Source organism: Lissotriton vulgaris, chromosome 1_1, assembly GCF_964263255.1.
Source record: "Lissotriton vulgaris chromosome 1_1, aLisVul1.2, whole genome shotgun sequence".
NCBI classification, from domain to species: domain Eukaryota; kingdom Metazoa; phylum Chordata; class Amphibia; order Caudata; family Salamandridae; genus Lissotriton; species Lissotriton vulgaris.
The window spans coordinates 1,539,126,227-1,539,198,315 of record NC_141685.1 but is presented as its reverse complement, the minus strand read 5'-3'; positions in this window follow the sequence as shown (position 1 = coordinate 1,539,198,315).

Here is a 72,089-nt window from a genome sequence, read left to right as displayed (position 1 = left end):
TATTATGTAATTTGCTTGATGAGTCTAACCTCTCTAAATCAACCCTTGGCTACCAACAACGAATATCCATGTAACTGAACTTCTTACAATCTTATTTTATTGGGGCTCCAAAATCCTGTAATTGAACTTCTTTTATTCTTTTGAAATTTTATTGTAAATAACCCTTGTGACATATGTGTTTACTACGCTAGATGTCATGGTTCGGGTATTTATACCGACATTTAAAAACTTGTGACATATGTGGTTATCACACAAAAATTTTATGGCTCGGGTATTTATACCGACATGTGTGACTTTATTTGCGCATCAGATGCAACCAATTTTGGGCTCAAAATTGTTAAAACTCTTGTGAATTTCAGTGCGCACCTACTAATTCTATCCTGTCTTTTGCACTTGCACGAGCACTTTTTCAAATAAGGTCAATCAAGTCTTTCAACCTTGTTTATATACATTATTGCACTTTATCCCGCTTTTTTAAAACCAGGGTTTTATGTACCGTTTTTAAAATGACATATTGGATCAAACAATGATATGAATTGTGGTTCTGTTCCATTGGAACTCTTTTATGTCTATGGTACTGTGTTGATGTCATCATCGCCAACAGAGCACTTAAACCCATGTGATCTATTACACTGTGTCATGTGATCAAGGTCCAAGGTGGGACCGAAACGCGTCGTGACGCTTGAGCACCGAAAATAAAATTCAAGCACTTAACTGAGGACCGTGTCCTTATCTTCTTTACCACTGGGATTGTGGTTTTGTGTCTTTTGATACGGAAACTGCGCAATATATATATATATATATATATATATATATATATATATATATATATATTACCTACTGGCGATAGCCAGTAGGTATATATAGTTAGGATTATTTCTCTATGGAACTTTTGAAAATTCTATGTCTAATAACTTTGGCGTTTGTGGACGGAATCGGCTGAAATTTTCTGGAAAATGGCACATTTTGTTTCTGAGCAGCCCTTGAAAATTTGGGGGGGTTTCTTCAAGGGGGGGCTGAGAAAAAAGGGGGGGCTCAAAACGCGTTTTTCCCATGTTAATTTCCATAGGGCGTTTGGCCTCACTTTTAGCTCGAACGGCTGAATGGATTTGCACGAAACTTGGCAAAATTGTAGGGACTGTTTGCCCGATGTGCCTTTGCTGGGTCTCAATATATGTGCTCCAGTGGATTTTGAGATATTAACGTTTTAAAAAATGTATATATCTGTGACAGCGTCCCAGATAGCGCTCCAGATCGCGTACTTTTCGCGTCACGGAGCTTTGCGAAGCAATGCTGATTGGCTCTCCGGTGTCTGTCAACATTCTAAACAGTCCGGTGCGGCCGCCATCTTGTCTCTCGGTAGGATCGAGAGACAAGAAGAGGTAAAAAACGAAGGGGGAAATTAAAGGGTCTCGTGGGGAAAATAAAAAAAATTTGATTTTTCACCGTAGAAGCGCTTCTCGGTTCGCGAACCGGGTCGCAAACTAACGGCTGAATGGATTTGCACAAAACTTGGCAAAATTATAGGGACTGTTAGCCCAATGTGCCTTTGCTGGGTCTCAATATTTTGAGAAATTAACGTTTAAAAAACAGATATATCTGTGACAGCGTCCCAGATAGCGCTCCAGATCGCGTACTTTTCGCATAACGGAGCTTTGCGTAGCGAAGCTGATTGACTCTTCGGTGTCTGTCAACATTCTAAACAGTCCGGTGCGGCCGCCATCTTGTCTGTCGGTAGGATCGAGAGACAAGAGGAGGAGAAAAACGAAGGGGGAATTTAATGAAAGGGGGCTAGGTAGACCCCTCTTGACCCCCTAGGAATGATGTTGTGGTTATTAAAGGGTCCCGTGGGGCAAATAATAAAAATTTGATTTTTCGCGGTAGAAGTGCTTCTCGGTTCGCGAACCGGGTCGCAAACTGGTAGCGAAACGTGAATTCGCCATTTTGTGTTTCAATTTAATTAAATTACTAGGTATAAGGGGGTACGGGAGACGTATCCTGACCCCTTTTGTTTTCTGAGGGTGGCTGAGGAGGCTCATATATGTTGATACATGTCTTCCAGCGGCTGTGCGTGAGCGTTTTTTTTTTTTGCTGCGTGACGTCTGTTAACGTTCGATTCGATGGAAATCAGGAACTGTTGACCGCCATTTTGTCACTGCGAGTAAATATTTTGTTAAAAATAATTGTTATAAATTAATCCTTATTGATAAACATTGTCTGCGCCATCTTGTCTTTTTTGCAATGCCACACTTTTGTTGAGCACGGCAGCCATTTTAGATGCCTTGACCAGACCCACTCTCTGCACGCCGCCGATCCTCAGCATGGCTCTCCACCCTCGCAAGCATCTCCCCCACGCACTGGTCACCCCCGCTCTCTCTCTCATGCATGGGCCAGAAACCTCCTCCCATGTGCGCTGCTCTTCCCTGAGAATCTCACCCTGTGCCCGCCCGACACCACCCTTTCACCCTATTCACTACCGCACCCTCTGACACTCCTCTTCCTCTGTGTCCGATTGTCCAGGCCGGTCCCAGGCTATCACCTAGCCCTGCAGATGTAGTTTATGGCCCCAGCTGTAGAGAATCACCCCTCTTCAAAGGAGTTACAGTAGATCAAGGCCCCCACCCGATGAGATCCGTCACACCACACGCGTTCCTACTATCTGATAACCATCCTGTATTGGGCTTGGGGAGGGGATTCTCACTGTGAGGGTGTGTGGGACCGAGCCTGAAGCGGAAGATTCCAGGGATGCCTCTTTGTACATCAAACTTTTTACAATTATGTGTCACATTAAAAAAAAATAGCACTCCAACAAAGTAGTAGGATTTTAACACTTTAATAACTTATAAATATATAGAACGCAACAAAAACAGTAAATACATTTAAACATTTTTTTGAAAAAAGAAGCAACAATGGTCAGTAGCTGTGTTTTGTGCTGACTTCTGGACGGCACCCAGGTGATGTTACCTGGGTGCCGCGTGGGGCGTCCCGGAGGGTGCGCGGGGAGGCCTCGTCAGTAGCGGTCTGTTGTGCGAATATTCCCAAGGCAGCAGAACGCGCTGAGATGTGGATGGCACCCAGGTGATGTCCAGTAAGTTGTCGCACTGCTTTTGGCATCCTACAATGCTGCTCCGAAAAACGGCGTGGGGCGCCCCGGGGGGGGGGGGGAGTCGGCGTGAACGGGCCTCGCCAGGTGGAGGCTCGTCTGCTGTACTGGGGCGCCCCTTTACCATTTCAGTTGCCATTCCGCCCGCTTTTGCTACACTGTGCCTCATCCTCCTTTCAGCTGTTTATCGCCCGCTCTTGCGGCTACAGCGTCTCGCTCACCATGTAGTTGAGTTGCGCCCACTCTTGCAGTGCAGCGATAGGCGGCTGCCACAGGACTCTTAAAATGGCGGACGGCTCTTTGGATTTGGGCCTGGTCCACTAAAATGGCCCTGGGACACCTTGGAACTCGGACGTCCCCTGAGCCTTGAAGATTTTACAAAAGTCTTGGGGGCTCCCGACTCCTGCAGGCTTCCGGTGGGGAGCGGCTGCCATGATTGCTCGCGGAATGACCACGACGGAGCCACGAGATGGTGGTGCTCTCAGGCTGACGCCAGCTTCAGTCTGAAACATCTAGAAACAAGGTGGGGCTTTCATCGTTTGGAAAAAAAAAATGTTTTAATCCAATGAAAAGTGTTATTTTTAGGTCATATGATCAAGCCTTCCATCATAGCAAACCAAAAGTAAAATGAACCAATGAAAAGTTTTATAAAGAAGTCACATGACCTGTTATGCTTACGTTACTCGCTGCTATAAAAAGCGTTGAAAATCCGTTGGCACGTGAGGCGGCGTCAGTAGCGGACCGATGTGCGAATAGGCCGAAGGCAGCACAACGCTGCGTCGCCCCCAAGATGGAGGCTCCTCGGCTGCAGTGGGGCGCCCCTTGGTGTTTCACTCGCTATCCAGCTGAGTTCCGTCCGCACTTGCGGCTACAGTAGGCCGAAGGAAGCACAACGCGCCGAGATCTGGATGGCACCGAGGTGGTGTCTAGCAAGTTGCCGCACTGGTGTGGCCATCCTACAATGCTGCGCCGAAAGTCGGCGTGGGGCGCCCCGTTGGCCTGTGAGGTCGCGTCAGTCGGTGGGGGCTGTTTGAGAAAGCAATGTGATGCTGTGCGTCGCCCCCAAGATGGAGGCTCCTCGGCTGCAGTGGGGCGCCCCTTGGTGTTTCACTCGCTATCCAGCTGAGTTGCGTCCGCACTTGCGGCTACAGTAGGCCGAAGGAAGCACAACGCGCCGAGATCTGGATGGCACCGAGGTGGTGTCTAGCAAGTTGCCGCACTGGTGTGGCCATCCTACTATGCTGCGCCGAAAGTCGGCGTGGGGTGTCCCGTTGGCCTATGAGGTGGTGTCAGTAGCGGACCGATGTGTGAATAGGTCGGAACCAGCACAAGGCGCCAAGATCCGGATGGCACGGAGGTGGTGTCATAGTTGAGAGTTCTGAGCAGTGCTTGTAACACTGTCTGAAGCTTATTTGCACCTGCTGCAGCTTCACTATTGCCCTGGTGTGGCCAAAGATCGCCCATGACATAGGCGGCCGGCTCCCATGGTCCGGCAGAACTTTTTTCCTTTTCGTTTCTGCATCTTGTCCCACAATCCGTTTGACCTTTAGACACGACCAGGTCCCTGAATGTGTGCAGGGGGACGCTATTGATTGAATCAAAATGGCGGCTTCACACAAAGCTGACTCAAGCGTTGCTGGTGATGCTATACAGACAAAAAATGGTTTTCAGTTTGTACATTCTTCAGGATTTTTCCATCCAAGTCTGCTTGAGAGTTTGTAGAACAATGGCTTTAGATCTTGCCCTCCCCTCTTTTGACTGTTGGTTCTTGTTGCCTATCTCTTCTGTTGTCATTTAACTGAACCTTTTTTGACTGCCGAAAGGGGTTCTGGTCCGACCGCTGGTTGGTGGAGACATTTTGACTATATCCTGGACCTGCCCGGCCTCGCCCAAAATGGCGCCGGTATAAATGGGACTCGTAACTCCTTGTTGTGTACTGGTTGCACAACCTTGATATCACGAGATACGTATGCAGTTTTGAAGCACATGGCGGGCGGGAACGAGAATTGATTGAATATTTCGACATCCCTATTGATATTAAGTTCTGATGTGTTATTGATTACTGTACTATTGAAAGTTCGAATTAACGTCACCCATGGTACTTGCCCGCAAATGTATATCTAGATAATTTTATTGTAAGTGGCCCTGTCATATTTTAATTACAAAATGTACGTCCACCGATTCCGCAACTGTTAGACACCTTAGTTCTTGCAACCTAATGGCCCGCTCGTTGCGTTCCTCTACAGTGTAAATGTCTCCTCATCATATACGATTCCAGTTTGCTCCGTGGCCGGCCCACGTGGTTATAGGCCCGTATTTGTATACTGACATTTTCACAATAAAGGTTTTTAAAACAAAACATGGTAGTAGTATTTACATTGGTAAAGTTTTTAATTTTAGTCACTGTTTTCGAATCAGTAAAAGGCAAGTGAAATAAAGCAGTCCAATTACATGACGGATAAAAGGTATAATACGCAGGAACGCAGTAAAGATAAATCGTCAAGGGCTGTTGTGTTTTTTACTCCTGCAACATAAAGTGATCGATAAGAATCTGATATTCAGGCGTATCGGCGACTAAGACAGCAGGCCGAGCATCTTTTGCTCAACGGCTCCGTCATGGGACGAAGAAACGCCCTTTTTCTAGAAAAAGGAATATATTTTACTTGTAGGATTTCCGGTAAAATACATTAGCCTGGAACATTATAACATATATGTTTAAGAAAAAATAATGTTCGAAAGCAATAAAAAGCGTAATTTTTAGGTCATATGACCAAGCCTTTCATCATTAGAATAACAAAAGTAAAATGAACCAATGAAAAGTTTTATTAACAAGTCACATGACCTTTTATGCTTACGTTACGCGCTGCGCGCCGCGCCCCGGATCCCTTCCGGGAAGCTGCGCTTCGCACAATGGAGTACTTCCGGGTGCGCTAACGCAGAGTGTCATATAACGCATTACGCGACAACATAGGTCCAGAATATAGTCAAAATGTCTCCACCAACCAGCGGTCGGAACACAACCCCTTTCAGCAGTCTAAAAAGTTCTGTTAAATGACAACAGAAGGGACAGGCAACAAGAACCATCAGTCAAAGAGGGGAGGGCAAGTTCTTCCCTACCGGGTCACGTTGGGGCGCTACCGGAACTGATCGAATTGGTAGTCTACAGTGTTTCTGGATGTTTCAGACTGAAGCTGGCGTTAGCATGAGAGCACCACCATCTCGTATCTCAGTCGTGGCCATTCCACGAGCAATCATGGCAGCCGCTCCCCACCAGAAGCCTGCGGGAGTCGGGGGCCCCCAAGACTTTTGTAGAATCTTCAAGGCTCAGTGGACGCTTTCGAGAATGGGGCCCAAGCCCTAGCAGACATGCGTCCGAGTTCCAAGGTGTCCCATGGCCATTTTAGTGGACCCCGCCCAAATCTGAAGAGGCGGCCGCCATTTTGAGAGTCCTGTGGCAGCCGCCTATAGCTGCATCGCAAGAGCGGGAGCAACTCAACTACATGGTGAGCGAGACGCTGTAGTCACAAGAGTGGGCGGTAAACAGCTGAATGGCGGAAGAGGCACAGTGTAGCAAAAGCGGGCGGAATGGCAACTGAAACGGTAAAGGGGCGCCCCACTACAGCGTGTCTTCAGGTCAAACGGATTGTGGGATAAGGTCCAGAATGGAAGAGTCATCAAAAGGCAAAAAGTTCCGCCGGACCCAGGGAGCCGGCCGCCTATGTCGGGGGCGATCTTAGGCCTCGCCAGGGCAACACGATTTGGGGAGGGGGCAGAAGTCAAGCGCACCGTCCCAGTCCGCGCCACCACACTGTATGTTGAAAATCTGAAGCCATCGTTCTACAAACTCTCAACCAGCCTTGGATGAAAAATCTTGAAGAATGTACAAACTGAAAACCAGTTTTTGTTTGCATAGCATCAGCAGCAACGCTTGCTACCAGAGTGCATGAGTTTCATGCTCGATCGATTGAGCTAGCCGGATCAGGCAACAAAAAGTATAAAATAGTTATGTAAATAGTTATTTAATAAAATGTTTTACCCTGTTACTTTGCTGGTGTGTTGTATATATTTATAATATTTGCATAGAGTTTATCGTTATTTTGGGTGGGGTGGGTGGCGGAGCCAAGCTGTCTTGCAGCCATCATGGTGTGGAGCTCAGTTCATCTCACTAGTTTCGTATTTCTCATGAAGGGTTGTTCCTAATGTTTCTATTTTAGCGAGGTCAAAAAGAGATCCCATTAGTGGCCTACTGATTTTGCTCGATTGTTTATTTTTTTTTTACACGATTTTTCACTATCTGCAAAGACTAAACAGAGTATTGCGGCTTTGTGCTTGTTAGTAAATAGAGAATGAACCAAAGAGAATAAATTCTAAAATAGTAAATGCTTGGATAACAATCAATCAAATGGAGAGACAAGCAGGCATGACGGATTACAACGGGGGCAAAGGCCTGCGTTAACTACCCTTCACTATCTGCATAGAGAGAGTACTTCTAAGAGAAAAGAGGGGGGGGCAGAGTTCAAAGCACATCAGCGTGCATAAACACGAAAATGTTTTTACCTATCACGTACTTGACATTTGACAGCTTTTGATATTTGCTATTAAAATACCATTGAAATTCACTGAAAAAACCATAGGTTTTAGCCCATATATAGTTAGGGATTAGCATTTACAAAACCTTGAAAATTCACTGAAAAAACCATAGGTTATAGACCATATATAGTTAGGGATTAGCATTTACAAAACCTTATTTTACTCGCATAAAACCATTGAAATTCGCATATATAGTTAGTTGCGCTAACTATATATCTCGCACCCGCAATCCACTGCTGATGATGTCACATATTACATCATTCATGACATGGTCAGTGACATCACTGATGACATCACTGATGACATCTCAAATGACATCACTGATGACATCACTGATGACATCTCAAATGACATAACTGATGACATCACTGATGACATCTCATTTGACATTACTGATCACATCACTGATGACATCATTCATGTGATTATACGATGAACCTCTTCAGACTCTGATATAACCTTAGATACACTCAGTGTAAACAGACACTCACAGACTGTCACTCATCCATGGAGATACTCACACACCTAGTCAGTCATGCAAAGAATCAATCACACCTCCATTTCCTCAACTATACAGTTATACACACCTTACTTATTCGAACATATACTAACACATATTTACTCTTTTATACAATCCCTGATACAAGTTCACAATGATCCATACAGCCACTCACACATTCACTGGCTCTTATGCACAGTAATTTATATATGTAAACTCTCACATGTACTGTGTTTTACATATGTACTTACTTTGACATGTAGCACTGAGATATCCATTCACTCACCAATACACTCGTACACAGTCAACCACCCATACAGCTGTTTCCACATGCAGTTTTGAACCCATAGATCTAGTGAATCAAAAAATGTTCGCACATGTATACACAGAGTCACACACCTCCCAGCCACCCCCACACACACACTCACTCTCCCATACAAATACTTGGACAACCAATCAATAACCCATACAGTTACTCATATAGCTACTGATCAACACATGCAGCAGTTCATAGAACAACAGATATAATGATGCACAAATTAAGATAGTTTAGTCACTAACCCATGCACTCAGTGAGACACATTTAATCACTCTCTCATACAGTCAGTCATGCACCTACTAAATCCTTCATCCAGACACTTATACATCCACTCATTCTTCAATATGTAAGACATATTTTAACTTTACAGAAACAGACAGCCACTGGATGATGTCATCAGTGATGTCACTGACCATGTCATGAATGATGTAATATGTGACATCATCAGCAGTGGATTGCGGGTGCGCAATATATAGTTAGCGCAACTAACTATATATGCGAATTTCAATGGTTTTATGCGAGTAAAATAAGGTTTTGTAAATGCTAATCCCTAACTATATATGGTCTATAACCTATGGTTTTTTCAGTGAATATATATATATATGTGTGTATGTGTGTGTGTGTATATTTATATATATCTTGTCATGTGATCAAGCTTGCGTGAGGCAAGAAAAATGCGTCATGGCAGGCACTATGCCTGTTTAATCTGTGGCTATTATGGAACAATACATTTGTCACTGCATTCCCACAATATCGTAGTTGTTTGAAGCTTTTTTTGGAGCGTGCTGAGGTCCGTGCCTGGTTGTCCTGCTAAGGAACGGCAGGTCAGGAGTTGGAGTTCGGAAATATAAATATATGTGATCAAGCTCCCTAGAGGAGTGAAACGTGTCATGGATGCACACCGGTCCTATGATTTTGATTCAATAAAATATTGAACTCTGCTATCCATTTGAGGATTTGTATTTCCTTTCTGAACCACTACGAGCTACAGAAACGGAGTTGGCTTGGAGGTCTGCACCTGGTTTTGTTTCCGCCGAGCAGTGGCGGAACAGGAACATTGCTTTCAAATATATATCTATATATATTACCTACTGGCGGTCGCCAGTAGGTAGTTATAGTTAGGATTTTTTTTCAATGTTAAATCTCAAAATTCTATTTGGAATAACTTTGGCGCCGGTTGACGTATCTGCCTGAAAATTTCCTCAAAATGGCGTCGTGGCGCCCTGGTCCTTCCCTGAAAGTTTGGGGAGATTTGTCAAGCGGGGGCCGAGATAAAAGGGGGGTCCCAAAACGCGGTTTCCCTATGTTAATTTCCATAGGGCGGTCGACCTCACTTTTAGCCCGAACGGCTGAATGGATTTCCATCAAACTTGGCAAAATTGTAGGGACTGGTAGCCCGATGTGCCTTTGCTATGTCTCAAGATATGTTCTCCAGTGGATTTCGAGTAATTTAGGTTAAAAAAAAATAAATATCTATAGGCGCGCCCCGGTACGCGCACCGGGGAGCGCACCGGGCGCGCCACGCGACTTGCGCACAGAAAGCTGATTGGCTCTCGGGTGTCTGTAAACATTCGAAACAGTCTGTGGCGGCCACCATCTTGTGTCTCGGTAGGATCGAGACACAAGAGGTGGCATAAAAAAAGGGGGAAATGACTATAGGGGGCAGAGTAGACCCTCCCTGACCCCCTAGGTTTGATGTGGGGGCTTTAAAAGGGCCCCACAGGGCAAAAAAACAGGGGGGGGTTTCCATTTTTGCGGGGGAAGCGCCCGGTAAGCGCACCAGGGAGCGGACCGGGAAGCGTACTATGGGGAAAAAAGAATGACAGACTTTTAAAAATTGTAGGTTTATTAATTGTTCTTTTTGTTGTTTTTTTTTTGTTTTTTTTATTTAAGTACCAACATGTAGGTATCAATGTAGAGTCTAAAATGTAATATACACCGTCTCCTTTGTAGATATCTTGCATGTTGTTACAGAAGTTATTGTGGTATATGGAATTCATACCATAGTCTGTCAGGAAAGCAGAAACAACATGGAGGCAGGAGATGATAAAGAGATGTTAAATACACATTGGAGATAATATAGTGGGAGAAAGGAATTAACTATGAGCAAACTTACTTTGTAACACAAAAAAGTTGTATAGTATATTTTAAGTCTCACTTTATATTATATCTATTTTGGTACTATTTCATAATTTACTTATAAAAAATATTTTAAATAAAAATGTATTGTTGTGATTTTTCAAAATCTAAAAGAATTTGCAACATTAATTCATCAGGTATGTCCTCCTTTTCATTCCATGATTCAATTTCTTCTACACAATTAATTAAGTCTTGGTCCAGAGAGTTATCCATAAAGTCTATTTCATCTTTGTCTTCCTTAGGATTGTTTTCCATATTAATTTCAAATGAAATATTCTAATAATAATAATAATAATAATATTCTATTATTCGTGGGCTGGTGGGAGAAGCAGGTGGCCTGGGCAGATGACAAAACCAAGTGGGTCGACAGGGTGATATGCTGGAGAAGGTATATCGACGACCTCTTCCTTATTTGGAGAGGGTCGGAATCCTCAGCAAAGGAATACATAAGGGTTCTTAATCAAAATGATCTTAACCTACAATTTACCTACAATATGAGCAAGAAATAGGTTAGCTTTCTAGACTTAAGGGTTTTCGTTGATTCAGGCACTATCCAGACCGCTCTTTTTAGAAAGGAGACGGCCGGGAATTCTGTCCTACACGGACATAGCAGCCATCCGACCTCCCTTGAGAAAGATTTCACAGAGGCCGCACAAAGAAGCGTGAAACGCTTCAAATCTCGCGGCTATTCTAGAACTGTCCTCCAACAAGCTGAAGAAAAGGCAAAAACTGTTGATAGGCAAACCCTACTGTTGGATAAAAGGATTGGAACAAACAAAGGTGGAAGTGGCATCATTAGACTCATAACAAATTATTCGGTGGCAGCGAATAAAGTCAGAGCCATTATGTCCAAAAATTGGGGGATTCTCAAATCGGATGCCATAATTGGCAAGGATTTGCAAAAACACCCAATGATAACATTCAGGAGAATAAGATCATTAAAGGACAGGCTAGTCACAAGCCATCTACCTAAGGAGAAGTCCAAAGGAGATCTGCACGCCATGCATGGGTCATACCCATGTGGGAAATGCAAGGCCTGCAGTAACAGCCAGAGGGTACTTACCTATCAGGAGCCACATAAGGATTCCAAGATTAGGATTAGCAAGTTTATTACTTGCTCAACCACATTTGTGGTGTACTGTCTGAAGTGCCCCTGCGGACTCATGTACGTGGGGAGTACCTCTAAGGCAGTTAAGTTGAGAATCCTGGAACATCAACAGGCCATCGCAAATAAGGTTGATAACTACCCGATGGCCCGACATTTCGCTAGTCACCACAACAGCGATAGAACTCTGCTTAGCTTCTTTAGTTTGACTGTGTCCCTCAAGACATAAGGGGTGGGGACCTGAAACGGAGACTTAGGCGTTTGGAGTCAAGATATATTATCGATCTCCAAACAAAGTTACCGGGAGGACTCAACGCAGGGGAAGAATTACTATCATACCTATAGTAACAGTAATTGAGCATTTATGAATTCTCACCCTCCTTTGCTAATATTTATATGGGATTCTTTGAAGAATTCCATATTTGGAAACATGGTCCCCCTGAACTGTCTAACCACATCATTTTTTGGTGTTGGTTTATAGACGACATCTTTTTAATATGGGGAGGCAATGAAACTTCTCTCAACCAGTTTGTTACATACATTAACAATAATACATATAACTTAAGTTTCACGTCACACCACAGCAAAAAGAGTGTAGACTTTCTGGACACCACTTTATTTGTGGACCATGACAAATTGGAGAGCAAACTGTTCCGAAAAAGTACCGCATGTAATTCGGTTCTGCATGCAAGCAGTGCCCACCCCTCATCCCAGATTACTGCTATCCCTTTTGGTGAAATGACCAGACTGCGCCGCAACTGCAGCTCTGAAATTGATTTTCAAAATGAGATCAATAATTTAAAAGAACGTTTTGTAGTGAGAGGTTATGATAAGGCTATACTAGACAAAGCGCATGACAGCATTAATAAAGTAACTAGAACAGAGACCCTGAAACGGAAACCTAAGAAAAAGAAGAATAAAACAGCATCAGAGAAAATAGCTTTCATTACTCAGTTTAACTCTCACAGTAATCAGGTGTATAAAACAATAAATAAACATTGGAGTATCCTTAGAATGGATCCTGATTTAGAATCCTGTCTAACTAGCAAACCCAGAATTGTATATAGACGAGGACAAACCCTTAGGAACCACATAAGTCCCTCTATAATTAGGGAGCCTGCACCAACAGATAATACAAACATATGGTTTTTTAATAAACCAAAAGGTTTCTTTAAATGCACCCAATGTTGTGTCTGTCAATTTGCTGATGACAAAAAGAAAAGCTTCAAGTACAATTCTCAACAAACACATCACATTGATCAATTCATAAATTGCAATACAAAATTTACTGTGTACTGTATAGTGTGTCAATGTGGCCTAATCTATATTGGGAGCTCTACTAGACCTCTTAAAGAAAGAATTCAGGAACATATACGAGATATTCGTAACTTCAACAGAAGTTATCCTTTGGCAGTTCATTATAATACAGTCCATGCCGGTTCTGAAATAATTGCGATCAAATTTCATGGCATTACTGAAGTAAAAGCCAATCCAAGAGGAGGTGACAGAACCAGTGCACTTAGAAAGTGTGAATCTCAATGGTTAATTAAATTAAGGGCGGTAGACAGGGGACTTAACATTGACCGTGAGCTTCATGTCTTTCTAAAAGATTGAATTATTATAATCTTCCTGACTACTGTTCACCATCTTTTCTTGTACTTTCTGTCAATGCTTCTTGTACATGTACGGGTTTTCGTGTATAAACATCGTTGTTTCTGAATCATTAATTATGTGTACAAACCATGTATCGGAATAACTGTAATATGTTGAGGCACTTTATAATTTTATCAAATCTTGCCGTTATTGTTTAAAATATTATTCTCCTTCTTCTTTGGTGTAGCAGGGTTCAACTAGAACCTATTATGTTCACAATAAGCCTTATCATGTTCGAAGTTTATTCTCAACCCATTCCAACATGTCTGCCATGGGTTTACCATAGTCGGAAGCCCTTAACATCAATACATTATAAGACTTTATTATAATACAATCACTTTGATACTCGTGTCTAATAAAAAATACAACGCGAACTTAATATTCTGATGCTATGATAGTCCATGTAACTCTATGAATATATCTCATGATCGATATGCGTGCATACATTTCGATACTCCAATATGGATGCTACCCGCAAAGAGGAAGCGTGTTGATCCACGAGCTAGTCCCTCTTTGACTTCTATGCCCAGTGGCCCATGTGCCTGGCGGCGAGTTCAATTTAGCGGCCAGTGTATATAATGACGTCCACCCATACACAGGGTTTCGCAATACAGGGACTGCTTGCGTGAGGAAATGCGGTAATCTTAACCTTCGGTAAGCGCCAATTAAAAATTAAGATGAGTGGGTACCGGGTTGGCGAATAATTATAGCTTTGTTACTTACTTTACACTTTGGACTTATATCGTTTCAGCTTAACAACTTATCATGGTTGCAAGCTTACTGTTTGAATATACACTGTCCTACCATTCAGTGTTCGTCCAGATGAATATCATACAAACAGACATATATCTGCTTACCGACCAATATTAGCTAGGTGAGTTCAGTCTTAACATTATTAGCATTGATGTTTTCAACTTAACTTAGGTTGACTTGTTCGTGTAATATCTGAGACAGTCTAGTCTATTGACTGTAATACCTGTGTTCGTACGGAGCAGGTTGGATATGTTGTTACTTGTGTATATAAAACATGGGACATTATGTGACTCCTGCCACCTCTTTGCGTATACTATATTGGTAACGGATGGCTAATTGCTGTCTCGACGTTTCAGAGAGGGATGTACGAATTTGTCTCAGCAATATTTCATGTCATCATACTAAGTATGACTTTTTAATTGATCTGGTTTACTTTACTCACATGGCGCATCATTTAATATGAGTCCTCACGGATCGGTTAATATTTAACATACAGCTTTTCCTTTCTTGTATTCACATTATTCCGAATAGCAGACTAGCTGTTCCGCATTTGACTATCGTGACTGTTCTACAGACCTGAAGGCATTCCTCATACCCTATCGTGATTAACAACTTTGCCATCAATATTATGGGTGAGTTTATTAGGATCTTGGTTACTTGAGGCATGTGTTTCTCATATGCACACCTATGGCATTGCCTTTAAGCACTGTAAATATATTTGAGTACATGGGTACTACTTAAATATCAATGTTCGCTACTCACATTTCCTCTGGTATTACAACTTGGTTGCATGATGATGTTTTCTACCACTTTAACATTGACTCGTGATGTATGCACTATCCTAGGGCAAAAATGAGAGTAAATAATAAATAAAAAAATGAGATGTGATCTTTTCCTTTATGGTTACATGCCAAGTATAGTTAGTGAATTTAGGCGCATTTATCAGTGATTAATTATTTAAAATGGATTCCTTGTGTTCTATCTCCTCAGATACTGTGCTTCAATGCCAAACTACGGTTTATCTCGTTCACTTTGATGTTCAATATATGCTTCACGCCACCGTGTTCATGGTGGGTGTATATTTGTATATATTTTTTAAATGTATATAGGGACAATGTGTGTCAAAAACAATGTTTTGTATATATTGAGACCTATCCCTACCAGAGAGATATCCCTTTGGATCCTGGGATATCTCTGTTCTATGTTGTAAATAGTTTATACTGTACCATATACTACAATGTGGATAAGCTTATCACACGATGTATAAATATAACTTCATGTGTGGTATTATGCCGCACAGGCTTTAGGTAATGCTAACTTCTTAAAAATGCATTTTATGTATATATTTTAAACCTGTGATCTCATTGCACATTGTTTGAATTTTTCCAGCCTTGAAAAAGTCCTTGTGTAGGACGAAACACGTGTTGGTGACCTTTTTTGCTGGGAATATCTGTTTTACGAAATTGAAAATAAAGAAAAGACTGAAGAAAATAAACCAATTGGACTATATTTTGAATTTTCTCTGGAAATCCTTGTCTAACCTAACCTTGCTATCTGTTTTCGTCGGAAATACTCTACAATAAGTAGAATGTGTTATACTGAGGGTCTCTAACCTTTTGCCCGGATTACTAGAATTACGAACTCAGGAGTGCTGTAAATAGATTCTCAAAATTTGTTCAAATGAATTGCGCTGTGTCAATGTCTGAGAATTCACTCATCTATATAAATGCTTTAAGAAATTGAGTTGGTAGCAGGTTTTGACCCTTTATGATGAATTTAATGTTAGTATTTAATTTAATAGTGTGGTGTAGGGGTATTGTTAATCATGATTTACAGTTTCACTAATAGGCCATCCAGGCCTCAATCATCAATCCATTCATCAGGGGTCTTATTAGTTAGAGCCTTTTTTTAAACCTCTTACCAATGAAATATATTGATTAATTGTGCAATGTGAATTATGTTGATTTAAAGATATCTGGTTTTTAACTTAAGAACCTTTATGAATTAGCCCATTCAGGGCAAAATGTCAACACTAGATAATTTAGTTAAATGTTAATCGAATAGACATGCATGATCTATTCAGCATTACGAGCATTGCACCTATTTTGGTCTTTTTTCGATATTTGCGTTATTTCACCATTCAAAGATGGCGCTTAAGAATTGTAACAATTATCCGTTTTCACTTTCAATCACTATGCCTTATTTTAACTTCCACCTTTCCATCTCCAGCTGACACTGACGAAGGCAAGTGCTGAAACGCGTCTGTTTATCTAATTTGTGCGCAATAAACCGCATCTGGTTTGAACTACTGCGAGTGCTTCTTTTGTTGGTTTCTGAAACCTGCGGAGCTTGGATATATATATATATATATATATATATATATATATATATATATATATATATATATATATATATATATATATATATATATATATATATATATATATATATGTATGTATATATATATATATATATATGTATGTATATATATATATATATATATATATATATATATATATGTATGTATATATATATATATATATATATATATATATATATATATATATATATTCACTGATAAAACCATGGGTTATAGACCATATATAGTTAGGAATTTGCATTTACAAAACCTTATTTTACTCACACAAAACTATTGAAATTCCATATATAGTTAGTTGCACTAACTATATATCGCGCACCCGCAATCCACTGCTGATGATGTCACATATTACATCATTCATGACATTGTCAGTGACATCACTGATGACATCACTGATGACATCTCAAATGACATCACTGATGACATCACTGATGACATCATCCAGTGACTGTGTGTTTCTGTAAAGTTTAAATATGTTTTACATATTCAAGAATGAGTCGATGTAGAAGTGTCTGGATGATGGATTTAGTAGGTGCGTGACTGACTGTATGAGTGAGTGAGTGTTTAAATGTGTCTCACTGAGTGCATGGGCTAGTGACTAAACTGTCTTAATTTGTGCATCATTATGTCTGTTGTTCTGTAAACTGCTGCATGTGTTGATCAGTAGCTATATGAGTAACTATATGGGTTATTGATTGATTGTCGAAGTATTTGTATGGGAGAGTGAGTGTGTGTGTGGGGGTGGCTGGGAGGTGTGTGACTCTGTGCATACATGTGCGAACAGTTGATTCACTAGATCTATGGGTTCAAAACTGCATGTGGAAACAGCTGTATGGGTGGTTGACTGTGTACGAGTGTATTGGTGAGTGAATGGATATCTCAGTGCTACATGTCAAAGTAAGTACATATGTAAAACACAGTACATGTGAGAGTTCACATATATAAATTACTGTGCATAAGAGCCAGTGAATGTGTGAGTGGCTGTATGGATCATTGTGAACTTGTATCAGGGATTGTATGGGAGACTGAGTGTGTGTGTGGCTGGCTGGGAGATGTGTGACTCTGTGCAGATCAATGTGTTCTTGTATCAATGATTGTATAAGAGAGTAAGTATGTGTTAGTATATGTTTGAAAATATAAGGTACTCTATGTTTAACTGTATTGATTAGAAAATGGAAGTGTGAGTGATTCTTTACAGGACTGACTAGGTGTGTGAGTAACTCCATGGATGAGTGGCAGAGTGTGAGTGTCTGTATAGGTGTATGAGTGCATATGATAGTGTTGTAAAGATGAGTGATTGTATGTATGAATGATTGTATGGGTGAATGAGTGAATCTGTGTGTAGACATAGGAATCAGTGAGTGCGTATGTAGTAACTAGTATTGGTGTGTCAATGGTTTAAACAATTATATTCTGTATTTTACACTGGATGTAACAGAGGTTATATTAAAGTGTGAGGAGATGCATTGTATTGTCACATGAATGATATCATCAGTGATGTCATCAGTGATGTCATTTGAGATGTCATCAGTGATTTCATTTGAGATGTCATCAGTGATGTCATTTGAGATGTTATCAGTGATGTCATTTGAGATGTCATCAGTGATGTCATCAGTGATGTCATCAGTGATGTCATTTGAGATGTCATCAGTGATGTCATCAGTGATGTCATTTGAGATGTCATCAGTGATGTCATCAGTGATGTCACAGACCATGTCATGAATGATGTAATATGTGACATCATCAGCAGTGGATTGCGGGTGCGCGATATATAGTTAGTGCAACTAACAATATATGGAATTTCAATGGTTTTGTGTGAGTAAAATAAGGTTTTGTAAATGCTAATTCCTAACTATATATGGTCTATAACCTATGTTTTTTTCAGTGAATTTCAATGTTTTTTTAATAGCAAATATCAAAAGCTTTAAAATGTCAAGTACGTGGTAGGTAAAAACAATTTCGTGTTTATGCACGCTGATGTGCTTTGAACGCTGCCCCCCCACCTCTTTTCTTTTAGGAGTATTGCAGATAGTGAAGGGTAGGTAACGCAGGCCTTTGCCCCCATTGTAATCCGTCGTGCCTGCTTCCCTCTCCATTTGATTGATTGTTATCCAAGCATTTACTGTTTTGGAATTGGTTCTCTTTGGTTCATTCTCTATTTACAAACAAGCACAGAGTCGCAATACTCTGTTTAGTCTTTGCAGATAGTGAAAAATCGTTAGAAAAAACAAAAGGAATCAAGCAAAATCAGTAGGCCACTAATGGGATCTCTTTTTAACCTCGCTAAAATAGAAACATTAGGAACAACCCCTCATGAGAAATATGAAACTAGTGAGAGGAACTGAGCTTGACGCCATGATGGCTGCAAGACAGCTCGGCTCCGCCGCCCACCCCGCCCAAAATAACGACAAACCCTATGCAAATATTATAAATATATACAACACACCAGCAAAGTAACAGGGTAAAATGTTTTATTAAATAACTATTTACATGGCAGCCTGCTGCAACATCGATCCAAATGCATGCCGCCGTTCCCAGGATTTCTCCCCGACTACTCTGCGGCCTATGAGATGGAGAGGCCGGGGCGTTGACTAGGCGGGGCCTTCGGCTGCAACCACAGCGCCAACGATCGCTGCTGACGGAGGGGAGCTTTGCCGGTGAGAGCCACTGATCTGAAGAACAGCTGCCTGCGGTGCCTCCCTGAGCCGCTTGACGGAGGCCCCCGAGGGACGGTGTGGTGGCGCGGACTCGGAGGGGGCGCTTGGCTCCTGCCCCCTACCCAAGTCTTGTTGCCCTGGTATGGCCTGAGATCGCCCCCGACATAGGCGGCCGGCTCCCGGGGTCAGGCAGAACTTGTTGCCTTTTGATGCCTCTTTCATTCTGGACCTTGTCCCACAATCCGTTTGACCTGAAGACACGTCCTGCGGTGTCCTGGTCCAACCATCACATATACCTGCGCCAGGAGATGGCGTGGGGTGCACTGGAAGGGAGAGGCGGCACAAACGAGCCTCCCTCACCTCCCCAGGTGGAGGTTTCTCAGCTACACCCCAGTGCTTCACTCGGCCAGCTGAGTAGCGCCCGCTCCTGCGGCACAGTGCCTTGCTCGGCCAGCTGAATTGCGCCTGCTCTTGCTATACAGCGTCTCACCCGCCATCCGGCTGAATTGCACCCACTCTTGCGGTACAGCGACAGGCGGCTGCCACGGAGCTCAGGAAATGGCGGTTGGCTCCACAGACTTGGGCCTGGCCTGCAAGGATGGCTCTGGGCAACCCTGGAACTCGGACGCTTGACTGCTAGGGCATGGGCCCCATTCCCAAAAGCGTCCCCTCAGCCTTGAAGATTCTACAGGAGTCACCGGGGCCCCCGACTCCCGCAGACTTCCGGTGGGGAGCGACTGCCATGATTGCTCGCGGAATGGCCACGACGTAGCCACGGGGTGCTCTCATGCTGACGCCAGCTGCAGTCTGAAACATCCAGAAACCCTGTAGACTACCAATTCGATCAGTTCCGGTGGAGCCCCAACGTGACCCGGTAGAGAAGAACTTGCCCTCCCCTCTTTGACTGATGGTTCTTGTTGCCTGTCCCTTCTGTTGTCATTTAACAGAACTTTTTGGACTGCTGCAAGGGGTTCTGTTCCGACCGCTGGTTGGTGGAGACATTTTGACTATATTCTGAACCTGCCCGGCCTCGCCCAAAATGGCGTCGGTATAAATGAGACTCGCAACTCCTTGATGTGTACTGGTTGCTCAGACTTGATATCACGAGATATGTATGCAGTTTTGGAGCACATGGCGGGCGGGGACGGGTACTGATTGAACATTTGGACATTCCTATTGATATTAAGTTCTGATGTATTATTCATTACTGTACTATTGAAAGTTCGAATTAACGTTACTCATGGTACTTGCCCGCAAATGTATATCTAGATAATTTCATTGTAACTGTTAGACACCTTAATTCCTGCAACCTAATGGCCCGCCCGTTACGTTTTTCTACAGTGTAAATGTCCCCTCATCATATACGATTCCAGTTTGCTCCGTGGCCGGCCGATGTGGTTGTAGGCCCGTATTTGTATACTGACATTTTTGCAAAAAAGAGTTTTCGAAGGAAGTATGGAATCAGCGTCATAACAATCGTCTAGGTTGGTAAGGTTTTACAATAATGGCTGTTATTCCCAAACAATAGAAGACAGATAAGGCAGACCCTTTGCCTGAATTTAGGATTGATTGAAATTTGTATCCGTCACACCTGCCCTTTTTCCAGAATTGTTAGAAAAGGGTCGACCGTAGCTTAAGGTATCTGCCGAATGTAAGGTGTGGTATTTTGTCCCATAAAATAAGACTAATTGAGAAACAAATACACAAAGAGGGAACTCGAATTTAAAGACAAACAAAATGAAAAATTTTTTGGCATCATAAGAAGGGGAGGATATGTTACACAGAAAAATAATGCGAAAGGGATAGCCAAGATCTGTTGTATCACGCGTTCCTGCAGCTAGTCTGATACATGGTAAGTAGAAGCTTTTTCGTGTTTGCGCGTGCTGACATCCTCTGAATGCTGTATCCCCCCCTTTCTTTTCTCCTCTGTAGGTTACAACGGAGTTCCGACTGAAGAATGGAGTGGACATGGACCGCACTGTGCTCCATGTAAGGAAAGACATAGACAAGCGCTGTGAGATATTGCATGGAGTGCAGACCATCACTGGGAACGTGAAAAATTGTATGGTGTGACTGTGCGTACATGCCCTGATTGTATGGTATGAATGTGTATGTATTCCATATGTCCGGCCAATAAACGTTCTGTTTACGCAACTGCCGCGTTAGAAAACAACATCGTGACACGTCGCGTAACCGCGACGTATCGCGTTGTCGCGTAATGCGTCATATGACGCGCCGCGTTAGCGCACCCGGAAGTGCTCCGGTGCGCGAGGCGCGAAGCGCAGCTTCCCGGAAGCGATCCGGGGCGCGGCGCGGAGCGCGTAACGTAAGCATAACAGGTCATGTGACTTGTTAATAAAACTTTTCATTGGTTCATTTCACTTTTGGGTTCCTAATGATGTAAGGCTAGGTCATGTGACCTAAAAATAACACTTTTCATTGGTTTAGAACTATTTTTGTTCCAAATGATGAAAACCCCTCCTTGTTTCCTCACTCTGACTTTCATCTTTGTGAGAGAAAGACCTTTTTTCATCACTCAGCAATAGCAAGTGTTGTAGCTTCAGCTGGTGCATCCCCACCACCACCACCACCTCCTAGGATGAGAGTACCACCTCCTCAGGTGGTGGTTGAGCAAGAGGTGCCTCCCCCACAACTTCTTGTTGCCTGATTCGGCCAGCTCAATCGATCGAGCATGAGACTCTGTTGTGATCTGAAGAACCGCTGCCTGCGGTGCCTCCCTGAGCCGCTTAACGGCGGCCCACGAGGGGCAGTGTGGTGGCACGGACTGGGAAGGGGCGCTTGGCTCCTGCCCCCTCCCCAAGTCTCGCTCAGCCAGCTGAGTTGCGCCCACTCTTGCGGCCTACGACATGGAGAGGCCGGGGCGTTGACTAGGCGGGGCCTCCGGCCGCAACGACAGCGCCAACGATTGCTGCTGACGGAGGGGAGCCTTGCTGGTGGGAGCCACTGATCTGAAGAATGGCTGCCTGCGGTGCCTCCCTGAACCGCTTGACAGAGGCCCCCGAGGGGCGGTGTGGTGGCGCGGACTGGGAGGGGGCGCTTAGCTCCTGCCCCCTCCCCAAGTCTCGCTCGGCCAGCTGAATTGCGCCCACTCTTGCGGCCTACGACATGGAGAGGCCGGGGCGTTGACTAGGCGGGGCATCCGGCCGCAACCACAGCGCCAACGATCGCTGCTGACTGAGGGGAGCCTTGCCGGTGAGAGCCACTGATCTGAAGAACCGCTGCCTGCGGTGCCTCCCTGAACCGCTTGACGGAGGCCCCTGTGGGGCGGTGTGGTGGCGCGGACTGGGAGGGGGCGCTTGGCTCCTGCCCCCTTCCCAAGTCTTGTTGCCCTGGTGTGGCCTAAGATCGCCCCCCACATAGGCGGCCGTCTCCCGGGGTCCGGCGGAACTTTTTGCCTTTTGGTGACTCTTCCATTCTGCACCTTGTCCCACAATCCGTTTGACCTAAAGACACGTCCTGCGGTGCCCTCGCAATGCGGCCTGGTCCCTGAATGTGTGCAGGGGGACGGTATTCCTCGCTCGGCCAGCTGAGTTGCGCCCACTCTTGCGGCCTACGACATGGAGAGGCCGGGGCGTTGACTAGGCGGGGCCTCCGGCCGCAACCACAGCGCCAACGATCGCTGCTAACGGAAGGGAGCCTTGCCGGTGAGAGCCACTGATCTGAAGAACCGCTGCCTGCGGTGCCTCCCTGAACCGCTTGACGGAGGCCCCCGAGGGGCGGTGTGGTAGCGCAGACTGGGAGGGGGCGCTTGGCTCCTGCCCCCTCCCAAAGTCTTGTTGCCCTGGTGTGGCCTGAGATCGCCCCCGACATAGGCGGCTGGGCTCCCGGGGTCTGGCGGAACTTTTTGCCTTTTGGTGACTCTTCCATTCTGGACCTTGTCCCACAATCCGTTTGACCTGAAGACACGTCCTGCGGCCTGGTCCCTGAATATGTGCTAGGGGACGGTATTGATTGGATCAAGATGAGGGCTTCACACAAAGCTGACTCAATTGTTGCTGCTGATGCTATGCAGACAAAAACTGGTTTTCAGTTTGTACATTCTTCAGGATTTTTCCATCCAAGGCTGGTTGAGAGTTTGTAGAACTATGGCTTCAGATTTTCAACATACTACTCTTCAACATTCTTCATAAATGTAACAATGTGAGACTCACTAGGAGAACGGCCGTTTATCTTTCCTTTCAAAATGCTGCCAACAATATTTTCTGAATGGAAGACACCATCTTGTAGCATAAAGGGCTGCGTCAAGGGTGGTATTGCCCAGAATGTCTTGTTTTCTAGTGCTCGTAATGACGAAGCCAGAACTGCCGAAAGGGATTCTGGTCCTGCCGCTACTTATTAGAGACATTAAACTATACTCTGGACCTGCCTGGCCTCGACCAAAATGGCGCCAGTATGGGAGCGACTTGCAACTCCTTATGACGTTCTAGTTACTTAGCCTTGACGTTATGGGGGATGTATGCGGTCTTTATGCACATGGCGGGCGGGGAAGGGTACTGACTGGGAATACGGACAACCCTATTGATGTCGATTTTTCATTATTGATTATTGTATTAATAAAGCTTCGAAGTAATGTTACCCATGATACTCGCCCATGGTGTGCGTATGGACGATTTTATTGTAACTGATCCTGTTATACTTTCAATTAAAAAATCAACCTTCACTGATCCTGCAACCGTTTGTCACGTTTAGTTTTTTCAATTAAATGGCTCACTTGTTACATACTCCTATACCCCTGGCTTTTGAAAGACACCATCTTGTAGAATAAAGGGCTGCGTCAAGTGTGGTATTGCCCAGAATGTCTTGTTTTCTAGTGCTCGTAATGACGAAGCCAGAACTACCGAAAGGGATTCTGGTCCTGCCGCTACTTATTGGAGACATTGAACTATACTCTGGACCTGCCTGGCCTCGACCAAAATGGCGCCAGTATGGGAGCGACTTGCAACTCCTTATGACGTTCTAGTTACTTAGTCTTGACGTTATGGGGGATGTATGCGGTCTTTGTGCACATGGCGGGCGGGGAAGGGTACTGACTGGGAATACGGACAACTCTATTGATGTCGATTTTTCATTATTGATTATTGTATTAATAAAGCTTCGAAGTAATGTTACCCATGATACTCGCCCATGGTGTGCGTATGGACGATTTTATTGTAACTGATCCTGTTATACTTTCAATTATAAAATCAACCTTCACTGATCCTGCAACCGTTTGTCACGTTTAGTTTTTTCAATTAAATGGCGCGCTTGTTACATACTCCTATACCCCTGGCTTTTGACCCTTTCCTACGCGCGGTCTGTACTACCGCCCTTGGGCGATCTATGCAGGGGCCGAGATAAAAGGGGGGTCCCAAAATGTGTTATCCCCATGTTTTAAATTCCCTAGCGCGGTTGGACTCACTTTTAGCCCGAACGGCTGAATGGATTTCCACAAAACGTGGCAAAATTGTAGGGACTGGTAGCCCGATGTGCCTTTGCTATGTCTCAAGATATGTGCTCCAGTGGATTTTGAGTAATTTAAGTTCGAAAAAATATATATATCTGGGCAGAGCCTAACCACACATCTGATCTGATTGGCTGTCAGCACTTCATCCAAGAAGTGTTGGCAGCCATCTTGGGACCAATATACATGATAGCACCTCATTAAAAAGCATTGTAGTTAATAGAGGGTTTTAACCCCTTCCACGCTGATGACGAGCTGGGCTCGTCATGGCGTAGCCTCCTCTCACGCTGATGACGAGCCCAGCTCGTCACGTAAAGTGCGGGTTTAAAAAACTCAGCACAGGTGCGGAATTGTGCTAGCGCGCAAGCGGTTAAGACTTTAGTTACATTATAAATCATTTGTTGATGGTACCATACTCATTTTAGGAATTGTGGTGTGTTCTAAGGTGATTTTACCATGTGAAAAAGCCTTCTGCTGTGATATCATGATTTTACCACAGTGGTTTGGAAGGGGATCTATAAGCTAAACTGAAAGCATATTTTCTGTAAATTCACATTATCTTTCTCAGTCTTGTGAGAATGAAGTCTGACATTCTCAGTAAAACATGTACATCCAACAAGGACAGACTGTCAGTTGATTCCTTTGTGTTCTACTGCAGCCTCCTAGAGTGTTCTAAAGAACAACTAGAGCGCTAACAGTCCTACTTATTACAAAGGTATAGCACACCTGAAGCCATCGTGATGGGAATAAAGTGGTAACTCTTAAAACATTTCGTTTGAAAAGGAACAAAATGAAGGGGTATATTATGCCATAGAAAGTATTATTAGTGCTGCAGAAAGAAAAATTAGGGCACATTTTGAGTGACCTCTCAAATCCTCTTCTATTTCATTAAATAATTCTGACATGCAGTCTCCCAAGATGGCCACCAGAGACAAAAGAGCCAAAATGTAGCCCAAATATCACCCAGATGTAGCCCAAGTATAGCCCAATGACAGAATGTCCCAGAGTGTTCTAAAGAACAACTAGAGCGCTAACAGTCCTACTTATTACAAAGGTATGGCACACCTGAAGCCATCTTGATTGGAATAAAGTGGTAACTCTTAAAACATTTAATTTAAAAAGGAACCAAATGTGGGGTATATTTTGCCATAGAAAGTATGATTAGTGCTTCAGAAAAGAAAAAATAGGGATCATTTTGAGTGACTTCTCAAATCCTCTTCTATTTCGTAAAACAAATTCTGACATGCAAACTGAAACATGCACTTTGAATACCAGCAGCAGACTTCCCTGGTGAGCAGTAGCTTTACTACAGTGATCTAATGAGCAACTAGAGTGCTAACATTCAGAATTTATGGCAAATGTGTGACACATCTGAATGCCTTCTCGATGGAACCAAAGTAAACAATCATTGAAAATGCAATAGATGTCGCCCTTGTTTAAGTTAAAGCCATTCTGTTTGTAATGAGGTGGCTTTTTAGCTTTGCTTTTATTAGTGTTTTTTAAACTTTCATGTAAATAACATGCATCTGTATGCATATATGTATATGTATGCATGCATTTATATTTGTATTTATATAGATATACAGATTATATATGTTTATATATGTATGTATATATATATATAAATATATTCACTGAAAAAACCATAGGTTTCATACCAGTTATAGTTAGGAATTAGCATTTAAAAAAACCTATTAAATTCACTGAAAAAACCATAGGTTTCACACCAGTTATAGTTAGCTGGAAATTTTACTGACATAAAACCAATGAAATTCCCCTGTTATAGTTAGTTGGACATCACTGATGACACCATCCTTGTGACAGAGTGACTGACCTCCTTTCACTGTAAAGTAACCCTTGAAACACATATTCAAAAATAGAAACTAACATTTACAAAAAAGTGGAGATACCTATACCAGTTACAACAACAAATTCAGTAATTCCACCATTTATATACACATCCACTCATTCACCAACAGTTCTATATAGTCATTCATACATATACTCACTTATCATATGTAATGAGACACCTTTACATCCGTTAACACACCGACAGTCTTCCAAAAGTTGCTCACACACATACTCACACATGCAAATAAACTATTGAATATCCATTTATTTGCATATACAGCTATACACACACTACCACCTTACTTCTAAGGAAACTTACACATACTTACTCTCTTAAACAATCAGTTATAGAAACACATACTTATTCAAACAAGAACTCTTTCAATCTCTCACTCTCACATATACTCACTTATATACATCAATACTCACATATACTAGATTAAAATATATGTAGTTACTGATAAAGACACTAGTGAGACAGTCATTCACTTACTAACACATACATATACACACTCATTCATCCATACAGTCTGGCACATATGCTGTCTTCAAAACACATACAAACAGTGAGTCAGTCATTGATGCATCTATGTGCTAAGTAACACCCCCACCAAATCAAACAGACAATTATAAATACACTAAAAAAAACATCTAATAACCCATATACACACACATGTAGCTACTCACTAACCCATGCAGCCACTTATACACAAAGTGAAACACTGATACAAACATTTAAATATTTAAACAATACTCGCTAATATATGTATTCACTAAGATACACTTAATAAGCCAGTTAACCAATCAATATTTTTTTTTTAAAACATCCATTAAGACACTTATTTAAACATGTATTTTTCCATCGACCTTTACATATACATATATAAAACATATTTATTTTTCAGAAAGACACACATTCACTGGATGGTGTCATCAGTGATGTCATGAGTGATGTCACTGACCATGTCATGAGTGATGTAATATGTGATGTCATCAGCAGTGCATTACACGCGCAAGTTATAGTGAGTCCAACTAACTATAACGTGGGAAGTTCATTGGTTTTATGTCAGTAAAATTTCCAGCTAACTATAACTGGTGTGAAACCTATGGTTTTTTTCAGTGAATTTAATAGGTTTTTTAAATGCTAATTCCTAACTATACCTGGTGTGAAACCTATGGTATACGTACGTTGTTACAATTCAATCTTTGCCATTTGAATGTGCAAAACCAGCAATAAATATCTAATAGGTTAATATCAGAAACTTGAAATGCAAAACGGAGTTGGGTGCATTACATAGTATTTTTTCTATGTCTATTAATGAGTATGCACAGGTGATTTGAGTTGACCACTTGCTTTCACTTTAAAAGGTTTACCTTGCACAGAAAACGCTGTCATGTGATCAAGGCTCCGTTGAGCCGAAACGTCGGTGACTCTTTCTGCTCAATAAAGAACTTTATGCACCTCGAGGTCCGTGTCCGGAGTCTGCTTGCTGGCGTTGCGAGCGCGCGAGCTAGGAGACAAACGGAGTACAGGAGATATAGCCAGTGGGATTCGTCCTGGCTTCACACGGGACCCTCCTTGAAAATTGGTCGACGCTTCGAAATCGGATTCTTTCTCTGAACGGCGTTCAGGGAATTCACAGGCCCCGGAAGGAGCACGGCGTCTGACCCCCGGCTTCCGGTAATTGACCGGAAAATAGAGCGAAGGATTTTGAGCGCCCTGAGCTGTACGTGACTCGGGCTCGAGTCCAAAGGAGAAATACAGCTGGAGAAGAAAGGACGCCAAATCAAGTAAGCTCACCAGTAATTGCTATAGCTGGGGAAGGAGAGAGGACAAGTCTGGGAACCTGCTGAGCCTGCCGGCAATTCTGAAACGGCCGGCTAGAAGGCACCAGCGCAACATTTTGAAACATTGCAGAAAGATGTCAGGTGACAGCGTAAGGGAACGGGAAACGTTAGCTGCAACAATGTTTTCCGATGACACCCCTATCCCAGACAACATACAAGGGAAAAAGAACACAGAAGCTAGTGGCAGCAGCAATACAACTAAAATTAAAGAATTATTCAAACTATTGGAAAAAAAGTCATTCCAGGAGCAAGCTAAGTGGTGGGAGTCGAAGTCACTACAGCGTTACATTGAGGTGAACCGCATCCCACGGGGGTTAAGAATATTAACAGCCCCCACTTATGAAAATCCAAACGCCGACTTGATGAAGGAGTGGGCAGAAATTAATTTAGAGGCATCGCGACGCCAGGTGCAGGTGCTCATCAAATATGCAGATATTGATAGAGCTAAACTTCTCACAGAGATAGCGGACTTACAAGAAGAAATTGATGGCCTGGGGGAAGAGGAAGAAAAGAATAGACTTTCAAAAATTATGCAAGAACGTCTAAAGAAAGAGGAAGCGAAAATCGTGGCAAGAAAATCGTATAAGTTCCAAAGGGATAGGAATGATTACGAACTGGGCCAGATTTTTACTTTTGCGCGAAAATTTGACACTCTACGCAGGGGCGGTGCCAAACAACTACCTAATAGAAAGAACCCCCCGAGCCATCTTAACCCCGCAATGAAGGAAACAAGTGGAGCAAGCGGTTCCTCCGATGCCACAATTAGTTCGGATCCGGACTCAGATTTGGAAGCAGATCGCTGCAGACAGGCGGAAGCGGCGAAACTACCAAAACTCACGCCAGGCCAGGAGATTGTTTTTTTAGGCCAGGACAGGCGGAACACCCTGAGATCCTACACGAAAGGCAGTCAAGAAAACACAGGGCAAACTACAGGCGCCGCCAGAGGTCGCGGATGGCAAAAAAGAGGAACTTTAAAGAAGAGAGGAGGGGGAACCGGGCGGACCAATACTCCGCAACAAGAATAAAACCAATCTCCAAACGCACCATTGTCAACCTTACAGAACTGACACTTACAGAAAATGAGGAGGATATACTTAAACTTGGCCTATCCTATGAACCCCCTTGCGACTTTGATTATGCCAGTACCAGATGTAATGTTTATAAGGCAGTTAGAAAACTGAAATTACGCAAATTTTATGCCTTAAAAAACAAAGATGGAACAATATCAGACACGGAATCAGTGATGGAAATCCAGCAACCTGAGGCTTCACAAGGGACACGCATCATAAGTGAGCTTTGGGAAACAGAAGGAGTAGGATATGATGCAACCCACAATACCAATGGAACCAATAAAGGGGTCGATTAGAGTGGGAATAGAACAACCACAACCACAGATTTCAGAGCACCATCTACCTTCTATCCCATCCTACTGCGAGACAATATAGATATTTTCCAAGAAAATGTGGTAACGGACCTGAAAAAGTTGCAAATACAAATTGGGGGTACAAAACGCAGATACACAGCCCAGCAACAGCAATATAAGGCATTGACTGAGAAACTCAATAAGGAAAAAAATGTGATAATCAGAAGCAGTGACAAAGGGGGAAATGTGGTCCTCATGACCAAAACAAATTATGATAAAGAGGCCTATAGTCAACTTAATGAAAAAATCAACAACCGAGAACTCTTGACCATCAAAGAAGAATATCATCGAAAACTATGTAAGTGGCGGTCAGCCAAACTCATTACTGACACTGAATTTGATTATCTGAAGGTTGAACACCCTGTAACACCGATTTTGTATTTCATACCTAAAATACATAAAGACCCCATCCACCCACCTGGAAGGCCGATAATATCAGCAAGGGGGAGCCTTCTTGAGCATACCTCAATCTATATAGATCATTTCATACAAGGTTATGTTCAGCAGTTGGGGTCGTATATTCGTGACACAGGGGACTTCCTAGTAAAAATCAAGGATGTACAGATTCAGGAGGGGGATTGGCTGATAGCCCTGGATGTAACAGCTTTATATACCAGTATATCTCATAGTGATGGTCTAGATGCAATTCGGTATTATTTATCAAGAAGAGAACCCGGCAATGAAAAGCACACTAAAATGTTGTTGGACATGTTGAATTTTTGTCTTACAAACAATGTGTTTTTGTTTAATCAACAGTTGTACCGCCAAAAACAGGGGGTAGCAATGGGGGCCAGTTTCTCTCCAAGCTACGCATGTTTGCACATGGGAGCTTGGGAGGAACTGGTCCTGGGGCTTGGTTTTCAGCACATCATTAAAAACAATCTGGTGGCATGGTTCCGCTTCATTGACGACCTGTTCGTCATATGGAGAGGAAGTCAGGAACAGGCCCTTAAATGTATTGAGGACATTAACGATAACCCCCTAAACCTTAGATTTACTGCGACACTCAGTCAGGAAACAGTTACCTTCCTAGATGCTGAACTCTACACCAGGGAGTGTCGTTTGGAATCTAGGGTTTACAGAAAAAAGACAGCAGGCAACAGCATTTTACATGCTGCTAGCGCTCACCCGGTCCATCTCATTTCCAGCATCCCGTATGGGGAAATGCTGCGTTTAAGACGCATATGCAGCAACCCCGTGGAACTGGAACAGGCACAAAAGGAGAGCAGGGAGAGATTCCTTGAAAGAGGATACTCCGACAAAGTGATTGACAAAGCTGTGCAAAAATCCATGTTAATGAGTAGAGAGGAGCTTCTAATCAGGAAAGCGGACAGGGAACCGCCCAGACAAGATACATCTAAACCAGATAAAGTTGAACCTGATTGTTTCAGATTAATAACAGGATTCACTAGACAACACCATCAAATAAGAAAAATAGTGAATAAACATTGGCCCATTGTGCTGAGGGACAATATAATAGGCAAAAGTTTACCAAAGTCTATTTCTTTAACCTACAGCAAAGCCCCCTCCTTAAGGGACCATATAGTCAAAACCAATCCGGATCCCTTTGTAAGATCAGAGTGGTGGCAAAGAAATAAAGGGTTCTATAACTGCAAAACCTGTAAAGCGTGTACTCACGGTGAAAACACCAGAACATACAGGGATGGATTCACAGGAAAGGAACATCAAATAACCCAAGTACTTACATGCAAGACAGAATACGCTATATATGTTTTGCGTTGTCCTTGCGGCTTGCAGTATGTGGGCAGCACCAGAAATGCTGTCCATAAACGCATTTTGCAACATCTGCGAGCAATAACTAATATGGACAGCACATATCCTGTTGCGCGCCATTTCAAGGACCATCACCAAAGCAACAACAGTGGTCTTAGATACTGGGTTATTGATTCTGTCATTAACACTAAGAGAGGCGGGGACAGGGAAACCAGACTCAGAAAGCTGGAAACAAAATACATCCTCCTGCTCAATACTAAGGTGCCTCATGGGTTGAATGTGACTGAAGATCTCCAAACTTGCTTACTCTAGATGACTTAATATATCAGTAGTGTATGTTCTCCCCCACGTGGATAATGTCCACGGCACTCACCCGGCTGGGAGATGACTGGGACAGATCCCGAGGGGGCTGCGAGCTGATAGCCCTGGATGTAACAGCTTTATATACCAGTATATCTCATAGTGATGGTCTAGATGCAATACGGTATTATTTATCAAGAAGAGAACCCGGCAATGAAAAGCACACTAAAATGTTGTTGGACATGTTGAATTTTTGTCTTACAAACAATGTGTTTTTGTTTAATCAACAGTTGTACCGCCAAAAACAGGGGGTAGCAATGGGGGCCAGTTTCTCTCCAAGCTACGCATGTTTGCACATGGGAGCTTGGGAGGAACTGGTCCTGGGGCTTGGTTTTCAGCACATCATTAAAAACAATCTGGTGGCATGGTTCCGCTTCATTGACGACCTGTTCGTCATATGGAGAGGAAGTCAGGAACAGGCCCTTAAATTTATTGAGGACATTAACGATAACCCCCTAAACCTTAGATTTACTGCGACACTCAGTCAGGAAACAGTTACCTTCCTAGATGCTGAACTCTACACCAGGGAGTGTCGTTTGGAATCTAGGGTTTACAGAAAAAAGACAGCAGGCAACAGCATTTTACATGCTGCTAGCGCTCACCCGGTCCATCTCATTTCCAGCATCCCGTATGGGGAAATGCTGCGTTTAAGACGCATATGCAGCAACCCCGTGGAACTGGAACAGGCACAAAAGGAGAGCAGGGAGAGATTCCTTGAAAGAGGATACTCCGACAAAGTGATTGACAAAGCTGTGCAAAAATCCATGTTAATGAGTAGAGAGGAGCTTCTAATCAGGAAAGCGGACAGGGAACCGCCCAGACAAGATACATCTAAACCAGATAAAGTTGAACCTGATTGTTTCAGATTAATAACAGGATTCACTAGACAACACCATCAAATAAGAAAAATAGTGAATAAACATTGGCCCATTGTGCTGAGGGACAATATAATAGGCAAAAGTTTACCAAAGTCTATTTCTTTAACCTACAGCAAAGCCCCCTCCTTAAGGGACCATATAGTCAAAACCAATCCGGATCCCTTTGTAAGATCAGAGTGGTGGCAAAGAAATAAAGGGTTCTATAACTGCAAAACCTGTAAAGCGTGTACTCACGGTGAAAACACCAGAACATACAGGGATGGATTCACAGGAAAGGAACATCAAATAACCCAAGTACTTACATGCAAGACAGAATACGCTATATATGTTTTGCGTTGTCCTTGCGGCTTGCAGTATGTGGGCAGCACCAGAAATGCTGTCCATAAACGCATTTTGCAACATCTGCGAGCAATAACTAATATGGACAGCACATATCCTGTTGCGCGCCATTTCAAGGACCATCACCAAAGCAACAACAGTGGTCTTAGATACTGGGTTATTGATTCTGTCATTAACACTAAGAGAGGCGGGGACAGGGAAACCAGACTCAGAAAGCTGGAAACAAAATACATCCTCCTGCTCAATACTAAGGTGCCTCATGGGTTGAATGTGACTGAAGATCTCCACACTTGCTTACTCTAGATGACTTAATATATCAGTAGTGTATGTTCTCCCCCACGTGGATAATGTCCACGGCACTCACCCGGCTGGGAGATGGCTGGGACAGATCCCGAGGGGGCTGCGAGCATCCACAAATTACAACAACCGATTCTGAAAGAAATTATGCTGCTATAAGAACAGGCAATGTTTGTTTTATTATTGTTTTTCACTGTGCACTGTTTTTAACAACCAGGTTAATAACCAACAAAATGAAATGAACTGAAATGGTTTTTTAACATAAGGTTGTTTTTTTATTATCATTTTGGACAATTTGGTTTTGGGTTTCAGGCCCCGTGTGGACCTGACTTATTATTTTTCACTCGTTCCATCACAAGGACTTTTTCAGAGACATAGGAACTATGGCACCCACACAGCAAGTTTGAATACAAAGTTGTGTGACTCTTGATAATGATGATATATCCGTCCAGGGTTAAAAGTCTAAATACAACATTGAGGAAGGACAATAGAAAAAGACAAAGTAACTCCCCTCCATAATAGAAACTGATATATTTGTAAATATATACTGTTTACGAGAGAAACAGATAGGGACCGAGATACATTGTAATATGCGTATTTGCACAAAGTTTGCCAAGTTTTGCACATTTTGATGCACTTTAAGCACAGTTTGCACTTTAAAAAGGTAGCACTTAGCACTTTAAATAGATCTAGCCATCATACCGAGGTTCCAAAATGGAGAAGAAAAATCTCCAATTATGTTTACAAGTATTGAAAGACAATGAGTAGGGGTTGTATATATTTGTAAATAAGGCTTTTAAACAGACGGATATGTATAATAGATTTGTGTATTTTACCATGATATTCTTTTACAAGGAATTAGACTTTTAATTGGAGTCACACCTGATATTGAATCTGCATGAACTGTTGTTGAGTTGGGTGCATTACATAGTATTTTTTCTATGTCTATTAATGAGTATGCACAGGTGATTTGAGTTGACCACTTGCTTTCACTTTAAAAGGTGTACCTTGCACAGAAAACGCTGTCATGTGATCAAGGCTCCGGTGAGCAGAAACGTTGGTGACTCTTTCTGCTCAATAAAGAACTTTAGGCACCTCGAGGTCCGTGTCCGGAGTCTGCTTGCTGGCGGTGCGAGCGCGCGAGCTAGGAGACAAACGGAGTACAGATATATATATATATATATATATATATATATATATATAAATATATATATATATATATATATATATATATATATATATATATATATATATATATATATATATATATATATATATATATATATATATATATATATATATATATATATATATATATATATATATATATATATTGATCTTGACCGTTCTTTGCAGCTTCCCTTCTCCCGGGAAAGGACGGAAACAAATCCTATTTGTGTGCTTTCAATTATTTATTGCTCTATCACCATAATCGCTCTGACTCGTTTTACCCTGACATGGCCTATGGCTCTTAGAGCCCAGGTACTAACTTTAAAGTGCAAGGTGCTGTACACATGGTAAACAATATAAAGACATAGAAGAAATACGTACGTTGTTACAATTCAATCTTTGCCATTTGAATGTGCAAAACCAGCAATAAATATCTAATAGGTTAATATCTATCTGTTTAAAATGCATAGTAAATACATTAAAAACAAATCCATGTAAAGTGCATAAAAATGTGTTTGTTATAAAGGTATTTAAATTAAGTCATTAAAACATAATACTGTAAATTCATGTGCTCAAAAGGAAAAAGCTGTTTCCGATATCCGAGTGGTTTGAAGCTTTTTATGGAGCGTGCTGAGGTCCGTGTCTGGTTGTCCTACTAAGGATCGGCAGGTCAGGAGTTGGAGTTTAGCTGCTTTGTGGAAAGTTTTGGGGTGATTCCTTAAGTGGGGGCCAGGAAAAAAGTCACAAAATGTGTTTTCCCTGTACATTTTCCCAAAGGGATTTTGAACACGACTTAAGCCCGAACAGCTGAACTACATTACACCAAATTTGTCGGAAAGCTAGCTGTTAGTCCAGAAAGCATGTTTTTTTGTGATTTGGTGTAAATCCGATCAGTACTTTTAGAGATATTAATGGTTAAAAACATATAGATATCTAGGGACGCTGATCCTTGCAGTGGACTCGTGGATCCAGTCCCAGTGCTGAAATTTGACTGCCTTTCCAATGAAAATAATTCTGAAAGTTGTGTTGCAACCTGTATAATCATGTCGAAATAGCAGGTACTTGCAAATATCAGTGCTGAGCAAGGCCTGAATACTGAGAATATCTTATACAGGATTCATAGATGATCGTCATTTATTGTCACTACAATTATACAAGTGTAGAGCTCTCATCCATATCCAATAAGGAACTGGAACTGCAGCATTTTGTTAAAATTTGGCAACTTCATTGTAGAAGAATAAAATCCCAGTTTATGAAGAACTTCAATAAGGTACCTTGATCTGAAGCTTTGGTGCAGTTGAACGCCATGACCGATGGACATGTCAATGCTCTTGGGCAGACAGCTTGCAAAATTCCCTGCCTTCCACTTTATTTGAGACAATTTATCCTACAAATAACTTGGAACACAGCAATGTCAAACTACAGGGAAGGTAATCCTAAGTGGGCTGAAAATTTGTTCCGCTTGCGGAATTTGCAGATTTTCTGAAATTTCGCGATCCGCGAATCTCGCGAAATCGCGGTAAAATCCGCGAATCAGCGGGGACGAATTTTCAGCCAAGCACTTACAGGGTTACAGCAGCAGGTGCAAAAGTTGAATCTAATTTTTGGTAATCTTTTACAAAAGGGTTATAAAGAAATTAACTTCAACTTGGGCACCTGCTGCTGTAAGCCTGTAAGTGCTTCCTGGCGCCTCGTTGCCTACTTGCAACTATTCTCTGACCCTGCTCTGACCCTCGAAGCAGGGTCAGAGAATAGTTACAAGTAGACAATGAGGCGCCTGTCACTAAATTAAACCTCAACAGGAAGCACTGACAGATATAAAAACAAGCATTTGCAATGCAATAGGTCTCGCATTAGGAAAGTTTGAGCTATTGGTCTTGTAAATGACAATTTTTTTATTATGTGTTGGTTTTGAAAATAGCTAAATTAATAGCTTTGTCATTTACAATGCCAATAGTTATAACTTTCACAAATGTGACACCTATAGCATTTGTAATGCAACATGTTTTGTATTTACGTGACTTAGCTGTATTGATATTACAAATTACAACAGCTTTTAATTTTTTTTAAATAATTAATACTTAAATAAAAGTGATTTTAATTTATAATGGCAATAGCTTAAACTTTTGTAAATAACTTTTGTGAAGATTATGTTCAGTGTATTTTATTGTGACGAAAATCCAAGAACAGAAGTGAAATATTTTTGTGACATTTGTAATAAAGTTTGAAACATTGAGAGAACATATTTGAACCAGTTGTTGTTGAATGGTTGTGCAGATTGATGCTTGGGTGGCGCTGAGTGGTGCTGTGGTGGTGCTGAGTGGTGCTGTGGTGATGCTGAGTGGTGCTGTGGTGGTGCTGAGTGATACTGGGATGGTGCTGAGTGATGCTGGGGTGGTGCTGAGTGGTGCTGTGGTGGTGCTAAGTGATGCGGTGGTGGTTCTGAGTGATGCTGTGGTGGTGCTGAGTGGTGCTGTGGTGGTGCTGAGTGATAATGTGGTGGTGCTGAGTGATGCTGTGGTGGTGCTGAGTGATGCTGTGGTGGCGCTGAGTGGTGCTGTGGTGGTACTGATTGGTGCTGTGGTGGTGCTGAGTGATGTTGTGGTGGTGCTGAGTGATGCTGTGGTGGTGCTGAGTGATGCTGTGGTGGTGCTGAGTGATAATGTGGTGGCACTGAGTGATGCTGTGGTGGTGCTGAGTGATGCTGGGGTAGCGCTGAGTGATGATGTGGTGATGCAGAGGGCAGAAAGGCACAAAAAGCAGTCTAACAAAGGGCAGAAAGGCAGAAAAACAAGGGAAAAACGAGTCTAACAGAGGGCAGAAGGGCACAAAAAAACAGTCTAACAGAGGACAGAAGGGCAGAAAAACAAGGGAAAAACAAGTCTAACAGAGGGCAGAAGGGCACAAAAAACGAGTCTAACGGGGCAGAAAGGCACAAAAACAAGTCTAACAGAGGGCAGAAGGGAACAAAAAACGAGTCTAACAGGGAGCAGAAGGGCAGAAAAACAAGGGAAAAACGAGTCTAACAGAGGGCAGAAGGGCAGAAAAACAAGGGAAAACGAGTCTAACAGAGGGCAGAAGGGCACAAAAAACGAGTCTAACAGGGGGCAGAATGAATCCCGCCCTGCGTGTTTGTCCACAAAGATGCCACCTTTTTGTGCAATACCTCTACTCAACTGGAGTACTTTCTACTGTCTAATCAGTAAGTGCTCCCTTGTTGGCTAAATGTATAGGGGCAGATTTACAATAACTGGTGCATCCCCAGGGATGCGCCAGTTATTGTGCGCCGCAGCTCCGCCACCCTTGGTGCGCCGCATTTAAAATGCGGCACACCATGTGGCAAAAACGGCACAAATGTGTCACGCATCTGTGCCGTAAAAGCAGCGCATTGCTGGTGCTGCATCACGCTTGCGACGCAGCTCCAGCAATGCTCTGGGGGGCCCTATCTCCCCAATGATGCATCAAGCCTTGCACCTGCTTCAAGCAGGCGCAGGGTTTTGACGCAGCATTGGCCTAAAAGTGACTGAGTGAAATCTTGTAGATTTCACTCAGCTACTTTTAGGAGGCGTTCCTATGCCGGAACGCCCTCCCCTGCGCCGGAACGCCGCCTGATGGCGCAGGGCTTTACAACGTGTCGCATCTCTCAGAATCGTCACGTTGTTAATACCCAGCACCATGGCGCATCTTTTGTGCTGCCGCTGCGTCACAAAAGGTCTCGGTAGAGGGTGGCAGTGGTGAACCAGAGGGTGGCAGTGATGAACCAGAGGGTGACAGTGATGAACCAGAAGGTGGCAGGAGTGAACCAGAGGGTGACAGTGCTGAGCCCGAGGATGGCAGTGATGAACCAGAGGGTGGCAGGGGTGAACCAGAGGTTGGCAGGGTTTAACCAGAGGGTGGCAGTGATGAACCAGATGGTGGCAGGGGTGAACCAGAGGGTGGCAGTGGGGAACCAGAGGGTGGCATGGGTGAACCAGAGGGTGGCAGTGGTGAACCAGAGAGTGGCAGTTGTGAACCAGAGGGTGGCAGTGCTGAACCAGAGGGTGACAGTGGTTAACCAGAGGGTGGCAGTGGTGAACCAGAGGAGCTGTGATGAACAAGAGGGTGGTAGTCATGAACCAGAGGGCGGCAGTGGTGAACCAGAGGGTGGCAGGGGTGAGCCAGAGGGTGCTGTGATGAACCAGAGGATGGCAGTGGTGAACCAGAGGGTGGCAGTGGTGAACCAGAGGTGCTGTGATGAACCAGAAGGTGGCAGTCATGAACCAGAGGGTGGCAGTGGTGAACCAGAGGGTGACAGTGCTGAACCAGAGGGTGGCAGGGGTGAACCAGAGAGTGGCAGTGCTGAACCAGAGGGTGGCAGTGGTGAAGCAGAGGGTGGCAGGAGTGAACCAGAGGGTGGCAGTGGTGAACCAGAGGGTGGCGGTGATGAACCAGAGGGTGGCAGTGGTGAACCAGAGGGTGCTGTGCCCATGTTTCATGCTAATGCCCTAAAAGACAGACTACTTCTCCGAGGTTATCCATCCAAACTATTGAAACGCGCGCTCAAAAGAGCGTGGTGGACACCCAGAGAGACCCTCCTCACAAAAAAAGCCAAAATTGACCAAAACAGAACAGTGTGTGTGACTACGTTCTGTCCAACATCTAAATGGCTGAAAAAAGAAACCTGTAAAAACTGGCATCTGGTCAAAGACCTGGTTGGACAATTAGCAGAAGCCCCACTCTTTGCCATTAAGAAGGATAAAAGTGTGGCAAACCATATAGTCAGAGCAGCAATGCCAAAACAAAAGCCCCAATCACTCAGAGAATACATGAATTTACTCCCTATTACAGGCCACCATCAATGTGGAACATGTGTATCCTGTGCTCTGACAGTGGAAGGAGATCTATTTCAGCACAATGGTATCTCTTGGAAACATTCCAAATTCACGAATTGTAAGACAAAGTACGTCATTTATGGGATTGTATGTCCATGCAATAGACTCTATATAGGAAAAACTTCCCAAGAAGTCCGACAGTGGATAAACCAGCATCGATCGCGAATCAAAAAAAACATTCTCACTGCACCACTTGTACAACACTGGATAGACCATTCACATACAGAAAATGACCTAAAATGGACGGTCATCTCCAAGGTGGAACCCGACCCAAGAGGAGGCGACCTGGAGGCAAAATTGTCTTCTCGAGAGGCAACCTTGATTCTCAAATACAACTCTGAAGATTAGAAAAATTGCCCATCTCTTAACACACTCTGCACTTATTCAAGTGGTGATTGCCCTTGTTCTCTCCCGGTTAGATTTTTCAAACAGTCTCTACTTAGGTTTCCCGGCGGGACTACTAAAACGGCTACAGATGGTCCAAAACCAGGCGGCAAGACTGATTTGGAAACAACCAAAGTGGCAATCAATCAGAGCTGGGTTAGAAAAACTCCACTGGCTGCCAGTGGCCCAGCCGATTGCCTTCAAAACAGGATGTATCACCTTTAGGGCGCTCCATGACTCTGGCCCTAGATTTATCAGGCAATCTATCACCAACTACACACCTTCGCGCAACCTACGCTCTAAACATCTACTTCTTGCAAATGTCTCCTCATTTAAGAAAAAACGCCAGGGCGGCAGCTGCTTTCACCATCTGGCTGCCTCCTTTTGGAATGCTCTCCCCCTTTCTATCAGACAGAGCAAGGATCTACTGACGTTCCGAAAATCTTTAAAAACTTGGCTATTCCAACAGGCTTACGCCTAAGAATGGTGTTGTTGTCTTGACTCTATAGCGCCAAGAAACCCAAGGGTGTACGTGCGCTCATGAAATGACTATTAAGATAAGATAAGATAAGCAGTCACAGGACTAAATGAGATGTCTGAATTATACCATCTATAATACTGAGCTCACTACCTTATGCAAAAACATCACTGACATAGGGCCCTATTCACCAATGGACCATTACCTAAGTTTTCACAGCCTTAAGGACTACATTGACCAGCATGCCCCTTAAACGTTTCCCAAGATCGTGTGCAACAAAAGCCTCGCTTTTTCATGAAAACATTCTTTTTCTGTCAAAAGACTTTCTAGCGCATGTTCCACACACATGAAGAAAAGCGCGAGCAACAGATTTTTCCAGCCCGTGTTTGTAGTTCATACGACCTCCCGAATACGAACTACAATTCCCGAAACACTGAGGACCATTCAAACATGTAATTTATAACGTGCCGGTTCATGCCATTTCCGAAGGGCGACGGCTGATTGAAAGACGCCGCGCTATGGAGAGGAGACCCGTGTTTGAAACAAGGTATGCTTTTACCCTTGTTGAGACGCTGCCCCCAAAGAATAGTCTCCCTTGCAACATCGGCCCGATCCATTTCGATCTTAAGACTTTGGGCAATAAGAAAATAGGGACTTTTCTCCAAGATACACATTATCTATTTACTGATCAAGATCTCCCCTTTGCTGCATTTTTACGGTATTAAGTGACCCATTTGCTTTCCCCTCCATCACACAGGAACCGGGTCCAAATAGACTTATCAGCGAGCCGAGTCTAAAATCACGCTAAAACGCCGTTCCAACAAGGTTACCGCGTGTTTACGTATATTTTTTTTAAAATCCTTTTGGGCTTTGAACACCAGATGGTTATGTAATGTTTCCTTTCACCAACAGCACACGAACGGTGCCATAGTCCATAGGATTTTGTGATTCTTGATACGTCGAACTTGGGAAACAGGAGACTTTTATGAAAGAGATAAGGTAACTGCTTTATAGGCTTTGCTTGTCCGTCCTAAGTTGAAGGTTGATCTCAGGTGTTAGGATAGTAAGGAGTTTTGTTTTTATCTTTCACAGGACTGAATCCCTCAAAGTCCTGAGGAGAATCCCCGCAATTAAGGGGCTTCGAAATACGTCGACCCTGTTTTTGTCACGAGGCCAATCGCATGGGAATGTTATCTGTAAAATATCTAGATTGTTAAAAAAGATTCTGATGGCCTGTTAAAAAGATTTATGTGTTGTCATTGAAAAAATGCTTTGAAAGAATTCCATTAAAACCCCACCACTTACAATTATTATAGATTCTGCTGAATCTAGGTGAGGGTATTCACGTTTTTTCTTTACCCAAATCTGTATTTGTCTTTATTTTTTCAAACCACCCTTCCCCCCTCTTTTTGTATGTCTGATCTGGTATACGAGAAGCTTGTGTATGACATTTTCATGGAATTAATGATGGATGATAAATGAGTTTGCATGACTGATTCTTGGTGTTTGTGGTTTGTCTTCTAATTTCTACACACCACCAATTAGAAAATAGATTTTAATACAAAGTCAAAGTCAAAGTCAAAGTCAAAGTCAAAGTCAAAAGTCAAAAGTCAAAGTCAAAGTCAAAGTCAAAGTCAAAAGTTTTTATTTTGTTTCGGTACTCTTTTGAGGACCACAAATTTGATTAAAATATACATTTAGTTTTTCATACAAATTAATACATTTTCAATGAAATTTTCAAAAACTTAAAAATTCTATAGCAAACATATTCATTAGGTGGCATTGTACATAAAGAAATAAAGTCTTTAGTATTGACAATCCTAAAGGACCGATAGATGGGTTCAAGACATGTTAATCTTGCATTTACAACTTTGTTGTTTGGGCATATAAAAAGCAGGTGCTCAAGATTCTGTTTGCCCCCCTGACAAAGGTTACATAGCGAAAAACTGTCTAGTCTCCAGGAAGAGGTAAAGGTTAATACGGGAAGTATATCCAAACGCAACATCATGATTGCTCGCCTTGCGCTGTGTGTAAGAGTATATTCTAAATACGGCTGTTTTTGCTTATATTCCTGGGAGTCAGCATAAGTCTTGTACACAGATAGTTTAGTACAATGTAAATGATCAAGCTCATAACTCAATTTGGGGGTAAAGTTTTTTAGGAAGAGTTTGAGTTGTGCAGGTGTCCATGTTGACAACATTTCTAAGCTGACTTTTGCTAGCTTAAAAGCCTCTCTCATATTTTTGGAAAAGATAAGATGGGTGGAATCTTGATTGAATGTCTCGGTTTTTAACAGACATCGTAGAGTACCTTCTTTTGAGTGGAGAAGGTTATATGCCCACCTGATGATACTTGCTACGGCTGTGGCATATGCGCTGGTGATAGTACATTCCAGTCTTAGCGCCTGTACAGGTGTAGAAGAAGAGACTTTCAGTAGTTTTTTTAGTATTTTGCCTTCATTTAAGTCCATATAGGTCCATTGTTTTAAGGGAATATACTTTGACTTTGACTTTGAGATTTTAATACCTCTGCCCTCCCCATTTGCCCTGATCAAATTTGTAATCATGTTTAAAAACTAAAAGAAAAAAAGTACCTTTAAAAGATTGATACTGACACACTTTGGTTTGTGTATATGCGGCAATTGTTAAATTCATTGTGCATTGGAAACGTATCTACTCGTATCTACTCACATAGCAGTACTGGCATTTTGTTCTGTTGAAAGTGCCCATACACGACCGCATGGGTAACTTCGCCATGCAAGCGGCCCACGAACACGCAAAAAGCCCTGCGAACACGCAAAAAACAAAAATCCGCAAATTCGCACAAATTCACGGATTTTGCAGATTGCAAATTCGATTTCGCGCGAATTCGCAAATTTCGCCCATACTTAGGTAATCCAAAGCACTTTCAGTAATGAGGTCACTTGTAGCTGGATATACGTCTTTTCTTGCAAAGTGAGATGACTTGACATCACTTTTGATTCATTTTGCTGCAGCTTCTATTATATAGATCTGCAGTTCAGTGTCACAATCCTTGGAATGATAAATTCAAAGACTGTTAATAGCTGTTTCCTGAAGAGTTACCACATCAGCTTTTCCACTTTCCCCTGATATAATAATGCCATCTCCATAATACTCTACAAGCTTCCTTTTTATGTGCCTACAGTCGTATGCTTGGATATCACTGCCTTTTAGATATTCTTCCATTTTAGATATTATGTCCTCAATGTGCATTTGTTCTTCATCATTCAAGTCTAGGTTACTACACATCTTCAGAAAAGATTCAGGTGTTCTTCATTACTTGGAGGCCCGACTTTTAACTTCTTCGATTGCTGTTCAACAGTTGAATATTCTTTTGGGATGTTTCTTGCACTTTGAAAGTTTATACTGCAAGATTGGTGGTAAAGGAGATCTGGGACACGAAGGTCTTAAAAGTAAATATTCAATATGGCCTCTTACTACAAATGAACATTTATTTTCAGAGGATTATAATGTCTGCACGTACACATGTTCTGTTTTCGGCTTGTGCTTGCACAGAAAGTTCACAAGTTCCGCAAAACAGACAGTCAGGCAAACAGCAGAATGCCTCAGCAGCTATTGGGGCACTTCTCTTTGCAATAGAGGCTGTACTTGCCTCTCAATTCTTAACTTTAATATCTTTCTCATAGGTAAACCTCTTATGACATGAAACATGAACTCTGGTTCCAGAAATGAAAATGACATAACTTCCACGGTTTTGAATGGCAGTGTTGATGCCCTCACCTCCTTTTCAGCCAATATCACAATCTTCTATCCATCATCCAATCTCTCTTTACAAATTGGACACTGCTGTGGAAAGGAAAATAAGTTAATAATCAAAGCCATGATGACTATTTAAGTATACCAGTTTATTTAAAAAGCCGCATTTGTTAAAACATCCTAATATATCTTTGATATATTTACAAACTCCATTTTCAAATGTAAGCAGGAGGACTTAATTTCCCATCATCCATCTGCACACAAATTACCACCACTTCATTTCCCATAACCCACCTACATAGGAGATGACATCCTTACACAAATTACCACCACTTCATTTCCCATAACCCACCTACATAGGAGATGACATCCTTGGTTTCATAGCAAAACCATTTTCATAAGAAGAATCCAAGCAGGAGGACTTCATTTCTCATCATGCATCGGGAGAGGTAGAGACATCACAGGATTCATTATCAACCATCTGCACAGGAAGTGATATCTCCACCAAAACCATCTTTAAAAGTAGAAGCCAAGTAAGAGGATTTAATTGCCGGTCATCAGCCTGCACAGGAAGTGATGAAGTGAACACACTTCCTGCCTTCTCCCTACTCCAGTCAACTTTTCAGGGTGTTCCACCATCCGTACGTCCTCAACAAAAGACAGATACAGAGAGGGGCATTGTCTGTTTGGGCCTTTTAAAGCCAGGTAGGTCCTGGGACTAGAACCACTGTCCCAGTGAAACTTGCAAGGTGAAATAAAAATAATGTACACTTTATAATGCTAATCCCCACCATTACACCAATATAGACAAACATGACACTCACATGGCATAACACAGAGGCCCAGCCTTGCATGCATACCACTAACCAGCACACACCATCATACTTAAGAAAGCACATTCCAAATCATGCTCATTAACATTCGCTCTGCAGTACTCCGTGCACCAGACTTAGCAGAAGGCATCACCTATCCCAAGCTTGATGCTCTCTTTATCACAGAAACACGTTCATGCCTATATTGTTCCACACTCTAGATGTCCTTCTTTCCACAGGCTACAGCATCCATTCTGTGGACAGCACACATAAGAAAGGAGGAGGACTTCCTTCCATCCACGAGTCCTCTTTGTCCTGCACCATAGGCAAGCCAGCACCACTTTGCTTCATGGATTTGCTGACATGCTATTTCCCACTCTCTGTTGGTCATTTGGCCATCATCCATCACATATACAAGTCTCTCAGACATAAAAGGAACTTTATCTGACATGCCCATACCACCCGCTTGGGCAACTTCAACTACCCATAAAACACAACATAAAAAACAAGAGATACACTCCGCAACTTCTTCGATACAGCCAACGTGGTAAAGCATGAAACACACCAACAAAGTCCAAAGGCAACATCCTCAACCTTATTATCTCAACATCAACAACAATCTAAATCAAACAACTCATACCTCAGGACTTGACCATCCACTTTTCCATCTCTATGTCCCTGCTCATCATCCTACCAGACCAAAACTTCATAACCTTCAAATACTTCTCTATAAAAAACCTAATGCTTGAACTTTATTTCTCACACTATCAAATCAATGTCCAATTTGAATACCATTTTAAACAACTCCAACAATTATTTGAAAGCTATGTGAATATTCGCATATGTAATAGTACTCTAAAGTATAGAGTACTATTAAGGCCTTTTTGATATTGAAGGTCCTCTGTGCAACATACAGAAAGCTCGTCACATCAGCCAAATCAAAATACTATACTACCACCATCAGTAAAAACCCTAAAAGAAGTAGAAAGCTGTTCACAACAATCATGCGCTGCAGCAAGCAAGCCGGGGTCATTTATTCCTCACTCCACAGTAAAGTGCAATGCCATGTAGTACTTCTTCAGTGAAAAAATGCAGAAGATCTAAAAGGACAATTGATGAAAACAAGCCCTTTTCATTTCTTACACCCACCCCTTTCTGTAACATTCTTGAATAGTCAGCTTTCAAAACTTCATTTCTCAGAGATCACATACAACTCCTTCAAAGCCTCTGTTTATGAAGATGATGTCTTACAATTGGTCTTCATCTAAGCTCTCCCTGGGGACATTATATTACCATGCTTAACATTGGCAATAATTCTATCACTCAAAGCATTACTCCAGAAGCGTTCAAGACAGGTCAGACCCACCCAGTCCTAAACAAAGCTACACTAGATCCTCATAAACTCACCAACTACTAGCACATCCCTCGCCTACCCTTCATAGGCATGATTTCTGAAAAAGCAGTCTATGATCACTTCCAAGACCACATCAAGGCTAACCATCTCCTACAAGACAACCAGTCGGGCTTCAGCTTATGCTGCACCATGGAGACCACTACCTTACACATCTTTGAGAATGCTGTCTTGAGCACAGATATCGATTACCCCTGCCTCCTGATATTTTTCATCTGTCTTTTAACACAGTTGACAATCACACCTGTATATGCACCCTGGAGTCTCTAATGTGATTCACTAGCACTGTCCTATTGACACCAGTTTGTTTGAATGGGAACTTTTAGATCACAGAAGATTCCGATTCCTTTCCCCTGTGGAGATCCCCTTGGTTCCCTATTGTCTCCTGTCAGCTTCAACCTTTACATGGAACCGCTCAACGCTCTACTCACAGATAACCGCATTAAGGTTCACCATTATGATCCTGATACACAGCTCTCCTTAAAAGTCTCCTCTGCTTCTGACATCCAAAGCCTCAAACACCGCTTGCCCATCATCAATATCTGGATCCCCAGCGAATACCACAAGCTTGGCCAAACCGAGACAGAATTCCTGGTATTTGCTAAGACCAACAAAGAAGATGAAGTACAAACCTGGATATATGACATGAACCTTGAGGGCTACCAACCCCAACTTTCACCAAATGCCAAGTTATGTGGATTCACCCTGGACACCACCTGACTCTCCAGGAACACACTGCCAAAAAAAAGCTGACCTGGTATAAAATCTCTCTTCTAAAGAAATTCAAATCTTTTCTTCCAGAGAGCAACTTAATACATGTTGATGTAATCCTTGTACACAGACATCTGGATGATGGTAATTCTCCAGAATACAAACTGGAACCCCTTACGACCATCTTACAAATCACAGAACATCTCATTCAAGGCCTGAAAATATATGATCACAGCCCCTCTATTGTTTTGAAAGTCCATTGGCCCCACTGTCTGTCCTCTCAACCTTCAAAACCAGCTGCATGATTCACAAAGACATCATGACTAGCACTTCCATTTATCTTGCAGATGAGATCACCATCTCTGATGATTCATGGCACACAAGCAGCAAGTAAAATTGTCAGACCTCAGACTTAGGGGTCGATTACATCATCAGTTTCAATTCCACCACCTAATTACAATCTATGTGGTCGGAATTTACACCACCCCATCATTTCGGCTGGATTGCGATGGGCTCAAGGAGCCTGTTGGCCAGTCAAAGACAAGCCCATGGTCCTAACAGGATGGCATTTCTGCTTTCGGGACTATAATGCTGCTTCCCAATACCCTTTCCGTTCCAGCCTTTTCAACACAGAAAGATTGTCAGAAAGTGATTTTGGGGAACCCAGCAGGCCTTCAAGTGTGGGTCTGGGGGGCATCTATGTTGCCCCCCTCTAAATCCCTGCACCTTGTAGCAGACTCCTTGACATGTCTGCCACAGGGTGCAAGGATTTACCCAAATTCCCACTTTTCAATGGGAACTTGTGCTATGGCCATTTTACGGCCATAGCACAAGCTCCCATAGAGAAATGGCTGCATTTTAATCATGCGGTCAGGATGTTTCAGCGATGGTGTCAGGTAGACGCAGGTCAGCCTGACATCGTAATAAGCCCCTAAGTAGTAGGAAAAAGAAAAAATAAGACAGCAGGCCTATTCCATCTCTTCAACTAGGATTTAGAAAAACATTCCCATATCCATCAGGACAGCCTGTTTACTTCTCCAAGTTAGGAAAAAGTTGAAGACCCACCTCTTTAAAAATCAATGCATCACAATGCATTAACTGTCCACAACCCAGCTTCCTTTCCTATTACTCATTAACGTTATGTTGTCTTCGACCTTTGTACCACACTGTACTGCTTTTTAGCTAGGTTTGCGCTAAAGAATATTCATAAATACATAATTTGTACCAGCCTCTGAAATTCAAAGTTTAGTTAACAATGCGATACAAAACCTAAAAAGCAGTGCCATTTGCCAGGTATTGTTAGGTAAAGTAACTGCATCTCTCCGCCTGTCGCGTCCTTCCTATGATCTTTTATATTACAATTATTGATGACATCACTAACGACACCTCAAGCAACATCATTGATGTTATTACTGATGACCACTGAGGACAGCATCCTGAAGTAATACTCTGTCTTTGGCCAAGCCGACAAAGGGTTAGCCATAGGATCAGTCCCTCTGCCTAACGCTCTGTGAGGAACCAACCCACACAGCTCATGGACTTCCGCTGTGGACAGCAGGGCCTAGCTTTTGGCTAGACCCTGAGGCCACCCCTTCATAGGTGTCCAACCACAACTACACCTGACCTTCTCCTAAGCTCATGGGGCGCTGGCTGGAGGGCACGGCCTATAGTCAGGCACTGAGTCCACCCATCTATAGGTAGCCAACAGCTATTGCGAACAGCATTTACACAAGCGCAGCAATGGTTGGGACAGTTTTTCCCGGTACCCCATATGTATAACAATGTTAACTATATCAGCACACCTGCATTCAATTCAAGAAAGTATTCGAATTTTTTTTGTAGCATTTGTGAAAAGTACGTGCAACGAGAATGATGGCATTTCACGTTAAAATTACCACATGGATGTACCTCACTGCAAAAAACTTGCTTTAGGAGAAAATGTCTCTTATCCACCGTTTTACCGTTTCCTCGAGGCGATTTTTGCTTGCATTAGTCTCCCACAACCAAAAAGCACTTGCAAGGTCTTCATCACAAAATCCTGTGAAATTTCACAAAACTTTCGTAACAAGTCACTATACCAATCACAAATGTGATGCTGTAGCACTTCACTTTTTCAGCAGTTTGTGCGCTCATGAAAGAACAATGACTTTTCTCAAATGTAAAAGTTCACCTGCAGACTCCCTGCGTCCAATGCATATTGATCACTTCTTATCTACATCCTCTAAACACAGCTGTTTAGCTAACTACAAAATGCAATTTTCAAAGACACAAACCAGCTTTCCCATTCCGCTGAACGTCTGCATGTTTGGAATAACAATGAGAGAGTTGTATCCTAATTACGCAGACGAATACCCAATCCCACTGAAAATCACAGATTAAAGCCTAATTCGGTTTTGTGATGAGGGCCTTCAGGTTATTTCACTCCCACACCGTTTATAGTGGGATGGCTGCCTTGATGATGAATATAAATGTCAGTACATCAACAAGAGATTGCTTGTTTGTGAGATGACACATGCTTCCGTCGCATAAGTAAATGCACAACGTTTAACAGCTCTACGGTGATTGCAGGGGTGGCAGGGAAGAAAGTACATTATGTGTACGCCATCTTCACTGAAGTATTTTATTCGTTCTCATCATCAACATTCATCCTATAAAACTACGCAATCTGTGATTGCAGAGCATATAAATAATATGTTATATATAAATTTCAAAATAAGTTATGTACTGCAGAAGAAAACTACTCATCAATACATCTTCGGCATAGTTACTTCATCTGTGTCACATCATTTATAATTATCTTTACAAAGATCCATCAAACCTCTGATTGATTCTGTAATTGGGATTAATATTCCGTTTTTGGAGGAGGATGGACTTGATTGTAGCTACCGTGGCTGACACTCCCTGTGTCTCCCGGTGACCCTGCTAGAAACTCGTCTTGGTTTACTTTTGTGGGAGAATCCGGAGTGCCTCTTCTGGCAGCATGAAAGCGGGGTCAATCTAAAAAGCACTGTGTGTAAAGAATATTGAGCCTTAAGATGCTATCGATCACATGACAGTTGACAGAGAAAAGAGACCACTCCCCCACGTGACGCAGCCCGACTCACCAGGCTGGGAAGGAAGAAGTAACAGAGGTGATGACTGTGAGGTTCCTCCCTAATGCAGGTTTGGCCGTTGGAGGTATTAATAGTTGACACTGGACTCCAATCCTTTGTAGCAATTAGCCCAATGTGGAGACTCCCACTACCACCCCTGGTACAGAGACCGAGGATTCACTGAGGTGGTTACACCATCCCCCAAGACCAGGGATGAGCTTCTTGCTTACTCTCTTAACCCGTTGGCTGCTGCTGTCGGCCAACGGCCGTCGCAAGCACTACCTCGGTAGTGCTGCGCATGTGCGTTGGCCGACGCGGCCCCGCCCGTTTCTTAGAACGGTCCGCACTGGCGTGGAACGTTCAGCACAGCCTAAGGGGTAATGCCCCAACGCTAGTCTGAAAGGCATTGCCAATGGTGTGCAGTTCGAAACACAGAAAACTGACACTTCTAGACGAACATCCATGGTTTCATGAGTTTTGTAAATAGTACAAGCAAATCCCTTGAAAGCAGACTGGGGTGCTACATTACCAGATAGGTTATACTGCTGAATAGGTTTGTGAACCACACTGATGAGAGTGTACAGTTCACTAACATTTTCATATATTGACTACAGAGTGCATCAGGCAACTTTAGCCGCTATTTCTGTAGCAGTAATGGTACACAGTCAAACACAACAAACAGCACAACTCTATTACCTAACTTGCCATTGATCTGTCACTACCTTATTGGCAGCAAAACAGCAGTGTTCCTCCCACCATGTCTCTACCAGAGCCACCTTTGGTTTTGACCAGGTCATGCCCTTAAATTACTCCAACAACAACATCTTGAAAGCACAGTGTCACCCTAACGACACCATCACATATCTGACTGGACAAGCAGTCATATCTGCAGTTCATTTTGACTGGCTGAAGCATGCAAGCATGTGCATAGACACAACTTACCCAACACCCGGTTGGCATCGCCGGGATAGCCCTTTGTTGGACTTGGCCCTTTTCTGCAGAGTCATCCCAGAACGTTTGTTTTCACACTCCTGTTTTCTGAAACCATCTTTGTTGGTTTTAGGACTCTGCACACTTTGCCACTGCTAACTTATGCTAAAGTGCTTGTACTCTCTCCTTGAATCATTGTTAGATTGGGTATCACATGTACCCAGGGCCTGTAATTTAAATACTTTCAGTTAGCCTGAAGCACTGATTATGCCATCCAGTTAGGTAGCCCTGTAAAACATGTCTATGGCCTGTCATTGCAGCCTGTGTGTGCAGTTTTGAACTGCCATATCAACCTAGTCAAATAAACCTTTTACCAGGCTTAAACCTTCCTTTCAAATACAAACAAGTCAACACCTAGGGTACACCCTAAATATCCCAGAGAGTAGGATGCAGTGTACTTAAAAAGCTGGAGATGTGCTTTTGACTTTTACATGTCTTGGTAAAAAAAAATCATAACATCTTTTTCACTATTGGAAGGGATACATCTCCAGTAGGATAACATTGGAGTAACTTATTAATAGGTGATAACTTTAAATTGGGAGCAGGTATAAATGTCGACTCTGGTGTTTAAAGAATTGTAATGTAAAGCTTTCTTTAATGGTAAAGTCAGATTTTAAGTCACAATTCTGGAAATGCAACTGTTATAAAGTTGCCATTTTCTTCTCCCAACCATTTGGTGTCTGTTGCCTGTATCCTGGGTCACATGACTATGCATAGCTGGCAGTTGGCCTTTGTGTATTTCTTTCTGACAGTGAGACAAAGGGATGATAGGTGTTGGCAGGATGGACCATCTCCAATGATTAATTGGAGCCAGTGGTTTTCTGTTGCTTGGCGCATAATTGTAAACACAGGCACTCATGACAGTCTTCTCAAATGGTGATGAAATTCACTCAATTTTTTTTTTTTTATCAATTTACTGCTCATTGGCAAAGTTTTAGTGTGCTGGCTCGACATGTACTCAGTCCTGGTCGCACAACATAGAATTAACATACCAAGCTGATGGGTAGTCACCCTGCCAGACTCGAGCTGCTACACCTGATCAAGTGTCAAATTTCAATAATTCACCATCCAGAAACCGTTTTTTTGCATCATTTCATTATTTGACTCCAAATGTAATTGGGGGTCTGAAATATAAACGAAGCCCATCAATCACCAGGCATCATCATGAATATAAAAATACACCATTTGATTTGTTGAACGTATACTTATACCCTAAAGTATGAAATGTAAACTATTTCAGACCCCTGAGGAAGGGCTTGAGAGCACAACATGCATTGGGTATACAGATGTATGATTTCCAAGGATTCAATGTGAATTCTATTGGGATATGGAATAAGGCCTAGATTGGCATTTCCCGCAACATTAAGTGTGGAGTTACATTGTTTTTATCATCTCTCTCTATAACGTTGGTAGTAAATGCTGCGCCTTGGTATTTAATGAAGATTTCTGGTAACACATCTACCCCAAAAACTTTTATCCCAAACATTCCAGCTAATTCTTCTGCTGTAGGTAGTTTTCTGGATATAATAAAGTTGCAGATTTCCGTGACATAGTCCACCACCATTAACTAGATGGTATCGATGTTCAAAAGTAGTAGCTCTAGTATGAAGTCATTTGTTATCATATTCCAAGGTTGTGTTAGTGTAGGTCAGGACTGTAACAGACTGGAAGGAGAACTAAGAGGTGCCTTGACTTGTGCGCATTTTGAGTATTGATGTATTTATTGGTGTACAGTCTAAATCAGTTCTGACCATCAAAACATTGAATAATGAGGTCAGTGGAACCAAGCTGCATCCAACTGAAGAGGATCAAAGAGACCGAAACCAGACTTGGGTTGCTTATATTCTGGTACATTTCAGGCAGGCCCATTCCCATTGGAGCAGGATCATGGCTGATTTGCATATGACTGGGTCTAATCTGAGGAAACATTGTGTGCAAGAAAATGATGCTATCTTGAACATTTGTCAGTGGTTTGTCTATTTGTAAGTATTCCTCCTATCACTTTTTCAGTTTTTTATATAATGCCCTAAGTGTCCATGCGCATGCCTAGACATGGGTCTGAGCTTAATGTGCCACTGGAACTAATATGAACCTGAACTAAGAGACTCAAAAAGGCCAACACCGACGTGCTTCTAGTTCCCTCCGGCGCCGGGCCCTACTAAGCCTTGCTAAGCATCAGCCCCGGGCGTCCCTTTGGGCTCTCTGGTCGCTCCGGTGTCCCCTTGGAGCAGTGCTCAGCTGTGGTGCGACACCCGGTGGTGTCCGAGCCCGAGATCGTGGTGCCGGAAGCCGTGACAGTGACCTGTCCGGCGCGACGAGTTGTGGAGCAGGCCGGCGGAACGGAAGGCCCTGGAGGCGTGTGGCGATTGAAGGCCGGAGGGAGCAGCCTGGGACAGCCGTGGGGTGATGCGGGGGCCCAGCGGTGGCGACGGAGTGCCCGGTGGACTCCGCGTCCTTTGGTTCCAGGGAGGAGGCGGGGCTTACTGCCTGCGAGCCGGAGGAGCTGCCGCGCGGCCAGCGGACTACTCGAGGGCCAACGGACTACTCGAGGCCGTGGCTTGTGGCCTAGGGTGGAAGGCGGACTGAGTTGCTCCGGGGACCCGCGCTGCCACACTGCAACCCGGACTGTGGTTTGGCACCAAGGCGGCCCCCGGGGGGGTGCAGACAACCCCTGGAGGAGTGAGCAGCGGCGCGATCGAGGCGGTGAGTGCCGCGGCCTCCTGCTTGGACTCCCACGCACCTGATCTGGTCCGGCCTGGCTACTGTTGGTGAGGGCAGGGGGATGCGGCCGTGCGAGCACTTGGCCCCCAGGAGTTGAGCGACGCTGCAGCGGGGAGCCGATAAAGGCTGCTACTGCAAAGGAGGCACTGCAACAGGCGTTACGGGGGCCATGAGGACGGACTCCTGCCCCACGTGAGAGCGGCTGGCGCCGCAGAATAGATTTTTGGACGAGCTTGGCCCCCCCCTTCTCGAAGGCTGGGACGCTGCTGGCTCGTGGGGGCCAGCTGGGCTGGTCTGGAGTGTGGAGCTGTGAAGCCATCGGAGTGGGGCCTGGCTGGTCGTGGTGGACACCTGAATTGAGGGCCCCAGGGGAAGTACGGTCCCCTTGACTTTTGAGCTTCTCGCAGCTTGCGGCTGAAGGTACGACCGCACCCCTGATATTGGTGTGGGGGCTGGAGCCGGGGAGGCCGCATCCAATGAACCCGGTCTACCTGACCCCCTGTGGCGGATGGGGATAGCGCCTGGGGGTCTGAGCCCGCGCCGAGAGAGTGAGGCGGTTGCATTGACGAGGCTTTGTCCTGTAGTGGGGGGGTACCATCCGTGGTGTCTCCCAAAAGTCGAAGGGGGCCGCAATGTCTACCGTTTCGCGCAAGGGGAAGCCCGGTAATGACGGCCAACCCAAGAGCACCCAGCAGCCGGCATCTCCTGGCCCGAGCTCCTCTCCTAAGAGGTCTGATGATGAGGCTCTGTCACCAAAGCTTTCATGACTGATCTCTTTAAGTCTATTAAGGAGGATATCTCAGACCTCCGAGCGCAGCTGACATCTGATCTCCGGGAGGTGCGGAGGGACGTGGGCGGAATTGGGGAGAGAGTGGCCACGTTGGAGGATCACGATCTCAGCATGGCAAACGACGTCCACCAATTGCAGCAGGACGTGCTGAGGCTCACAGAGCAGAACTTAGACCTACAATCTCATGCAGAAGACTTAGAGAACCGTTCTCATAGGAACAACATTCGCATACGAGCGGTGCTGTGGGACGGCGAAGCGGGGGACCTGCGTGGCTATGTGCAGGAGCTTTTTCTTCAGATCCTAGGCGTGGAGGATGTGCATAAGATCCGGATGGATAGAGTCCACAGAGTCGGTCTGCCGCGGAGGGGCGGAGGGCCACCCCTGATATATTAGTCTGTGTCCATGATTTTCAGCTAAAGGAGAGGATCCTCAGAAAGGCGCGAGATGTCCCAACTCTGCATTTCCGTGAGCACCGCCCGCAGCTCTATCAGGACTAGGCAGCAACGACCCTTCAGAAACGGCGGGAGTTTAGACCAGTGACGGCCTTTTTGAGGTACCACAACATTCCTTACTCATGGGGCCATCCCTTCGGCATAGTCTTCCGGTGGCAGAATAAACTGGCGCAGATCCGCTCCCTACAGGTGGCGAAGGAACTTCTGGGCATCGAGGATGAGTCTCCGGCCTCAGGGGCGGGCAGCCCTTCGACGAGGAGGCGGCATCGATCCTCCTCTTGGCATAGAGTGGGGTCGGCGTTGGATCGCGGTCGGCCTGACAGAGCAACCAGCCTGCAGGAGAGAGGAGATGCAGTGGCCTCCGTTGCTTCAACGACATTGATGTCTTCGCAGCAGAGCTCCAGGACGGCCTGAATTGTGGGCTGATGGCCAGAGGGCGCCGGAGGGGCCTGTGTACTCAGGTTCCGTGGGTATGGTGGTACTTTGTGAGAAGACAACCCGGACCGAGGCCTTGAGAGTCCCACCTGGAGTCTCCCGTCCCCTTCCCAGTGACTATTTCGTGCACTGCACCGATCTGGGACTACTCGTTGGGACTGCTAAGTATTTTTGTTTGATTTTGGGTTTGGGTTTCGTCTGGGGGGAGGGGAAATGGGGGAGTTGTTGGGGGCTTTGCGGGTGGGGGTTGGTTGGACTGGGTGGTGGTGGCGTCCGGAATGAGTGTGTGGTATGTTTTTCTCTCACTGCTTCTGAGTTAATTGTGATCTTGGTTGTCGGGCCTTTGGGGGGGACTGTTAGCTGGGTGAAAGCTGTTGCTGGGCTTGAGTCTCCGGACCCCGAGAGGAGTGCAGTGTTCTGTGGAGGTCCAGTGGTGAGGGGGGTGCGAGGGCCGGCGGGGCTGCTTCTTGGGTGATGGAGGAGTGGGAAGGCAGTTGCATTGAGTAGACAGGGGTGGGTTCTGATTCTCCCTTATGCCGCTTAGTATTGGGACATGGAATGTAAAGGGACTTAATTCCCCTCAGAAGCGCCAAAAAGTTTGGAAATATCTTACTGATCACCACCTGGACATTGTGGGGCTCCAGGAGACCCACCTGGCGCGTAAGGATGAGCTCCGCGTGCGACATAGGCATTTCCCGCTCATCTATAGATCCTCTGCATCTACTAAACATAGAGGGGTAGCACTCCTTTTCCGAGCGTCCCCACATTTCCAACCTTTGGGGATCAGCTGTGACAAGGAGGGGAGGTGGCTAATGGTTAAGGGGGTACTTTGTGGCGTGACCTGTACGTTTGTGGTGGTGTATGTCCCCAACTCGGGGCAGAATGCTTTTCTCCGAGACCTGTTGGACAGGGCGGGGGACTTGTAGAGGGTCTTGTGGTACTTATGGGGGATTTTAACATGGTTTGGGACAAAGACCTGGACAGCTCACGAGCTCAGAGGGCAGGTGCAGGTGTGTTTTCCACTGAAAATCAGGGTCTGATTGGTGAACTTGGATTGATTGACTGCTGGAGATTCCTACACCCACTATCGCGCAATTACACGTTCTTCTCCCATGTTCATCATTCCTACTCCCGGCTCGACCATATTTTTGTGAGCCATGCCCTTAGGGGGGATATCGGGGACTCTAGTGTTTTCCCTCTGTCTGTATCGGACCATAGCTTGGTGGTGCTAGGGCTACACTGGCCGTCTGGGGGGGACGGGGTGAAGAAATGGTATTTTCCACCGGCGCCTATCAGGGATGCCACCTCCTGCAAGGAACTGCGCAAGGCGATAGGGGAGTTTCGGACTCTCAATCCGGCGTCAGACACCTCCCTCTTTAATACCTGGGATGCATGAAAGGCCTCCTTACGGGGCACGTGCCTTAACCTCAACGCCAACCTCAATAGATTGAGGAGGAAGGAGCGAGAAGATCTGGAAGCGGAACTGGCTGCCTTAGAGCAAGCCCACAAAACTAACCCGTCTAGGCTCACTCTTAGACCACTGACTGCAGTGCGGGGTAAGTTGAAGGCCCACTATACCAATCGTGCGGAATTTACCCTGCTTCGCTTCGGCGGGTCTCCTACTCACAGGGGAATAAAATAGGCAGGCATTTGGCTCGTCAACTCCGAGATAAAAGGGAAAGGGAGTATGTAGGTGGCATCTTGGACTCCTCTGGGTCATTACACCATAGCGATGTAGATAAGGCAAACCTCTTCGGCCGGTTCTATGAGACACTTTATAAGGGTGACTCCCTAAGTCAAGCGGCTCAGGATCGCTTTCTGGCTGACCACCCCATCCCACGGGTGTCGAAAGAGTGGAACGAACTCCTCATGACCCCCATCTCTAGAGCAGAGGTGTTGGAGGCTATTAGGGACCTGAAGCTCCACAAAGCGCCCGGTCCGGATGGCTACACGGCGTTGTTCTACAAATCCTTTGCTTCGGAGCTCTGTGAGTTTTTGGTACCCCTCTTCAACGAAATGGCAGTCACGGGACGAACCACGGGCCCCATGGCTGAGGCTATGATTACCGTGATTCCTAAGCCGGGGAAAGACCTGTCCCACTGCTCGCCCTACCTCCCAGTAGCTCTACTCAACATAGATGCTAAGTTATATTCCACTATCCTTGCGCATAGACTTCAGGACCTGATGCCGGCCATCATTCACCCGGATCAATCAGGGTTTATTAAGGGACGTCAGACACACGACAACCTGAGGAGGGTCATTCACCTCATTGAGAAGGCCACTAGGTTCCGTCTCCCAGTGGTACTGGTGGGGTTGGATGCGGAAAAGGCCTTTGATCGGGTAGACTGGAGCTTCATGTTCCGCACTCTGGAAGCCTTTGGATTCTCGCACCAATTCATTACCATGATCCGCGCGAACTACAGCGCTCCTTGCTCCAGAGTGGTGATTAATGGACACCGCTCCGCCAGCTTCACGCACACTCGGGGTACGAGACAGGGCTGCCCTCTTTTGCCTCTGCTCTTTGCCTTAAGCATCGAACCTCTGGCCATTGCGGTGCATGAGCAGGAGCAGATAAAGGGACTCCCCTTTTCGGGAGAGCAGCATAAAATCTCCCTTTTTGCGGACGATGTGCTACTTTCGGTGGGGGATCCGGCGCAATCTCTGCCTCACATTCAAACTCTGCTGTCTAGCTTTGAAGAAGTGGCCGGGTTCAAAGTTAAATTTGATCTTATATTTTGAACTTGATGCTCCCTCCAGCCGAGTTAGAGCGACTGCGCCCACTTACGCTGTTGGCTTGGGCACCGGTCTCCTTGCTCTACTTGGGTGTCCGCCTGACACCCTCTATTGGTTCCCTGTTCGCAGCGAACTTCCCGCCTATGCTGTCGGCAGTGCGAGGGGAACTAGACCGATGGAAGCCAAAATACATTTCTTGGCTGGGTAGGATCCATGCCATCAAGATGGTCCTCCTTCCTAGGTTTCTGTACCTTTTCCAGGCCCTCCCTATCCCTATGGAGGTGGATTTCTTCCGGCGACTGAAGACTCTTGTGCTGAAATTCATCTGGCAAGGTGGCCGGGCGCGCCTCTCCTATGCGACTCTGCGGCGCCCACGGGAGAAGGGAGGAGTTGGCCTCCCGGATATGCACCTGTACTATAAAGCCGCGCAGCTGCGGGTCTTGGTGGAATGGTCGCAGCAAGAGTCTGAAAAACAGTGGTTGCACATGGATAGGAGTGTGGCCGGCAGGTCGATCTGGGACCTGGCTTGGAAACCCAAGCTAGGCAGACCTAGGAATGCTTACGTCAGCACACCCACAGGCACTGTCCTGAAGGTATGGGACACGGTGTCGGGAGACGACCGCTGGACGTCGTTCCCCTCCCCCTTCACTCCTTTGCACTTTAATCCGGCTTTTCCACCGGCGCTGCAGGAGGGACCATTTCGGCTTTGGAGAGAGGGCAGTTGTAGGCCCCTTACGCATCTATTCCACGGCACGGAACCCCTCACATTCTCTAATTGCATGCGGGACTATGGCCTGCCACCCACGGAACACTTCCGATATGTCCAGCTGATCCACTGGGCGACCTCGCCCAGACTAAGAGAGGCAGCTACAAGACCGTCCTCGCCCTTCGAGGCCTTTCTTCTACGAACCGCCACGATGAAGGGAACGATCTCCTTTTTATATAAACTCTTGCTTAGCACGGTGATCTCTCCCCGTCCCCGCTACATGGACCACTGGGAAGGCCTTCTGGGTAGGGACATAGCGGAAGGAGAATGGAAAGGTCTCTGGCGGGATATTAAGAATCACAATCATTCAGCGGACCTACGGGAAGCCCATTTCAAAACTATGTTTGATTGGTACCTCTACCCCTCGAAACTTCATCGCATATTCCCGGCGACCTCAGATCGCTGCTGGAGGGGCTGTGGCTTGTTGGGAGACTTCCGCCACATCTGGTGGGACTGTCCAGTCATACGGCCCTTTTGGACTGAAATTCTATCTCATATCAAAGACATGTTGGGATACCCGATTCCGGACTCCCTGTCCTTTGTCATCTTGGGCCTCCGAGATCCGTTATTGGAACATTAGACGAAAGCGGACAAACACATTTTATGGCTCTGTCTGGGGGCGGCTAAGCTTACACTGGCTGCGGCCTGGAAGAAGCCGGCCGTCCTGGCTATGTCGTTATGGCACGCGAAGTTATGGAGGTTGATGAGCATGGAGAGAATGGTGGACATCTTCCTGGGCAATTTTAAGAACTTTAAGTTTCAGTGGGGTCCATTGGTCCGGTTCTTATCGAATGGATTGCCATCTGCTGTTTGTCCATCAGCTCTACGAGCCCTTCACCTTTTCCAGGTTTAATTACCTGAGCGGTGTGAGTGTGTAACGGAGAGAGAGAGTGTAAGTTGGCGCCACCACCTGGGGGGGGGGGATAACGGGGTGGGTGGGAAGGGGGCACAGTTGGGGGGGCTCTGTATTTGTTGCAGCACTACATGGCTGAGGGAGGATTTTGCCTGCCCGGAAACCTCCGAGACACTTGGTATTGCTGGATTGCCCTTCCCCATGGAGGAGGCAGCAGATACATTGGGGAACGACTGACAGTAAATCCCTTGGCCGTCACTGACTTTCCTGCCCTCCGATTTGTTCAGTTGGCCGTAGCTCAGTGCTTCTAATATGTATGTCGAAAGTTCTTACCAGGCCTATGTATGTGATGCTGCAATATTGCCGCTTTTTTTTTGTCTTTCTCCTCTATCTGTTTCCTTCTTTTCAAATACAATAAAAACAACTTTTATAAAAATAAAAGGCCAACACCAATCTTGGGTTGTTTGTGTTCTGATTCAGAGAGGACCTGGGTTTGTAGTTTGGGCTGGGCTGTTCTCTTTGGAGCACTATCAGGCTATATTTGAATATGGCCAGTTCTAATCAGAGGTTACATAGTGGGCAAAGAACAATTGGTCAGAATGTTATGCTCAGTAATTGCTGATGTGAAGCATTACTTCCATCACTTTTTGTGTGTTTGAATAGAAAAGTATTCAATTTTTTTTCTATCCTTGGTGCCCTGCCCCAGGAGAGTCATGGCACCAGCTTATGTTCCAGTGGTGGATTGTTGAATTAGGTATAGGATAGGAGGCGGTGAGTGGGAAGATGATGAGAGTGGAAAAAGTGTGTATAGTTCCCCTCAAGATTCTGACAATGATAACGATAAATCTCCAGAGAGACCTGAGTGGGGGGATGATGAACACACAGTTATCACAATACAAGGCATATCCACTGAGCTATCTCCTGCCCCTAATCCTGTGGTATTGCCATCTGATATGTCTGAGACATCTGAAGTGACATTAGCTATGCTATATCAAGTTATGCTCCAGCATCGTGAAGAGACTAGAACTGAGAACTTACGCACTCAAGGTGCAGTCCGCCGTCTCCAAAATAATCTTCGACGTGTTGGTAAAACTTGTACGGAGACAACAGCAAGAGTGGTAGAAGCAGAAGCTCGGATATCAGCAATTGAGGATTCAATGTCACATCAGAATAAACAGTTGTCATCATTAGAGGGGTTAAAAGAAGAGATCAATTGGAAGCTTGTTGACTTGGAAAATAGATCACGCAGGAATAACCTGCGAATCTTAGGTATTCCGGAGGCTAGCGAGGGGAACGATATCAGAAAATTTGTAGTGGAACTGTTTACTGAAGCCTTTCCGGAGCTCATACAATGGAAGTGGGATATAGAGCTCCAAAGGGCGCATCGATTCCCCTTCCAAAAACATCCTAGAAGTGGTTCTAATTCTAAACCCAGGCCGATCCTTATTTGTCTAAATAATTTTTTGGCAAGAGAAGCCCTTTATGATTTAGCCAGACCGGATAGAAAGCGCAAGGGGAAGGGTCATGAGTTCTTCGTCCGCCCCGACTATTGCCATTCCACTGTACAACTTAGATGACAACTGCGACAACTAATCCCAACATTTCAAGCAAAGGGGGCACAGGTTTTTCTTCTTAATCCTGCTAAATTAAAGGTTATTTTTAAGGAGAAAACACATTTCCTAACTACCGAGGGAGCAGCTAAAGAGCTATTGGTATCAATGTGATTTAACATGATTTAATATGATTAAATTTAGTTCTCCCTCATGAAATACTTAACCAGCATAGAGTGCCATAGATAGCGACATTTAGTCATTTAGTTATTTGGTAAGATCACCCATGGTTATTTTTCTGTTTCTTTTTTAGGACTTTTAGGCCTCTAGGCTCTCTAGTATATTACCTAATGGTTTCCTCCTCTTGGCTTTTTTCTTTTTTTTTTTTTTTTTTTTTAAGTGGGGATCTTGCACACTCTGATGCTCTGATGGTCTGCTGAAGATAAGTGGTGAGAGTCATGAAGCTGCATCTCACATTTCCATCATGATGAGGGACTATGTAGTCCCTCTGCCTTCACATGGGTGGGGGTGGGGAAGGGGGAGGGGTGGGGTCAAGAGGGGGGGAGTGGGAGGGAAAGGGTGCGAGTTTGATCAGGTGAAGAGCGAATTTCTTAAAAAGGAAGAAGGGACTATAACGTTTGATGTGATAATCATTGTTTTGAAGCTCAGTCTTAACTTAAAATGTTTTTGGAATTGTCAAGAAAATAATTGGTGCATTATAGCTTTTTCTGTTTTCTCCTGTTTTATGGTTTATCTTTTTGAAAGGATATGCTGGGTAAATTGAGGATCTGTTCTTGGAATTTGTGTGGGCTAAATAACAAAAGGAAGAGGGGGATTTGTGCACAGATGATACAGGCTATGCGAATAGACCTGCTTTGTATACAAGAATCACACTTGACATGGAATGACCGGCATTGCTTTAGCGACCTAGGCATGCATTTACTGGATTGCACCCGTCAAGGAACCACTACAAAGGGTGTAGCTATACTCATGAGAAGAGGCTTGGGTTCTCTTAAGCGTAGTAAGGCTGATCTATGTGGCAGATGGATTATTCTAGAAATTAATATCCATAATAAAACCTATACCATTTGCTCAATATATGCGCCTAATATAGATGATCCCGAAAGTTTGAATTTTTTAAATTTAGAGTTAGCTCAATGGCCATCTCCTCTGATATTCTGTGGTGATTTCAATATTTACTTACACAAGGGCCTGGATCTCTATGGCAGTGCTGGTTATACGGGCTTAAAGAAAAAGACTTATAAAGCTTTAAAAGGCTTAATAGTAGAATATGGTCTGTTGGACGTAGCATTTGTCAAGAATCCTCATTCACCAGATTATACTTTTTTTTCTGCTCCTCATCAGAAGATGGTGAGGCTTGATTATTTTTTCATTGAAGCCTCCCTCATCGACAATGTCAGATTTGAGATATTCCCCCGAGTAATATCGGATCATAACCCAATTATGATAGAGCTAACATCATATTCTACCATTAATGTAAGGCAGTGGTCATTTGATCGAAAGCTACTGGCGGATGCAAAATATATAGAACACATGGGTAACTGGATTACGGATTTTTTTGAATTTAATAGGGGTACTGCCCCCCCGAAAATTGTATGGGATACATTTAAAGCGGGTGTAAGAGGGGAGACTCTTTCATATTCAATAAATAAACAAAAAAGTATCCGGGATAAAATGGATCGGCTGTACAAGCTAGTTAGCGATTGGGAACAGAAATTAATAAACGCTATAAAGAACAACCAAAATATTGAGCCAATAAAATCCTCACTAGCTATTCATAAAGCAAAGCTTTATGAAGTATTTGCAGTTAAATTAGCAGAAGAATCTGCAGTCATGAGAGCACAGATATTTGAGCTCGGAGAGCAATCTGGCAAAATATTGGCAAAAAGAACAAGACAAAAGATGGCATCAACCTTCATCGGCGCAATTAAAGATGAGCTTGGCCTAATACATACTAAACCTGACGAAATCCTAGAGGTCTTTCGACAATTTTACCTCAAGCTATACACCCAAGATTTCTTAGACCATACTAGCGAAACAATGTTAAATTTCATTCAAAATGACAATGTGTCTAAACTCTCCATGGAGCAGTTTCAGTTTTTAGAACAGGATATTACTTGGGAAGAGATAAATTCGGCACTTTTATCCCTTGCTAGTGGAAAAGCCATGGGTCCAGATGGAATTCCGTTAGAATTTTATCGGATGTTTAGAAATCTTATGAAACAAGATCTATTAACAACATTCATGACAGCACAGAAAGGAGAAACACCACCATCCTGGGCGGAATCGACCATTATGGCATTTATAAAGAAGGATAAACCTCCCTTAGATCCGGCTTCATATAGGCCAATCTCACTTATAAATGCCGATAGCAAGGTTTTTTCAAAAATCCTAGCAAGTCGGATATCTGTGATAATCTCAACTATAGTATCACGATGGCAACATGGGTTTATACCCAAAAGGGATACTACTGATCATGTTCGGAGAGTAATCTCCCTGCTTGATCGGGCTGAAGGTACAAACACATCAATGGGAGTAATTCTTTTAGATGCCGAGAAGGCGTTTGATCGAGTGGCCTGGCCCTATCTATGGGAATTACTTGCATTTAAGGGGTTTGGTCCAAGTATGATTAGAGCATTGAAAGCTTTGTATAATACTCCTATTTCATCCATCAAAATTGGAATAAATAAGTCGACCACCTTTCCAATTTGCCGGGGTACAAGGCAGGGGTGCCCTGCTTCTCCTTTGCTCTTTGCAATCTACATCGATGTTTTTTTAAACAAATTGAATCAAGAATATGATATTACACCGGTAGTAGCAGCAGATATACATTACAGAGCACTTGCATATGCTGACGATGTGGTGGTCCTTACTACAGATATAAGTAAAGCTATGCCAAGGATAGAAGACCTGGCTAGTCGTTTCGGCGCCTTTTCAGGGTATAAATTAAACATGGCTAAGACACAAATCTTATGCACAGGTGTAAATCCCCCAGCACATAATAACATAGTCTCCGTTGCAACATATCTGGGTATTAAAATCACATCGCCAGTATCACAGATTCCGGAAATAAATATTTTACCCATGATAAAGGAATCTAACACTCTACTAGAGCGCATTAATCATCTACATCTTTCTTTATATGGTAGAAATAATGTTTTGAAGATGATGATTCTACCTAAGTTTTTATATCTATTTCGTTGTATTCCTTTAGAATTCTCTACACATTTTTTTAAACAGCTGGAGAAAATGACAGGAAGATTTCTATGGGGGTATAAACGACCTCGTAGAGCCTATCAAAAAATGATAATATCAAAAGAAAGGGGGGGCTGGGGTACACCATATTTCTTTTTTTATTACCTATCATCAGTACTGCAGTTCATCGCTCCCTTAATTGTCAGTGAAAAGGCTCCGATTCTAGATTCACACTCTCCATCTATCTACGAATTGGCTCTAGGGACAGAGGCCAGGGGCTGCTTATTAAAACTTGTCGAGCCCAGCTATTACAAAAAAACAAAATTTAAAATTGTTAAGGCTGCTTTTAGGGCTTGGAAAGCTATCAAGAGAGTTTTTGACATTCCCAGAATCACGAGATATACCCCCTTGACCTCCTCTCATATTTTCCCATTTGTGGGTATGGATACTACTGGGAGAAGATGGCATAACCTTGGCATTACCCAGCTCGGGGATCTCTTACAGAATAATAAACTTAAGTCATTTACCGAACTCCAAAGAAAATATAAACTTACCAATGTTGATCATTTCAAATATTTACAATGGCATAGTTACTTTTATACACTTTCAGACCGAGATCGAACGTCGTTACAACGAATTTCTCTGATTGACTCTTTGTATCAAAGGAGGAAAATTGGCTACTTTTATAATCAGTTGATATTAAAACAACCAGATGATATTCTGTTTAGGCAAAATTTATGGGTGGAGAAACTAGGTATTGACTCAATTAACATGGAAGAATCTATCTATTTGGCTAACTCCATCTTGCTGTCGGGTAGAAGCAGAACTCAACACTATATGGTGTTATATGATCTCTATTACTCACCAGCCAAAATTGCTAAATGGGGCTCCTCAGTGGGTGTCGCTTGTAGTAGATGTGGCTTACATGCAGCTGACTCTGTACATATGTTTTTTTCTTGCCCACATTTAAGTAGAATCCTATCAGAAATGCAACATTTTTTTTCTTTGTTATTTGGAATACCTGTAATACTCACGTCTGAACTTGTACTAATAGGAACTTCTGATATAGCTATGACAGATGATCATAAAAAATTGTTATTTATTTCTGTTGGGATCTTTCGTTCCTGTGTAACGCAAGACTGGTTAAGCCCAGACCCACCCTCCTTTGTTTCATGGCAAGCTCGCTTGCTGGCAAGATATATTATGGAGCGAGCAATATATAGGACAAAAGGCAGTAAAAGGAGGAAAATGGGAATTAAAATTTGGGAACCGATAGAGCAATGGATGGAGGGAGGAACTGGTTAAGAAGGCCAGCTTGTCAACGTTTTGCATGAATAGTATTGTGTACTCCACATATAATCTTTGTTGTATATTTGAAGCTTCTCCTTCTTATCGATCTTTTTTTTTCTTTATTATGTTTTCTTATCTTCCATTCATGTTGTGAATATTATTTGCTTGTAAACCTGATCATCTCGCAATAAAAAAAAAAAAATAAAAAAAAAAAAAAAAAAGGTATAGGATAGGAAGTGCTTCAATCTTATACAAGAAATGTCCATGAATCTTCCTGTGCTCAGGTTCATTTAGAATTGACTGGCACTCGTGAGAAGTGTGGCTCAATGGTTAGAGCGGCAGACCCTGATGCAGAGGTCTAGTCCGGGACCAGGGTTCAATTCCCAGCCTCGGCGGGTCTTGGGCTCAAAATTCCACGGACCTGATAATTCTCACCTCGATGCCTATTCCAATCATGGAGTCCCACTCTGCAACTCTGGACAATAGCTTGCTTAATCTCCACAATGGCCCCCACAATGCTAAGGATGCCTGGCCTCCACCTTGGGGGTGCCCAGGAGTGGACGCCTCACAGGGAAAGCCAGGATGGGTTCCACAGCGATATTCGTACAAGCGCCTTGAGACCCTTGCAGGTGAGTAGTGCGCTATACAAGTATCAATTTACATTGCATTACATTACTGATGGGGATCGATGGTAGACTAGACTTGTTGTATGGTGTCTCCGAAACTTTTCAATTCTTCTCAATATCATAGCATGGTGTAAAAAATGATAGCAGGATCCACTGGAGATTCAATGTCTTCCAAATGTCTAGACACATATTTACTTTTCAATGTCAGTTGTTGTCAGTAATTTGAACTTTATCAATGTCAATAGATTGCACAGTGGTCCATTGTGGCAATTTGGTTCCTACCGCTCTCCCAAACATGAAGGTGTCAGGAGTTTCATTTGTGGTAGAATGGGAAGTTGACCTGTATGCGCGAAGTGTAGACTTAAGTACTGATTTGAGTTCAAGCTTTTCCAACACAGCACGTTGAACAGTCATCTTGAGGGTGCTCGTAAATCTCTTGATAACAGCATTTGCCTGTGGCCAGAGAGGGGTGCGTATTTGATGCTTAATATTTAGATGAGTGACAAAATCTTTAAATTCTTGACTATTGAAAGGAGACCATTCACAGATTTGAAAACTCAAGGAACACCCCATGTTGCAAAAATACTTTCTAATCCCTCAATGACTGTCATGAGTAGTTGACGACAGATCTTCCACAGCGGAAAAACTGTAATATTCTTCAACAAAAAATCCTGGTAGAGGATGTCCATTATCAAGGGGTGAGAAGAAATCAATTGCAATCTTCTCCCATGGATGCTTTGGAAGATCAGACATGGTTAACAGAGGCCGGGTTGTTTTGGATGATTAGCAGTTGTACAAATGTCATGTAATTAACTCTTTCATCAAGATGAGGGAACCACACTCGGTCTTGTGGAGCTCATTTAGTAGCAACAACTCCTTAATGTCTCTCATGGGCCAGTTCAATAACTTGTTGTCTAAGGCTCTCTGGTATAACAATTCTTGACCCTCAAAAGATGATGCCTTCAGGGGTAACTGAACTTGTTCCTGCACATTTTAGAATTTTTGGAATTCTAGGTCATCAGTAAACGTTGAGTATGTTTCCACCACAATTGATGTGCAGTAATGTCTTTGAGAATTAGCAAATCTCAACTTTTATGGTCTTACATCCTCCTAGTCCAGGAAACAAAGATGGAAACTGATTCACTATCTCATGACAGATATTGAAATTGTAGTTTACAGAAATCAGCCCCATGTCAACAGCAGTACTGAAACTGAGTAAACATCCACTTGATGAAGTACATCACAGCATTAACTGATGCTTGTTCTTTTGTCTTTTCATGCTTCACAATTGCTATGAATGAACCTTGACTTTGCAATGGCATTGACTCAGCCCATGTGTACACTTTAGTTTTTGACAGGGTTAATCCGGGCACTGGAGGCAGTTCATTATAGTTTTCCGCTGGCATAATGTTTATCAACACGCCACTGTCTATGGTAAAAGGTATGGAGCACCCATTCACTTTCAGTGTGATTTTAAGAAAGTGTCCAAATGAATTTCGTACTTTCACTTGGCAGTCTAGCTTCGACCGGCATACTTCCTTGAAAAAAGCTAACCCCACATGTGCATGTCATTAAACTTTTAGACAAGGAATTTTATGACAATTGACATTGTTCAGTTGTTACTTGCCTTAACTGATGTTGGCGCTTGAACATGTGGGTATGGTTGGAACATGTCTGGATCTTTCTGGCATCCATTTGTCTTCTCTGTGTGACGCAATGGACCTTTCCTCCATTTTGTTCTCTCAATGTGACATACTTGATCTTGCACTTGCTTTGCACACCATTACAAAATGTTTTTCATTCCAGCATCCTCTGCATATCTGTCCAATGGTGGTACATTCACCTTCATGTGTAAAGAAAAATCCACATCAAAAACACAACTTCATTTTATTTTGAGACATTGCTTTATGGCCTTCCACCTTGCATTTTTCTTTACTTTTAACACTCAATTCTGATTCATTTTGGGCCGTTCCGGCTTTCATTTTACCTGCATGTGTATCAGCTCTTGCTTCCGTTATGGAAACCATGACTACTCACTCCAAGCTGAGTGTCTCTTTCAGCGTTCGTCATCTGAAGGAATCAGCGAGACAATCATCTATTACCCTGAGATGCATGGCTTCTTCATCATTGTAGTTCTTGATGAGTGAATCGAATCTTGCTACAAACTCATCCATTGTATCACCAGCTTTCCTGACTGAAAATGTGCCATACATAGTCGACATTTGGCATTGGAATGGACTTGGTGTTTAACACTTTGATTTGAAGGGAGGTCCCTTCATCATCTTTGGTATTTTCATTTTAATTTCTTTAACTTCTGCACCCGTCAGATTCTTTAGATATTTAAGGATTTTGTTGGGCATTTGCTTCTACCAGTGCATCAATGAAATCATCGTAGGATTCTATGCAGGCATTCCATAAGTCACCTATATTCTGCTTTTAGGTGGTATTGAAAGGAAGCAGTGGTTTTATGAATGCAGCAGCATCATAACCTGTCAAACTTTCTGCTGTCGAGACTCGAGAGCATCTGCTACCCACTTGGATTGGCACCTTTGTTAAGCACTAGCTGTGTGCTAACATTTGGTTTGTTGCACCAACTCTCTGGTTGTGAGGAGCAGTCTTCATATTTGGTGGTGAGTAACGGGATCTTACCCACTATCACCTCTTTGCATGGTCCCTGGTTTCTACTGTCTTAAGCGTATTCTTTCTGTCACAAATGTTTCCTATTTTAGTGCTTCCTTGTACTTGGCTATCAATACCTTGTTTGCCTCTCTGTATCTAGTTGTCGCTGCCTTTAGCATTGTCGTACTGTATGAATTACTGCTCTGTTTCATTCTGTGGCACAGTATCTTTTGTCCCGACTTCACCACTTTACGACTTTCTAGCTGACAACAAAATACATTCTGTAACGCCTTCACTTTCTGTTCAGGCATTTCACTGGCTGGAGTCTCCACATATACCAACCGTCGATTTCCACTTTGACTGAGGCACACATGGCAAACTCTGTGGCAGAGCACTCTCAGTTCTTCAGGTCGCAGGGTTTACATAATCCTCTATCTCATCTGCAGTTGTAGCATCCTCTCCAGCCCGGGTACAGGCAAATGATCACGCCAAACTTAGAGCTTGGTATTACATGTCTTTATTCCTCAGTGTCTAACTGGTGACAGAGCATTCTACATCATGTAGTCTATCACCTACATGCATGCACTTACATCCATGTTCTACTGGGTCCATCAGGAACCAAAAAGGGTCCCATCATCTCTAACTCACAAGACATTACAGATACATTCTTTGTGATAGGTGAAATCTGTATTCTTTTCTGTAAATCATAGTCTGGAAAACACCCCTTAACACCTGAATTCACTAATGCAAAAAGTGACTGGGGTCCTTGAGGTGTTATAATCAAGATTTGTGAATGGAAATGTATTTTATTAGTAACAGACACTTCAGAAGGTACTCAGCCATTACTCATCTTTTCATTAGGAACAAGCCAATTTATTTCTTGACAACTGAGGATAAACTCATGCAAAATGACTTTTCATGCCACAATACAGATATACTCCTGCCTTGTTTCTCCTTTCCTTGTCTTCTGCGGTAAGATATTTTTGTTCCCCTGTCTACATCAGTTCTTCCATCACTTTTGACTACCTCCGTTCCTCTCGGTACCCACAGGGATCAGCTGTGGAGTTCCTCAGGCTCCTCCCAGAGCCCCACGCTTTCTAACATCTACATGACCTCGTCACAACCATCGTCAGGAACCACATACTTAATGTCGTCTCCTACGCCGATGACACCCAGTTGATTCTCTCCCTCACCAACAAACCCACAATTGCCAAGAATAACTTTCATGATGGGATAAAGGTGGTCACCGCCTGGATGCAGAACAGCTACCTCAAGTTCACATCAGAGAAAACCGGAATCCTCATCATGGGCTCCACCCTCTAATCTTGGGACGACTCCTTGTTGCCAGCAGCACTTGGAACCTCCCCCACACCCACAGACCAAGCGCAGAACCTCAGCATCATCCTGGACTCCTTGCTTAACATGAGCCGTTAGATCAATGCTGTCTCATCATCCGGCTTCCAGATGCTATCCCTGTCCTGAAAGATCTTCAAATGGATCACAGTCAACAAAAAAATCACCGTTAGGCTCCTCCCACACACCTTCAAAGCCCAACACGAAAGCAGGACCTGCAAACCTTAACCACTGCCACATATTCTACTTACCCACCAGAGTCCTCCGTTCCGCCAAATTGGCCCTGGCTACTGTCCCATGTATCCGTAAGACCACAGCCAGAGGAAGAGCCTTCTCCTACCTCACAGCAAAGACCTGGAACACCCTGCCACTCCACCTCAAGCAATCACAGTCACTGCCTCAATGCAGGAAAGTCCTCAGGACCTGGTTCTTTGACTGAACCATAGCGCCTTCGACAGACCTGCAGCTCTCCCCCCCCCCCCACGCCTTGAGACCCTTACGGGAGAGTAGTCACACTTTACACTCCATTGATTGATTGACTTTTGCAGCTGTTTCTGTGGCATGCCCAGGAGCCTTTCACAAATCCTCTTCTTTCTCCACAGTAATGATTTAATAAAGCGTTGAATTTTAGAGTCATATCAATCAATTCTGTGAAGGTAGCGATACAATTTACCACCAACGACAAGGCATCTTTAAGGTCTTGTTTAAGTCTTAATAGAATGCACCTGTTGCTGTTTATTCTGGTCAGATGGTCTCAAATACCAATTGCTGTAAGTGGATAATGTAATTGAAGGCTTTTTCTCACCCTGTCTCAAAGCCAATAACGCGAAATGGAATGGGTTAAAATCAAGTACCAACATTTTAAGCAGTTACTCTGATTTAGAATCCTGGAAGTAGCCTAGGTCTATGCATATTTTACTAAATATAAAAGTACAGAAGCTGCTATTCCACTAACCTCTCGGCAGCATGGTGCAGAATACATTAATGTCAACTGGAACAAGTGTTGGAGGAAAACAGGGCTGAACTTCTTCTAGTTAGAATCGTGTCAGTACTGTGAGTAAGCCCCCTTTCTCATTTGACAAGAGAAATAGGACAACCTTCAAAATGTAAGGGGGAGAAACAGTTAGGAAAATGTTAGTAATCAGAAAATAGGACTAAATAAAATTGTGACAGTGAAAGGAAGGCTTACCTGTTCTCTGGTGGATTGTGCAATGATGAGGCTTTTACACACTAGACAAGCTGCCTTTGTGTTGTGTATTTCTACTAATATCTCCTCCTCATATTTTAATTAATCAGTTTTGGACATCACAGACAGTTGTGTGCATTTGATGCAGGATGTTATGTATGACATACGTAGTCTTCCTCCTGGCCTGGAATAATTTACACTAATTGAGATCCTCTGGACCCAAAATGATCTTTTCGAAAGTGAGGTTGCCCATTTTGTCGTAACGGATAGACTCCTGAGAAAGGTATCACTTATACAGTAAACTGGACACCAAAACGTCTATGAAATGTCCACTTCTTGCTCCACGCTCAATTACGTATACAATCATCGAAATGCCAGCAAGTACAATAAAGCATGAAAAAAGCAAGAATGGATAGGCACATTGGTTCATCTTAGCATTGGACACTTAAAGATC